Source organism: Panthera onca, chromosome C2 (assembly GCF_046562875.1).
Source record: "Panthera onca isolate mPanOnc1 chromosome C2, mPanOnc1 haplotype 2, whole genome shotgun sequence".
Lineage (NCBI taxonomy): Eukaryota > Metazoa > Chordata > Mammalia > Carnivora > Felidae > Panthera > Panthera onca.
The window spans coordinates 2,985,996-3,055,564 of record NC_138347.1 but is presented as its reverse complement, the minus strand read 5'-3'; the positions used below and the strand labels follow the sequence as shown (position 1 = coordinate 3,055,564).

The following is a 69,569-nucleotide window of genomic DNA, read 5'->3' as shown; positions in this document are numbered from 1 at the left end:
CATGGCTGGGGTGCCCAGTGGGGACAACAGACATGGCAGTTGTCATTTGAGGCAGGGCGAGGAGCCGGCCCACGTTGTCCCCGTCCTCAGGGACGCCCACCTCCCCTCCCCTCGCTCCACTGCCATCACTGATGTTGCACGTTCGTTGCCTATCCTTATGGTTTTTAGCGTATTTTTTCTAAGCTTCCCATCTCGGGTACTTTGTCCGACGCCTTCCTCTGTTTTGACTTTCCCTTCTCTCCTCTCGCCCTCAGGGTCACTGCACATGTCAATGCCGGAGGGATGAGCTCGCCTGTGTGAGTTTCAGGGTGGTTTCCCAGCTGAGGCTTCTGCTGCTCTCCGAATGGCTGAGGGTGGTGGCAAGGCATCGTCGGGGCCCGCCCCTTGTGAGAGAAACAGGGACAGGACACTGGGCTGACCTGAGGTCTGTCTCCCTGTAATGGCGTCACTATGTGTCAGTCCTCTGATCTCAGAACTCAGCTAATCTCCTTTGGCTCATACTTGTTTCCAGATATGCCAACAGCAGCCTTTCCCCGAGTCCCTGAGGATGTGCAGGTGCCTTTGGGAAGACACAGCCATCAGGTAGTGACCTCCCTGTGGCTTGGTCTGCACCTGTGTGCGCCTGCTGAAGCAGGGCTGTGGGAGTTGGTGGTGTTAACCATCTTGCTGAGGGAGGGTCGGACTGCAAACAAGAAACTTTTTTTTTATTCCCCGGGATGGAATTTTAGGTGGAAAAATCACATACAAATTAATGTAGCTAATTAACAAGTCTATGTTGGCCAATGTCCATCATTTTCTACGCCTGTCGTCCTGCAGCAGGTGAGTGGAGGTTAAAGCAACAACAATGGCAACGACAGCAACACAAAACACAGATCCTGCTGAGACATCCATCCTGTCCTCAAGGGCGTGACATTTTTAGGGGGTCCTCCAAGGTTGCTGCCCTGGTTGGAGAGCTCTGGTGTATCAGCTTCACAGCTGAAATAGACAGCCGGAAGCCTGAGGCGCTGGGGGAGATCGGAACCAAGACATCTCCAATCCTCGATGAGGGGAGGTGAGAAATCAACCCCCCAAAGCTGCACGCAGTGTCTTCTGCACAGTACAGATCCCTGTCTGCACTTGGGGATGATGGTCCATTTGCTCCGGGTCCCCAGTGGTGCTGCAAATGTGTAGCCAGGCACTGTTCCTGGCACGCCTGGAAGCTTTGAGCGGTGTAAATTGTAGATGCGTTTTAGCGGGTCTGTGTCTCTGAAGGTTTTGCTTCCTTTGCATAAAATGGTTTCTTTCTCCATTCCTCATTTGCTGGGGGACATGCTGGTCCTTTGCAAGCACTGGGCATTAGAAGAACAACAAAGTGCTGGAAGAAAAGGGCAGGAGAAGTCTTTGGGTCAGTCCCGAAGCTGTGCTCTTTTGGGTACCACCCTGAGGTTGCATCATCCACCCCGGCTCTGATGAAGTCCCACCTGGCACCACTTCAGGTTAAATCAACTTGGCCAAGGACTTCCAGCTTCCAGAGAAGGTTTCGTTTCACCAATCTTCCTGCTGATTATGAACGTCAGAAAAAATGGAAACAATAGTTATTTGAAGGCATTGGAAAATGACATAAAGTAGACAAAAAAACCCAGGAGGGGTGTGAACTTTAAAAGGAGTTTGAAAGAAAGTTTTTCTCCTGAGGGCCCTCCCCAGACCCCACAGAGGGATGGGCTCCAGCAGAAGATGGCAACATTGGGTGGAAAGTTCAGAGGCTGGAATTTGGCATTGCCAGAATGCCTGGAAACTTAGGAAGAATTCTCAGAAAAGCCACATAGGGAGAAACCCCTTAACTGGACACAATCTCCAGTCCAGTCTTTGGCTAATCCCTGAAGTTCTGAAGTGTGCATGTGCAGACCAAGAGTCCATAAAGCCCCAGAAGCAGCAGCAGCTGTATGGGGAAAGAGCTAGTGGAGAGTACAACATCTGGTTGGTGCTGGGAAGAGGTTTGGAGCTCATGTCTCTCCAGTGAGAGGACTTATGTGTGCTGAAATAAAATGACTTAATTATGCAGTCAGAAGACAGAAGAATTCTGTATTTGAATTGCATGAGAAAACTATTAACCTAGAATTGTATACCCAGCTAAACTGTCATTCAAGCATGGTGGCAAAATGTAGACGTTTCAGATACACAAAAACTGAGAGGCTCTCATGGAAGGATTCTAGTTGATGGTTTTAGGAAAGATCTATATCAGAAGGGATTGAAGTGGACCAGGATTTTGTGTTACTTGGGAGCAGAGGAGAGAGGGGTACATGCTGAAATTTGAAAAAGGTAACTCAAGATGGATGGAATAAAAGGATTTTTACAAAAACCTTTAATTGACACAAAATGACATAGCAGAAGAGAATAAAGGCACAGAGAAACAGGGCAAATAAATACACCAGATCTTGGGAAATGCACTAGTTTTGAACCATAGAGCTCTGCAGTCTTATGGGGGATCTAAGGCAAAGACCACCTCACCAGTGGGGGGGGGGGGTTGAGGTCTCTCAAATAGTCACTGATTTTGCCCAACCAATGGTCCTTGGCAGAGGTCAATTTTGGGTAGGGCGAGAGAGTTTTAGAGGCATGTCTTGCCTGCAGTGAGGGGGCAGCAGTGGCTGGGACCTTGAGCAAATGGATCTTGGACTTGGGAAAGGAGGTGTGCTCCCTGGTGCGCTGGGTGACTGATCGTCTCCTGTGGGAGGCAGATGTAGCTCACATCAGGTTCCCGCCAAGTGCCCAAGCCTCCAGTGAGATCCTGTGGCAGGTTACAGATTCCGCTAGACATCCCCATCCCCGAGGGGAACCGAGGGAGGGGTCCGTGCCCTCGGGTGGTGCAGAGTGGCACAGGAGCCTGACACCGAGGTGCCGGCACTCGGCCTGCACAAGCGGCCAGCAGCATCTCGGGTTACGCAGGCTAAGGGGTGTGCCACCCAAGGGCTCGGCTACCCTCAGGGGCCGCTATTTAGGGAGAGCAAGCCTTTCCCAAGGGCTGGGAGGGTGTCTGTAAGTGGGTAGACTAGGGTTTGGGGATTTGGACATCAGAGGGAAGACAGTCTTTCAGGCTAGCGATGTCGGGGACATTTGGGTCCAGGAATGAGGGGAGCCATCATTTGGTCTGTGTCCTGTGTCCTGACGTGGCATTGTGCCCCAGCACCCCCCATCTCACCATTTACCCCATGGAGGGGTGGTCGTGTGGCTTTAGAACCAGAGCCCCTGTGCTCTGCTTGTGAATTCGGGGCCGGGCACCTTAAACAGTCAGCACCTGGTGTTTCCCTGCATAAAAGCCTGGGTCAGGGCTGGGTACTCAGTCCAGATCTGTGAGGTGCAGGAAGAGGCATCTGGGGCTCTTTCTCACCCTTGGAAGAGCATGTCCCAAGGTGACCTTTCTCCCTCCTCCTTGGACACCGTCACATATGGATCTGGCTTGCTTCAGCTGCCTGGCTGTCAGCGTGAGGACAAAGCCCACACATAGAACAGGGTCGAGCTGGGGACACCTCGCAGAAACGCCTCCTCCCTCCCTCTGGATTTCCCTGGCCTACGTGAGCCAGTGCGGGTGGCTTTTCTGTTACCCGCAGCTAAACGCTTCCCACCCGGTACGCAGGCGTGAGAGCGTACATGCAATTCATCGCTCGTGACAGGCCTGACCTTAGATTCTGTGAGGGCTGTCCCAGTGTGACCTCCAGGAATGGTGATCAGAATAATTAAACTGGATCAGCCAGGTGGCAGGTCGATCACTTGCTTGACCTTGGAGCCCTCCGCCATAACCCCAGTGGTCCTGCTTGGAGTCAGTGCCCTGCGTGGAGGAGGTGGGGGAAACGGGACTGACCTGTACTGATGCTGGGTGCTGGGGGAGGCGGGGGACGGGCCGAGCAGGCGTCACTGCCACCACCCCACACCCCCCCGCAAATGGGGTCCCAGAGGCCGGGGGCCCCTGGCCCAGGGCAGAGCTGGGGTTCAGCTCAGAGCTTCAGATCCTGCAGCCCGGAGCCAGCCGGTCTCTGGGACCAGGGCGGCCCTCTGTGGCCTGTGAGTCATTAATCAGCCACTCCAGTGAGCAGGTGCTCCGGCTCAGGTAACCAGAGCCGTCCCTGGGGAGACCTGTTCAAACATTCATGCACTTGGCCTGGGGGTCCTTGGACCGCGGGCCTCCGGCGACTCGTGTTCGGCCCCGCCCCGCCGTTGTCATGCCATCCAGTCTGCGCATGCCCCTCCTGCTTTATTCCTTGGTTTCGTCCTTTGACTCGTCATTCAGCAGCTCAAGCCCGCGCCCCACCCCCAGACTGCACCCGGATGGGTCCTTTGCAGAGCTCACGGTTGCTGGGTGAGGGTTGAGTCACGATGCAGAGGGTGCTGGGCCCACGGCCGGCTTCTCGGCTCTTTCGTGAGGTCACGGCCTACTCGCAAGGTCCTCCCCCACCCTGAGGTCGACCCCTAGGGAGATCATAGTTTTCAAGTCGTGGTCATGTGCTGTTAGTGGGTCACGAAATTAATGAAGTGAGTTGGCACCGGTGTCCTTTCTTTAAAAAAAAGTGTGTGTGTGTTTTTTTTTTTTAATGTCTAATCATTTTTGAGAGAGAGACAGAGCGCGTGTCGGGGAGGGGCAGAGAGAGAGAGGGAGACACAGAATCGGAAGCAGGCTCCGGGCTCTGAGCTGTCGGCACAGAGCCCGACGTGGGGCTCGAACTCACCGACTGTGAGATCCTGAGATCGCGAGATCGTGACCCGAGCCGAAGTTGGACGCTTAACCGATGGAGCCACCCAGGCACCCCATCTATCAGATTCTTGAGTCCCCGTGAGTCAGGGGCGGGCCGGGCAGAGAGAACTCCTCCCTTAGAGCTGAGCAGTGAGCCGTGGGGTGGCTCCCCTGGGGCCCCGGGGCAGGGAACCCAATACGCAGGAAAGTTACTCCTTCCCTGAGGTTTAAGGCGCAGGCTCCCTGTTCCCGTTTATCTTATTTTTGTCGGTAAGGCTCCCTTTTAGGGCTGCGGCGTCTCCCCTCCCCTCACCTCTTCTGAAACGTTAGCCAGAGGGACCCCTTCCAACCTCTCCAGTAATCACACTAATTAGCAGACACGCTTCCTTCCCTGTGGGAAGCTGGGTGGGCTGGGAGCCGTTTAGCCCGGGCGCAGCGCGCTCCTCCCCTCTCCGCCGCCAGGTCTGCGAGCATCCTGCGTCTCCAAGAGGGTCCGTGTGCCAACCGCCCTCTGCCAGCCCGCGGTGGTTCTTCCCTTTTGCCAGCAAGCGAAGCCCAATCCAGCTCGGTGTCTTGAGCTCTTCCGGGACTCAGACAAGAAAAGCAAGGATTCCATTATTTTTCCCCCTGAACTTTCCGGCCTCATTCTGTCCCGCCGTATTTGTCTGTTTCTGTGCCAAAACCGCAGCGCGTTGTTTCGTATCTAGAGTGTGCAAAACAACTTCTCCCTCACTACCGTTTTCCCAAACGGTTTTAGGACTGAAAACAATTTCCTATTTTTACGCTGCGTGTGTCCGACGGTCCTGTGCCCCTCGTCCCCCTGGCCTGTCCCTGCCAGCAGGCCTGCCCGTGTAGTATCCGGGGCGTGGCCCGTGACCCAGTCCCCCATTCTGTGGTTGGTGGACATCGGAGTGGCTTCTGACTTGTGGCTCTTACGGGACATGCTGCTGGGGGCGTGACTCCGTGTCCCCAGGGCCCTCGGGATGGAGTGGCTGCGGCTGGGGCCTGCCGGGCTCAGCCGCACGACGACCGCAGCTCCAGTTACGGTCCTGCCGGCGGTGACCTGGCTGTGGGTGCTGCCCGCTGGTGTGTGCTTCCCTGGCTGTTGGCGAGCTGTGCCTCGTCCCCGCGCTCAGAGTCCTGCATTCAGCCCCCTGGACGTCTTTGCCCACGTCCTTCCTGTTTTGGCCTTTCACTCTGACTTCTGGAATTCCTCGTATTGGCGGTTCTCAATGGAAGCCCGCTGTACCCCCCAGGGGACGTTTGGCAGAGCGGCTCTGATGGCTCCAGCCCCCTTGGGCTCCCAGGGTCGTGGCTGTTCCTGCGAACACTCACACGTCCAGTTATCACCCCCAGTGTGGCCGCCAGGCCTGCCCTGTGGGCGTCCAGGTCTAGGTCACAGGATTGGCCCTGGGTCACCACTGGTCAGGCTTCCTCCTCCGTGTTCCTCCCTTGGGCTGGGATCTGACCCTCAACGGCAGAGGAAGGGGCTGGGGTCACTGCCACACGCAGGTGACCAGCTCAGGCTGCACGGGCTCTGGGAGAGGCAGCCTCCACCAGGCCACCTGTCATCTCGTCCCTTCGCCCTCGGGGCAGGAAGGATCTGCCCAGGGGTCTCGGCTCGTGCTCTGGCCTCCTCCCCCAACAAAGGGGTCTACCCCACTGTGACGGCCATGTCCACCCACCAGAGGAGGGCTAACGCTTCTCAGGCTAGAAAGTCACCTTTGGGAATGGCGGCACACCTGTGATTTACCGGTGGCTTGGGGATTGTTGCCAAGGCCACCCCCAGGGGCTCGGTGAACACCCAGTACGGCACAGCGTAAAACACGTCACCGCCCGGACCCCAGGACAGGGCAGCGTGGGGCTTTGATGCAGAGATGCTGGGAAGGGGGACTTGAGGGACCGCAACCCACAGCCACTCCTGTCAATTGGCCTGTCTTCGAAATGAGATGTGGGAGCTCACCGTAATGCGAGTGTTTTTGAAGCATGGATTTTCTGATGTCGTTTTGCTGACAATAGTGTTTCCCTGGTATCGGCCAATGAGGGATGGGGGGATGGCAGGAACATCCATGTCAGGTTCAAGGATGTAGGGGGCGGGGGCGACAGGAAGGAGCAGGGATGGCAGGTGGGAGAGTAGGTGGCGGTCAGCATACGGGCTCCTGTGTGCCGGTGGGAGGGGACAGATCCCGACGCCCCAGGAAGGAGACACCTGTGTGCTGTCCAGGCGTGGGGGTGGGGGAGGGCTCCTCGTGCCTGGGGAGGAGGGGCTTCTCTAGCACAGGAAGCATCTGGGACCCCCTACTTCCTGGGCTACCCCATAGATACAGCCCTAAAGGGAAGCTGGCATGGGCACGGAGTAAACCGTGCATTTATAAAATGGTAGGCGTGCCGTAAAGGTTTTATTTTACGTCTTTCTCTTTCTTCCTTTCTTTCTTTCATGTTTATTTATTTTTGAGAGAGAGACAGAGAGACAGAGAGAAGGAGACACAGAATCCGAAGCAGGCCCCAGACTCCGAGCGGTCAGCACAGAGACTGACGTGGGGCTGGAACCCGTGCACCGTGAGATCCTGACCTGAGCTGAAGTCAGACGCTTAACCGACTGAGCCACCCAGGTGTCCCTCTTTTACACCTTTGAGTCATTAGCCATGAATTTTCTCCCAACAGCAATTAGTTCTATGCTAATGCAGGAGGTGCTAATTTTTGTACTGTATAAAACTGCCACCCAATTAAGTTTGCGCAAAAGAGGCGTAAGAGAGCCCAGGACTGAGTGCTCATCCTTTGCTGTAGGAGTGACTCCTGCCTCGGGCTTTGAAGAAGCTCCCCGGCCCTCATCCTGCGGGGCTCTGGCCCCGGCCCCCCCCCCCCCCCCCCGGCATCTCCTCCCACCCAAGCTCACAGCTCTGTGTCTGGAGAATTACCCCTGGCATCTGGAAGCTGACAGCCACTGAGCCCAGCTGTGGACCCGACGTCGTCTGCCCCTTCCTGCAAAGGCCAAGGTCACCTCTCGCTCTAGGGCTTTCCCGGGTGCAGCGGTGATGGGGACCGGTTCGGGGAGCCGACCCTCGTCCCGAGGGCGGCAGGGTGCTGAGGGGGGCCACCACTGGCAGGGGTCCTCCACTCGCGTCCCCTTCCCTGCTGTCCTGCACCCCAGGGCCCACCTCTCCATCTCTCAGGCCCCATCACCCAGCTCCGGGGGTGTCGGGGACCACCCTGCTCAAGGTGACGCTGCATGTGACTGTGAGGTGACATTCACGTGTCAGCGGCAACCTGAGGCCGAAGGACCATGGGGACATTTCAGGCTCTTGCTGCGGAGAGGAGGACCCCGCCCAGGTGCCCGAGGACCAGGTGGGCCCCTTGGCCAGCAGCTGCAGAGTCAGGCAGGCCCGGTGAGGGATAGACCCGGGCTCAGTCTGCCTTTGGCAGCTGTCACCACGAGGGGCACCTTGGTGCAGTGGCAGCCTGCTTCCATCCGGTTCTGGTGACGGTTTCAGATTGCTTCTCTCCGTGGCCGTGGCTCAGTGGTCCTTCCACCCCTCCCTTGTTTCCACGGCATGTGGTCTGGGGCGGGGAGGACTTCTCTGGGCCAGGCTCCGGCTGGCTCCTGGGGTGGCCTGGGGCAGGACGCCGGGAGCTGGACGCCAATGAAGTGGGGCTCCCCACCATGGCCACCCCTCCTGGGTGAGGCTGTGATGCAGCCCCTGCCGTGGGCCCGCGTGGGCCCCGCTTCCCCCCAGCCCTGGCCCATGAGGACGGGGCGGTCGTGTGTAGGAGAGTGGACCGGGGGCTCAAACACGCTGTGTTCCTCTGCAAAATCGCAGAGCCAGGAGGGTGTCGCAGGGCGGCCACAGGAGTCTTGGCTTCAGGGAGAGGAGCTGGGTGGGGCGGGGGGGACCCCGATGTGGCTTTGCTTCTGCCGGGACAGGGTCCCCAGGGATAGAGGAACTCTGTGCAAGTAGACAGCACGTGTGGACTTTGCTGAAGACAGATTATTAGGAAGCGTGTGCAGCGGGGCGGGTGACGGCAGGGACCTTCAAGGCCGGGCTTCTCTTTCATAAGGAAGCGTAACCAGAGCTAGAGAGAGCCGGGCTGGGTTGGGGTGGGGGAAGGAGAGGGCGACGGGGTGGTGGTGAGAGCGCGCTGCCCTGAGGCCAGCCGGTCTTGGGCTCTGGCGGAGGGTAGGTCCAAGCTTTAGGGGGGAAGGGAGACTGAAGTTCAACCGAGTTTGGTTAAGGACAGTTTTGATCCTGTCGGTCAATGAGGACAGCAGGTCAGGTATGAGTTACGAGGCAGAGAATGGGAATTTGGCGGGGAACTGGGAGTCTGTGTCTGGCCTTAAGTGAACGGGGGGGGGGGGGCATTGGTGAGTCTCGTCTGAATCCTACCAGGGTAGAGGGTTCCTTATAGTGAGACATTTCCAGAACACAGAGTATGGGGGGATTTCTTTACCATGGCTGTTTTCCAGGATCCCAGGGCTGGAATGAAGTTGGAGACTGTCCCAGGGATCTGTCTCCCTGGCACTGAATAACCTGGGATAGGTCCAGCTCAGCCTGGCCCGGAGAGGGAGGGGACTGTTCTGGTCACACACAAACTGGAGGCAGGACAGGTGCGGGCACCCAAGATGTCTGGCTCCCAAGTCAGATCTCTGCAAGATCAGCTCGGGAATATTGCTGCTAGAGCAGGGGTGGGGTGGCGGGGGGAGTGGATTCCCCGGGTCGTGTGTCAGGTGCCCACGTGGGGGTCCTCCTGGGAGGGGTGGGGACCCAGCCCCATCTAAGTGGGGCGCTGCCCCTCAGCTCCAGATGACTGCTGTCTGGGGACGCGAGCTCAGGCTCACGGCACCTTCTGATTTCTCTAGGGGAGCAAGACATCAGGAGGTATTCGTTTGTATTTAAAAATTGTCGTACACGTGAAACAAAACGTGTCTGTGAATTGGATGCACTCTTGGGCCGCCGGTTTGAGACTTCTGCCGGAGCCTTCCCGGCCCTGCGCTTTGCCAGACCGGGCGACAATTCATTTACGTTTGCTGGTCCGGCGTGTTTGGTCCCGACATCCTTGTGAGGAGCGGTGGTGATCGTTTTGTTGTGCGTTAGAGATCTCTGGATGCGTCTCCACTGGGCGATGGGCCTTGTTTTTAAGACAACACAGAGGAATATAGATGGCGGAGCCTCTGGGAATCCAGGGTGGGAGACGTGATAGCCCAGCCCCTCAGCAGGGGTGCAGCTGGCAGGGGGGTGCCCCCTGGGGCCTCGGGGGGTGGGGGTGGGGGGGCAGGGGGAAGGCCGTGCCTTTAGGGAGGCCGGTTGTCATCTCGGTCCCCGTGTGCTACCCGCCCACCGAGTGTTTCTCGTTGCTCTGTCTTAACGGCTGTCGTGTGCAACTTCAGCAAGTAACAGCCTGTCGTGTCCCTGTCCCTGCAGGGCCCCGGATTTGACTCATGGCTCGTCTCTTTAAGTGCCTCTTGGGTTTCAGCTCTCACTACTAAATGCCTTGTTCAGTTGGTGTTTATTGGTTTGTACTTCTTAAACAAAGGGATTTTTCCCGGTGGGCCGCCCCCCAGGTCACTGGCAAGCGTGTGGACTTGTTATTCTGGTCGGGTGTCCGCCCTGATCCAGTCACCCCAACTGGAGGAGAAGGGCCGGGGCCGAGGGGTACAAAGCACGGGAACAGGAGGCTTGCCCACCTGGCGGTCCTGAGGGCCGGGCACCTTGCCTTGACACGAGCTGCGACTGATCAGACTTCCTGAACGTTGGCTTTACGAGGATCTACGGACTCAGAAGAAAGCCCTTTAACCCCAGAAATAGAAAGCCCTGTGGGCAGACGCTTGGGACGATGGCTCCAGGTCAGTCTACTCAGAAATGAGGACTGGGGGGCGCCTCGGTGGTGACTTGAGTGTCCGACGGGTTTCGGCTCAGGTCGAGATGTCGCCGTGTGTGGTGTGGAGCCTCCTGTTGGGCTCGGGGCTGACAGCACGGAGGCTGCTTGGGGTTCTCTCTCTCCCCCTCCCCCTACTTGTGCTCTCTATTTTTCTCTCTCTGTCTCTCAAAATAAATAAATATTAAAAAAAAAAAAAAAAGAAATGAGGCTTATCTGGGAGTATTATCAGCAGGAAATCCCAGCTCACCCCCCTTTGAGTAGAGCCATGTGGCTGCAAATTGTGCATTTTGCTTTTTGTATGCATAGACATTCATGCCGAGATCAAGACCACAGCTGTAGAACTAGAAGGGTCCTGACCGGCACCCCTCGCTTGGCTGCCCTGGACCCCACGTGGCCTCTATTCCTGCAGGAACACACCCTGGTGTGCCTCCCTCCCCCCCAGTCCCAGGGACGCTCCCTCAGGCCAGCCAGTCTTCCCGGGGTCTGGTGCTGGCACGTGCTCAGTTCATATCTGTTGTGGTCAAATTGTTCGAACCTTCTCAAGTTCAGTTTCTAAGGGGTCTCCAGGAAGTGAAGTGGTCTTCCAAACACCAGAAGCCGTTTTCAGAATTTCTGCAGCTGGCCATGATGGAATGGTAGGTATAGAAGCTGTGCCAGCCCTTTTCTTTTTGCCAGAAAGACCTAGAAAGCTGGAGGAAATATGTGGAACATGTGGATTAGATGTCGGGACAGGAGGCTGCGTGGGAGGAAGGAACAGGTAAAGAGAGCTGTCTGATCAACTCGGTTTTCCCCCTGGAGGCGGTGTCCCTGCTCCGGCGTGGAGGGCAGTGCCAGCAGCCTGGTGCCCTGTGGGACTGAGGAGCCAGAGGCTGGGCCTCGGGGAGGCCGCGGGGCAGAGCACCCGAGACGGGGAGATACTCGAGAGGCTTCCTTTGAGTTTGAGTTTGCACTGAGTCTGCATCTATGCACCGAGGGGAGGTTCCCAGAGGCCAGCAGAGGGTGGTGGGCAGGAGCCTAACAGCTCCTGGAACCCAGGCCAGGCGACGAGATGAGCAGGTCTCGAGGAACCCCGGGGCCATCAATAGAGGCATGGAGGTTCATGCCTTTGTTTTTTTTTTAAACTTTTAAATATTTATTTATTATTTTTGAGATAGAGACAGAGCGAGTGGAGGAAGGACAGAGAGAGAGGGAGACACAGGATCTGAAGCAGACTCCAGGCTCTGAGCTGTTAGCACAAAGCCCGATGCAGGGCTCGAACTCATGAACTGTGGGATCGTGACTTGAGCCGAAGTCAGACGCTTAACCGACTGAGCCACCCAGGTGCCCTGAGACTCATGTCTTTGTAGGAGGGATAAATTAGCCCTGGAGGAGAGGCTACTTAGATCCGCCTCAGGAAAACTTAGCAACAGACTTCAAAAATGAACGTCACCTGAAGTCAAGAAATGCCTCCCTTGATACAAATCTAACCGGTCCATACTGTAGTTCTATGAAAATTGTTCCCAGAGGTCTTTAACCATTTTGTTCAATGGTTGGATGTATAGAAAGCTACGTATAGAAGTTCGTCATTAGACAGGGGAAGAACCGAGTCCAAAGTTGCTGGTTCTGAGACGGCAAGGCAACCAGCCTCCACTGAGCTCACCTGGGACCACCTGTCATTCACCTTGAGTGAATAAGGCAAGGAGTGATCACAGTTCCAGCTCCTTCAAAATCAAATGTGTGTAGCAGTTAGATAGCAAGCTGGATTTTTCCTGGGAGGACTCTTCCAAATATATACTTTGTTATTTTTACATGCCTCGAGTCTTTGAGATCTGATCTTTCTAGAATGTTCTTAGTGGACCACTGTTGTTTTTATCTATTTCCTCCTTAATTCTGGTCGGTGCCTGCCTTTCCCTCCTCCTGTGGCTGGTTCTGGGTGATGTTACCAGTCAGAGCACCTGCTGTGCCCACAAGCATGAACATCTGGTCAGAGTCTGGTCAGCTACAGCACTGCATGGCCCCAGCCACAGGGACTGATCCAGGGATGGGGTCCTGAGTCTTTTATTTACTCAGTGGGCCACACACAAAAAAATCACCATCTAGAGATGTGTTTTCTGGAGCCTTTACTTTCTCCAGTCTTGATGGCTCCAATCTTCATGCTGGTAGGGAGGGGAAAAGGTAGAGCTACACTATGCTGTATTGCATCAGGGTTCTGAAGAGAAACAGAACCAATAGGACATATATATAAGGAGATTTATTACAGGATAGGCTCACATGATTATGGAAACCAAGAAGTCCCATGATCTGCCATGATCTGCAAGCTAAGCAACCAGGAAAGCTGTTGGTGTAATTCAGTACGAATCCAAAAGCCTGAGAACCAGGGAGCTGATGGTGTAAGTCTTGGTTGATTCCAAAAGCCTGAGAATCAGGAACTCTGGCGTGCCAGGGGAGGAGAAGGTGAATGTCTCAGCTCAAGTGAAGATAATGAAGTGGCCCTTCCTCCACCTTTTTGTTTCATTTGGGCCCTTGACAAATTGGATGATGCCCACCTGCATTGGTGGAGGCAATCAGTCTGCTGATTCAAATGCTAATTTCTTCTGGAAACACCCTCACAGACACACCCAGAAATAATGTTTTACTAGTTCTCTGGGCCTCCCGGTCAAGTTGATACATAAAATTAACCATCACATGCACTATGTAAGCTTCCCACTTGACCCACGTTTCCAGGCTCCACTCCTGACCTCTGTACCTGATGTTCCTGGATCCAGAGAGTTAATGCTTTAGTCCTTCAGATAATAAAACTCCAGATTCTTGTGGGGAAATGTCTGGTATTGGATCTGGAGGGAGATCTCCACACTTTTAATCAAACCCTCAGTTTTATCTTTCCACTGCACCCCACCTTTCATGCTACTGGTACATCTGATTCCTGAGCCACTGTGGGGCTCTGAAGTAGTTCTTGTACTCAGTATCTGTGAACGATAAATGCACCTTGTCAATGTTTTCCTGAAATGACTTAGGTCATCTTTGCTGTGAAGAATAGTTTAGCTGGGTATAAAATTCCAGGTTGATGGTAATTTTTCTTTAGCACGTTGTGGATATCCCTTCAGAGTATTTTGGCATGCATTGTTCTTGATGAGAAGTTCGTTGTCAGCTTAACTGTTTTTCCTTTGTAGGAAATCTGTCTTTCTTCCTAGTAGCTTTTAAGATTTTTGCTAATTTTCATTTTATCCTATCTGGTGCTTGGTGTGCCCTGTTTATCTGAGTGTTCATGGATTCAATTCTGAAAAATTCTGAACCATTACCTCATTGTTTACCATAGCGTCACACTACCTAACTGTGATTTCCTGTTTTCTAATCTTGGAATTCCCAGTAGGCACGTGCTAACCTTTCTCTATCTGGCATCTATGTCTCTCAACTTTTCATTCATATTTCCCTTCTTTTGACATCTCTGTGTTATTTTCTTGGTCAATTCCTCACTGCTAATTCATAAATTACTTCTTCTATGTAGCATTTCTTCTACTCGTTGAGGTTTCAAAAACATTACATGGCCATATTTTTTCATTTCTAGTATTTTGAATTGGTTCTTCCCTATATTCTCCAGTTTTGCATTGATTGCCTTGGTTTGTTTACTGACATCTGAGGGTTTCAAACATATATAATTCTATAATGTCTCTCTTGATTGCTTTATTCTTTCAACTTCTCTTGTTGACTTTTTGGCTGGTTTTCATGGCAGTAGTTTTTCTAATGTGTTTTCAAAGTTTAGTTTGTAAGTTCATCTTGAGTTGACGTTTTCTGTTTTATTTTGCTCCCCTCCTCCTTGCCACCCCCCACCCCCAGGTGGGCACTTCTGTAGCTGCCTCCTTTGGGGGATTGTAGCTGATGTGGTGGAGGTTCTGGTTGTACAGTTATTTGTCCCCTGCAGCGAACAGCTTCTTTTCAGCCTTCATTTACAGGCAGAGAAGCTCTCCGCCAGCCCCGTGGCTGCCTCAGCAGGCTCCCTCGTTCATGCAGCAACTGGCTCAGCCTGTCTAGTTGCAGAGGCCTCAGTACCCTGGCTGGGGAAGGAGTTATCTCTTGGCTGCTCTGCCTTCTCCAGTCTGGAGTCTGTGACTTCAACTTCTGATTCCTGTTGAGAGTTCCCGTTCCCTGCTATGATCCCCCAAATCTTGGCTTGCTTTAGCACTCAGCTCTGCCTTTCTAAAACACCACCACTGACAGGAGTTGGGGTGGGGTGACCCTGATGAACTTGGCAGGCAGTTCCCTGACGTCACTCCCCGTGCTTCCCTCCAGCTTGTCCCCTCCCAGTCCCCAACTCCACTCCTTCAGGGCTGCCTCTGTCTGCCTCCAGGCTGCTCTCTACCCATCCACTCTTCATGTTCTCAAGAGGTCCTGCCCTCGTTCAGAAAGTCAGAAATGTGGGAAGTCTCATAGGTTCTCAGGACAAAGCCCGACCCCTTGCTGGGCTTAGCGGCTCCCTGTTCTGGTGCCCCAGCCCCACTCTCTCTCCTACCCAGTGCTTCCTTGGGTCTGGGCTCCTCCCTCCGTGGCTCCTCTTCTCCTTCTGTCCTCACGTCTGAGATTAGGTGGTCTGGCTTGCAGAGCGGCCCCATCCTGGTGTTCCTGCAACACGTCCCAGCCATGCCACTGGGATTGACGTGCCCCATTCCCCTGAGAGCATTCGGGGGCCAGGTGTTCATTCTCCTGTCTCCAGGGTGTGGTGCGGGAGGTGCTCAGTGGCGTTATTCAATTGATGGAAGGAGGATTAGTGTTTTGGCCTGCCCTGCCATTACACATGTGGTTTGTCAGTCCCACTGCTAGGTTAATCTGCCTCTGGCAGGGGTGGGGGTGGGAACGGGCCACGGATCAAAGTCTTAACTCAACCCAGCACCTGCCACCAGTCAAGGGGAAAAAACAGCTCCTCTCCAAAAGGGGAAAAAAGATCAAAAGAACCAAATGTATTGACGGAAAAGCCATCTCGGTGAGGAGGCTGAAGCTGAGTGCTTAGCAGTTATCACAAGAAGAAAATGAAAGTCAATACCCACCCGGAGAAAGTAAAATCTTGTGCCGCCCCCAGTGATTTCTCAATCAATGCAAACCTCTTCCCCGTTAGTCTTTCTCCCAGTAAAGAGCTTTCACCCCACAGATCCTTATTCACAGATCCATTTGTCTGGGCACGCCACACTCCCTATTGTCCATAAAATACATGTGCATTCGGAGGCAGGAAAATCCAATGTTCATTCAGCATACTCTGGGGTCCTTGAATTACAAGAAAAACAATTTCCACTATGAAATAAGGATATTACTCTACAGGGTGATGTTGACTGCACCCGAGAGAACTTACCAGGAGGGGAGGTGTCTTTTCTGGCTCAGATGAAGTCACACCCCCGAGAAATGGAAGGCACTTGATCAAACCTCGTCAGTGAGTCTACATGATGAAGGCCACACATTGGCCACCGTGGGGACCTCACACGCTCTCTCATAGACTGGTGCGGGGCCAGCCAGGGTGGGTGCACATTAGAGGTTGCTGCCCACTGTGCTCCTCTGTTGTCCGGGGGCTTCCAGGGCAGACAGGGTTGGCTCACGGCCACGTTGAAGGCCTCGTCTGCCAGGCTCTGCTGGCCCGCTGACCCTGAAACCCCTCCCAGGGTGCTGGAGCTCATTGTCTCATTGGGTGCATCCCTCACCCTCGAGGACAGGATTGTCACACCCCTCATCTGTCCCCATGAGGGAGCTCGCTGAGGTCAAGTGTCCTTTGCCCCAGTGTCATGCCCACGGGGGGAGGGGCGGGCAGGGAGAAGCTGACAAGACTTCTGGGGGTCTGCGGCAGAAAATAGCATCCAGGACCCTCATGGCGTGGGGGTGCCCCACGCTCTGAGCCCTTTGTGGGGTGGGTGTGGCCACCGGGGAAAAGCAGATCTGCTGGTTTAGAAGGTTTGGGAAAAGACAGTGCAGTAAACGGAGGGGAAGAAAATAGGTGACCGTTTTGGAAAGCTGGCCATTGTTTCCTCCTCTCTTGTGTCTCGTGCAGTCGCCCGCGCCCCCCACCAGGCCCCACGTCCCCACCTCCGCCCCTGCTGCGTTGTCTCCCAGCGGGAGATCCCAGGTGGGATGACGGAGCCCAGCTCCGAGCAGGCGGCCAGGCGGCCAGGCGGCCATGCTGGTCGCCTTACTCTTGGGTTCTCCGACAGTTCTGCTGTCCCACGACGGAGCTGTAGTCGGGAAGGGTGGGGTTGGCAAGGATGCTGGGTGGGTGTGCCAGGATCCTCGTCCTTCTAGAAGCCACCCTACTGTTCCTTCGGCCCGCTGGTCCCCCGTCCTGCTGACCCGGGTGCTGCTCTGGTCTCCATAGAGGAGGTAGACACCTCCCTGGACCTCTAGGACTGGGGCTGCTTTGGAAGATTCAGGAAACTTTGTCCCTGCCCTGAGTGTGTTATTCATCATAGCCTCACTCATTTCCCTGCAGACGTGACCCGTAAATCTGCTTAGATGAGATGGGCCCGTGGGCTTAATCTGGGGGGCTCGGGGTGCTGCTGGAGAGACTGATCTCCTGGACTGGGGAGGTTTGCCCTCACTTGAAGTGACCAGGGTAACCACGCAGGGCCCCACTGTCCCTTCCCATCCTCACCGGAGTGGTTTTGTCTTGTTACCCAGGTGGACCCAGGCCTGTCTCTTCTCCTGGACGCCGTCTGTATTCTGGGGCCCTGTCCGTGTCCTGGGCCCCGTCCATTGGGCCCCATCTGTGTCCTGGGGCCCCGTCCGTGTCCTGGGCCCCATCCCTGTCACAGGCCCCATCTTTTAGGCCCCATCCATGGCCTGGGGCCCTGCCCGTGTCCTGGGTCCCCATCCATGTCCTGGGCCCCCCACCCCCGTCTGTTGGGCCAGTAGTGGGAGCTACTGTTTCCAATTCTCCTTTCCCCACGAGGGGGTGGTCCCCTTGGGAAGGGGACCTGCCAGGACCTGGCAGGGAGGGGTGAGCCCTGCGGGGAACTGGGAGCAGGCGGAGGGGTGTGCAGAGAACCCAACAGGTGGGGCTGCAATGAGTCACGTCCCATCTTCTGAATGGTGCGGTGTCGATGTGAGTCACACGCAGCCAGACCCCAGGAACAGGACCCCGAGAGCGGCTCTGTTCCCTAGGTGCTCCCTGGGGGTGCGTCTGGGCCAACATCATGACTGAAAGCTGAGAGGTAGCGGCAGCTGTCCCCAGAAATGAGAGGGGATGTTTCCCTCACCGCAGCAGGCACTGCTCCCCTGCTGTGGCCACTGCCCCAGGCCAGTGTCCCCCCACCACACCGTCAGACTTGAGGGGACAGCCGGGGGAGGCTGGGGCGTGGCTCCGGGGGCTGGCTCAGAGACAAACGTCATCCACAGGCCTGGGATCCCACTGCTCTGACGGCTCGCCTGCCCCCTCCCCGAGGGCCGGGGTCTGTGCTGGCGTCCAGGCCTCCATCCCGCATGTCGGCTGGCGGGGACGCAGCCCGAAAAGTCACTCCAGATCCCTTTGGGGACAGCAGCTGCCTGGGCCTGAGGGCTCGCAGTTTGGATTCACGGGAAGGAAAACGGGCAGTTTCCCTCTTCCCCGAAGCCGCGTGATCTGCGCAGACATTTCCTGGAAACGGCAGGAAGTCTCCCTTCAGGCAGATGGCCTTGTAATTACCCCCTGATTGGCGGCCGCTGGGCCTCCCCTGGGTTCCTGCCGGCTGAACAGGCAGCTGAGACCGCGCTGGCTTCCAGGAAGCCCCCTCCGCCCCCGCCGTCCACGGGCCATCCACCGCCGTCACGGGGAGAAGAGACGGCGGCCCGGCTGGAACTCGCCCTGTGCAGACGGGCGCACGCGGTTTGGAACGTGTGACAGACTGAGCGAAGCTTCTCTCTCTTTTCACCCGCGGAAAGGGGGCTGCAGAGCGAAGAAACAGGGGTGTCTATCTGACCAAGCTGGGGGGGAGCCCGAGTCCAACGGCTGCGTGCCTTGACCCTCGGGGCAGGGAGACCGCCCGAGGGGCCCTGTGTCCTAGTGCTGCAGGACGTCGTGACGCAGCATCACCCAGGACGGGGGCCACAAGTGCCCTGAACCCCAAACGACCGCGAAGGCCCAACAGGTCTGGGGACCCCAGCCCCCTCTTCCACGTGACCCAGCCACAGCTCTTCCCCGGGGCCGTCACGGCTGCGCTCGTGGGGCCAGGGCGAGCGTGAGCCCTCTGTCCTTGGCTTGCTCTTTGCGCCCCGGTTTCTCTAGATGCTCCATGGTCCCGGACAGAGCCTGCCCTCCGTGTCCGATCTGGGGTCTGGTACTGTCCACCGTCGCGTGGGGCTGCCCAGGCGGTGACCCGCTGACAGCTGGCTGGCTCTGCAGACATTCCTTCGGACATCCCCAGGACTGCCAAGGGTCTGACCCTCCGGCTCTTTCCGCACACCGTCTGAGAATCGGACCCGTTCCTGGCACGGACGGGAGGGGGTGCGTTGTCCAGGGGCCGGGCCAGGGGCGTTTGGATGATTTCACCATTTTGTTAAATTCAGAGGTGTTGGGGGGACAGCCCCTTCACCCACAGACCTCCTCCCCGGGAAGTGGAGCGTTTTCCCAGAAGTTGGTTTGCATTCTGGGGGAGACGGCGCTCCTGGGGGGCTGGTTCTCTACTCATTCCCGCGTGGTTTCCGACCGCTGCTGCTCCCACAATGTGGCCACAAATCCGAGACGCCCCCCGCTTCGTCCCAGGCCTTTGCCCTCCGTGGGGCTGGGTGGAGGGAAGCAGCTCCCCGCCCCCCCACCAGGTGAGCCCCAGGACCCCCGTCATCCACTCCCTGCACAGGGGGGCCAGGGCATGGAGCACACCGGCCCAGTAGAGCCCCCCTAGGAATCAAGAGGGGAACCCAAACTGTAAGACGATTGCAGAACAGAAGCACAAGCCTTGAAAAATATTTACCGACAGCAGAGATCGGACAGCAGGAGAGACGGCCTGTCTTGCCGGCCACTTCCTCCTTGAGTGGGGAGGGGCTGTGTGCGAGCTCCTCCTGCGTCCAGGTGTGTCCCCGCCGCCCCCTTCCCCCACCTCTGTAAGGGCATCTGAAGGTGGGGCCTGACTCCAGGGAGAAAATGAGGTGATTGATTCTCATTATTCGCGGATTCAGTATTTGTGAATTCTCTTCACGAAAACTTACTTGTAGCCTCAAAGCCAACACTTGGAGCCTCCAGGGTCAATCCCGGACACCTGCAGAGAGGAGGCAAATTTGAGTCACGGATACTCACGTTCCCAGGCTGGACCGGGGGATGCTCTGCCTTTCTGTTTCAGGTCACTCTGATGAGTGTCTTTTCCAGTCTGTCTAGTCCCGTGTTGCTCGCATTTTGGTGCTTGTTGGCTGGTGATTTCGCGGTTTCAAATGGCCCCGAGCAGAGTGGGAAGTGCTGTCTTGTCCGTGCATCCGTGCTGTATACGAAACCTCGCGCCTTTACACAGAAGCAGGCATCAAACGAGGTCACGTACAGGTGGATCGATGACAACGTGACCAGAGAGTGTCAGGCACCTACCTGCTCTTCCCCCGGGAGCCACGGCTCACTCACTGTTCTCCGATTCAGCGTCGGCAGCAACTTCACAGAGCGCTATTTCAGAGAATTCTAGAAAAGAGAGAGGTAGAAACCAAACTGTCGTCCAGCTACTACAGAAGGTGGCCTGTGGGCATCGGGGGCTGGAGCCTCAGGGTAAGCTGCCGGGGGTGGGGGGCAGGGGACCGTTTTGCATTTGGGGTGTTTCGCGGGGAGGACGTTGTGGGTTGGTCCCCAAAGCCATTTCTGCTTTGTGCCTTGCCAGCTCCAGCTGCAGAAGCTGAAACCAATTCATTGCTTTTCTGTCCCTCTCGCTGCTCCTGGGGCTCCCGGGACCGCGCTCTGGCCCAGGAGATGTAAACCCACGTCTCCTGGGCTAGGGGCTTCAGGGGCAAACTCTGGTTCCTTAGTACAGGGCCCCTAATCCTGGTGCCGACTCCTCCTCCTGCCCCGCGTGGAGCTGAAGGTCACGGCCCCGGCAGCCGGCTGTTTTGTGTTTCACTCTGCAAAGGGTTCTTTACAATGGTTCCCCCGGAACTGTTCCCAGACCCGCAGCGGGTGCCTGAAACCTCGGACGGCACCAAGGCCCGAATATCCTGTTTTCTTCCTCTACGTGCAAACCTACGATAGAGTTTAATTTATTTTTAAACAAAAATTTTAACGTTTATTTATTTCTGAGAGAGAGACAGAGCCCGAGTGAGGGAGGGGCAGAGAGAGAGGGAGACACAGAATCCGAAGCAGCTCCAGGCTCTGAGCTGTCAGCGCAGAGCCCGACGCGGGGCTCGAACCCACGCACGTGAGATCGTGACCTGAGCCAAAGCCGGACGCTCAACCGACCGAGCCACCCGGGCGCCCCATTTTATCAATTAGGTCCAGTAAGAGCTTAACAACAATAACTACGAATAAACTAGAATAACTCTAACGATATACTGTAACAAAAATGACGGGAATGTGCTCTCTCTCTCTCCCTCTCTCTCAAAACGTCTCGTCTTCCTGGGATGTGCCCGCGTGATGAGATGGAGGGAGGCGAGTGACGGGCCCGTGATGGACCTTGGGGCGCTACGGACCCTCCGGCCTTCCTCCAGGAGGACGATCCCCTTGCTGACCGCGGATGACAAGCCTCAGCCAAAGGGAGCCGCGGCGTTTCAGTCAGCAGCTCTCCGCAGCAGCATGAGCGAGGTCCTGCCACCACCCCATTTCACAGAGGAGAAACCGGAGGCTGCGTGGCCCTGCCAGACTGTTCCGGCCACGGGATGCAAGCTTGTCTGGCTGTCTCGCGTGTCCCCGTGACTTCTGAGATCCTGGAGGCTCGGTAAAGAGGCCGCCCCTCCCGCCCCTGCCGGTGGAGCCGCGGGACGTCCGGGTGCCAGTCCCGGTTCCGCCGCCTCCCTGCTGTCCTGGCGCCTGCAGGCCGCTGGCGCTCTGGCTCCGTGAGGGGCGCAGAAGGCCTGACATCTAGAGCGGCGTTCGACACACTCGTGGGGCGCAAGAAATATTTGCGGAATCGAAACGTGCCTCCCGCGGAGTGCAGAGTGTCGGACGGACCCCGGACGGGGTTCCAACAGACCTGGCGGGAAACGCCCGCAGCGCCGGCCGTCGTTGTCCGGCGGGGGCCGGAGCCCGGTCTGTGGGCGAGCGTGCCCGTGGTCGCCCGAGGTGCCTGTTAGGTTTGGTCGCTGTACTTCCAGAACCTTCCTCCCACCTCTTCCTATCCACCTGCACCGCTTTCTCTCAGTCCTGGCCAGCAGCCCTGTCCTTTGACCTGGAAGAAAACATCACCTTCCGTCTCCCTCACAAAGCCCCGGTGGTTCAGGCTGCGGCGGGAGAGGGTCGTGTGCCCTGGCTGATAGCTGGGCCGCAGTGGGTCTCGTCCCCCTGCCCCCGGCTCGCCTCCTTCCCCGCAGCTGGAAAGCCAAGGAGAGAAATGAGGGCCCCGGGGAGGGAGGGAGGGAAGAGGCTCCCTTTGAGCTCCTGAAATTTGGGGGTTTCTTCCACATTTGTGCGTTTGGATCAGGCGAGGGCTCTGTGGGCCAACGTGGCGTCACCCAGAGAGCACGGCTGGCCACGGGCCCCACGAGGACTGTCTCACGTGGCCAGTGGGGGTGAGAAGCCGTGTGCAGCTTGGGTGCCGACGGCCGATCTTCTCGGTCCCGCGTTCTGGGGGTTCCAGGCCATCAGACTCGGGACAGCAGCCACCTGGCATCCTTCCCAGACAGGAAGGGGATGGACGAGGGGAGGCGGGTGCTGCCGGCTTCTCCCTGATAAAGTGGGGTCCTTTTTAAAGACCTTCCCTATGAGGGTCTCAAAGCAGCGTGATGTCAGGGTTGGGTACGGTGCCATGAGGGGTGGGCCCCCTCCCCACACTCTGTCCTGACGCTTCACAGCGGGACAGTCACCTGCTGGCAGGGGACCTCCCTGGAGGCGGAGGCAAGGACCGGTCCGTGTCCCTCGCGTGAGTGGGTTGAGTGACTCAGCCCTGGGACCAGCAGCGGGGAGAGAAAGGGGGCTTTGGTCACTGGGGGCGGGACGAGAGAGGCCGGAGCAAAGCGTGGGGGGCAGGAAGCGTGGGCCAGGGGAGGGACTGGGACAGCCAGCGCCAGCAGGCACAGGGGAGGGCAAAGGAAGGAGAGGAAAGTTCTCCCACGCAGTCCCGTCTCCCCAGTTCTAGGTGCCAGAAGCAGTCCTCGTGTACCATGCTGGGCCCTGTCCCCGACCACGTGACAGCATGGGGGGTCCTCACCCGCGAGGCAGGTAGCTGCCCTCCTCCCTCTGTCCGCACCTGCCACCAGAAACTCACCTGGCTTTGCGATGGGGCCCGGGGCGGCTGCCGGGACACGTAGGGGCTTCATCTTTTTGTTACAAATGGAAGAGGTTCATGCAGACGCAGACTGTCACGCAAGGCCCTGTAAACGCACACCTGAGACCCTCCTGAAAGGCGCGTCCTCTCGACTTTCGGGAACCCCTAAGAGGAATGCCCGGGCGAGGGGGTGCCGGCTGCACATGCTGCGTGGGCTCACGTCCAGGGAGCTCTGTTCACGGCTGAGGGGCTCTGGGGGACTCAGCTGCGTGTTTTACCTCTGTTCCCGCTCCGAGCTTCCCGAGAGAGGGAGAGACACGCGTAAGCTCGCCCCCCGAAGTTGTCACTCGGCCAGAATGGGGTCGTGTTTGTGAGGGGCTCCCCAGGGGTGGGGGGGCATGCCGGGGGGCAGCGAGGCCGCGTGGAGCTGGCTGAAGGGTCAGCCTGGGGATGGGACGAGCACTCCAGATAGAAGGCGCGGCCACGACAGAGGCCCCCTGTCGTGGCCGCGCCTGGAGCAGCCTGTGCTGCCCGAGTCGTGTCCCTAGCTGAGCGGTCCGGCCACGAGCGGCAGGCCCGGCTTCCCCCGCTCCTCCCCGTGAGTGCTCCCCGGGGTCGACACTACCACGCGGGAGGAACACGACGCCAGCTGGAGCTGAGCCGAGGTGCCAGGAAGGCGGAGGCTCCGCCTTCGTCGCCTCTGCGAGGGGGCCGTCCTCCTTGGGGCCTCTCGGTCCTCCCGTGACGGAAGCAAACCCTTTGGAGTGGGGTCTGGCCGGGCTCCTCGGGGGTGACACGCCCATCTCGGGGCTCCAGTTCACAGACGTGCACGTAAGAACCAAAGCGGGGTTTCTGAAACTGTGGCACATCGTGTTTACGTTTAACGAATTTGCTTTCAGCACGTAGAAACTAAGTGCCCCGTGACTGTGCTTTTCAAAATAAAATTACAGTGCTTATTAAAAACGTGCCTTCATGGTGCGTGTGGCTAACGGGGTCAAGTTTAAAGGCATCAGGAGACTCTTGTCTCCCTTCGTTCCCGGTGGGAAGCTCTGAGGTTGCGTCAGGGGAGCCCCTGCCCACCCCCAGCCCTTCCCTTGGCTGAGGAAATTCTGTAGCTTACAATTCGAGGCCTCCACAGCCCTGCCCCCGGCTGGATTCTTCTGTACCAGGCAAGATGGTCTGCTCATGTCCCCCAAGGAGCAGCGTGGATAGTGTACTGGGCTGGACGGTGGCCCCAAAAGATAGGCCCACGTCCTGACGGCCAGAACTGTTACCTTATACAAAAGACGTAATCACGTTAAGGATCTTTTTTTAAGAAAATATTTCTGTTCTTAAAAGTTTCTTTATTTCGAGAGAGAAAGAGAGAGAGCGCACAGGCATGAGCAGGGGAGCAGCAGAGAGGGAGAGAGAGAGAGAGAGAGGATCCCAAGCAGGCTCTGCACTGTCAGCACAGAGCCCGACTCGGGCTCCATTTCACGACTGTGAGATCACGACCAGACCAGAAGCCAAGGGTCGGGTGCTCAACCGACAGAGCCACCCGGGCACTGCAATCACATTAAGATTCTTGAGAGGGGGACGCCTGGGTGGCTCAGTCGGTTAAGCGTCCGACTTCGGCTCAAGTCATGATCTCACAGTTCGTGGGTTCGAGCCCCGCGTCGGGCTCTGTGCTGACAGCCCGGAGCCTGGAGCCTGCTTGGGATTGTGGGTCTCCCTCTCTCTCTGCCCCTCCCCCGCTCATGTTCTGTGTCTCTCTCTCTCTCTCTCTCTCTCTCTCTCAAAAATAAATAAATGTTAAAAATGGGATCTTGAGGGGAGAGGAGGAGGGGTTTATTGGATTAGTGGGTGGGCCCTAGAAAGCATCAGGTGTGCCCTTATGAGAGCAAGGCAGGGAGACCAGACAGACCCACAGAGAAGAGAGAGAAGAGAGAGATGGGGTCGCTGCCAGGGGCCCCCGGAAGCTGGGGGAGACAAGAAGCATCCTCCCCAGAGCCTCCAGGGGGAGCACGGCCATGGCGAGCTCCTCGATGTCAGACTCCCGGCCTCCAGAACTGAGACAGAAGAAATTCCTTTTCTTTTTGAGCCACTAAGTTTGTAGCAATGTGTTCTCGAAGCCCTAGGAAGCCGAAAGGTATTTTCGTCTTCGTGCGTTTGTTGTCATTTTCATGCTTGGTCCAGCCCGGCCTCCTCCCGCCGGGCTGGGCGCAGTCTCTACGGCCGGGCAGAGAGCATCTCCCCGGGTTCTCCGTGACCTCGCTCTTCCTGGGAACCCCGGCTCCTTGGCTGTCAGGCCTGAGGCCCTCAGGGCACCTGGGGACTTAGCAGCCGCTCTTACCTGGGTCCCGGCCGCAGGAGATCTGGCTGCCTCGTCTGGGGCACCGCCTGGCCGTCAGGGTTTTGAAAACTCCCCTGCAGATCCTGGCTCGCTGGTCCGAGCCCAGGCTGGTCCCGCTCCAAGTAGGGGTGCGTCCTGGTGGGCGGGCGGCCACTTAGCTGGGGGCAGAGGCGCCGAGCCGGCTTGGGCCGTGTTTAGCACAGTGGAGCTCTGCAGACAGCAAGCGTCTGTCCGGCTGGACGAAGCACACCCTGTCGACAAGGCTCTCGGCGGCCGCTAACTCCCGTGTTTTGAGTTTTCTGGACTTTCTGAAACACGTTCTGAGCCACCTTGAACAGGGCAAAGGTAGCAAAGATGATCCCTTTCTTCCCGGTGCCTGAACTTTAAAACCACCCAGAGATGCTCAGGGAATGCGTCCTGTTTGCTCAGGTGCTTAACCGGAAGGACAGAGAAGGGCCGAAGTCCTGGTAACACTGAACGGACCCAGGAGCAAAGCCGCAGCTCAGCAACCTGCCGTTTCTTCGTTTTGATTTAGGAGTGGGGTGGTCAGCCCAAGGACTCAGCCTCCCCCCCGGGAGCCTGCCCGCCTTGGCATCGGCCGTGAGCCCAGTGGCCAGCTAGACCGTGAAGCCCAGAATCACCCTCGGCGCCCTGAGGCGCCCCTGGTGGCAGAAACGGCTGCCTCGTCCCAGCAGAGAAGCCAGTGGTGACCACACACGGGATCGAGCCGCCCCCGTCCCCAGATGAAGGCACCCCGCCCCGTGTGAGGGCTGGCGGTAAAGCTCCGGTGATCAAAACAGCGCCGTGCTTGTTGGCGGGGGCGTAGACACCGAGCCGTCCGCGCCCGGCTGAGCGTCGCCGACGTGCAAAGCAGTTCGAGGGGGGGAGGACAGGCTTCTTGGCACCTGGTGCGGGAGCAGCGGCACATTCGTGGGCTTGACCGAAGCCTCACACCGAACACGAAAATTAATTCCAAATGGATCGCGGGTTAAATGTGAGACATCGTGTGCAAACCTTTAAGAAAACCCAGAAAATCTTCAGGGCCTAAGGGGGAGAGTTTTCAGACTTGACCCCAGAAATCGCATCCATCAGAGGAGAAATTGAGACGGGCGCCTGGGGGGCTCAGTCGGTTGAGCGTCCGACTTCGGCCCGGGTCATGGTCTCATGGTTCGTGAGTTCAACCCCCGAGTAGGGTTCTGTGCCGACAGCTCGGAGCCTGCTTGGGATTCTCTCTCTCTCTCGTTCTCAAAAATAAATAAACATTAAAAAAAATAACAAACAAAGAAACAAGCAAACGTCTGCATCGACCCCGAGGACTGAAGGCTGTGTTCGCACAAAAGCATGCACACGATGCTTAACCGCAACGCCTAAGCACCGACACCGGAAACGACCCGATGTCCTTCACCGGGGAGCGGCCGAGCTGACCACCGTCCGTCCACCAACAGCCCCGGGGCGCCACTCCAGCGGGCGGACCGCGCCCACCGCTCACGCAGCAGCCTGTTGGGCGCTCGCAGAGCTGTCCGGGGTGAGGAGAGCCGTCTCGAAGGCCAGCGGTTGGTGCAGCTCCGTTTCTGTCTGTTCCAGAGGTGAGGCGATTCCAGGGAAGGGCGAGTGTAGCGGCTGCCAGGGGCTTGGAGCTGGGGGGCTCCGGTGAGGCAGCACGAGGGGCCCTTGGGGTGGGACGGCGCCGTCGTCCCATGGAGCCGGCTACAGACTGCCGGAATTGCCTAGAACCGAACTCACACACGCGCACGCACGAGTGCGAGTCAGGTCTGTCTGTCATGTCTGAGCGTATCGATGTCTGTCTCTTGCCTGACCCAGAGCCTCATGTCCACATTCAGGAGGACAGAAGTGAAGGTGGGTCTTCAAGATGTACCCCCAGGCCTCGGGGCCAGGGCAAGCCTTCCTGGCCGGCGCTGTGGCTGGTGGTGCTGGTCACAAGGCAAAAGCGCCCTCACCCTGACAGCGAGTGCGGACCGGGTGTGGAGGGCCTGAAGCCTTCCCTCCAGCCGCACCGCCATCCGGCCGCTGGCAGACCCCCCCACACCCACCCCTGCCAAGACGAAGCTTCCGCCCCGAGCCCACGTCACATTGCTGCGGCTTTGTCCCACGGACACCCCGAGGCCTCAGTCCGGGGCTTCAGCCCTTGAAAGGGGAGCCAAGCCCTTATTCCTGGCAGGACAGGAGTAAACTCTGCCCTAAATAGAAACACCATTCATAGGGAGGCATTTACCATCAATGAATGAGGGAGAACGGTTACATAACCCCTGTAAAAATAGACCGACGTTTCAATGTGTTTAAAGGGCTGGAGGGGAATTCTCCGTGTAAGCTCCTTAGGAAATAGATTGGCTTCTGTCAACGGGGATCTTAGGGGCCACTGAGGGGAACAACGATTCAGCGTGTTTCACTCTGGCCGCAGAGGACGGTGGCTGGTGGAGCGCACTCGTGAGTACGTTCCCAGCTAACCCTTTCCTGGGTGGCAGGACATCCGCTCTCACGATCCAGTCCCTCGGTCACAGCTCCGCCGTCGGTGTCGGTAACTGCTCTCTGCCGTCGGGGGTGTTTCGTGTTCTCTGTTGGTCCAGAGCCCCAGCGTGCACCTGTCATCTGCCCTCATTTGGGGATGCAGGGCAGGGAGGCGGAGGGCGAGAAGGCTGAGTAGGGGTGGAGCGACTGACGGTGGTCCAGGGAGGTGGGTTTGTGGGGCTCCAGCCTCCTACTCGAGCAAATGTGTAAACCTCGGTACGCCAGGAAATAACGCAAAGCGCAGGGGAGATGGGGTGTGGACCATATAACACGGGATGGGAAAGGCCTCCCTGACAGTGTGATTTGAATACGGACCTGGGGGAAGTGAGGAGGCAGCCACCTGGAGGAAGAGCCGGCCGGGAGAAGGGGACGGCACGTGCAAAGGCCCCGGGGCAGAGGCGTGCTTCAGTGTTCCAGGAGGGGCAGCCGGTGAGGCTGAAGGGGAGAGGTGGCCATAGAAGGTTCTGATAGCATTTGCCTCCAGAAAGTTTACACCTGTGCTTACCCCTACCAATGAAAAGTTTCCTGGGGCAGACCGGGGTGGGAAGAAACAGGTTGTAAGGGGGTGTAAGGGAACTTTGGGGGTGATGGGACCGTCCTACATCTTGATTGTGGTGGTGGTTTTACGGGTTTAGACATCTGTCAGATACACAGATTTGCAGTTTGAATGGGTGTAGCTTATTGTATGCAAATTATACGTCAACTAAAAACACACAGAACAGAAAAGCTCCTAAGGGCCGTGAGCTGCGGGCAGCAGGAGCAGGTGTGGAAACCGGCCCTGGGCTCGGTCTTCTGGCACAGCTGGGGATGTTTCTCTTTCTAAAATTTTTAAAATGTTTATTTAATTTTGAGAGAGAGTGAGAGAGAGAGAGAGAGAGAAAGCAGGGGAGGGGTAGAGAGAGAGGGAGACACAGAATCCGAAGCAGGCTCCAGGCTCCGAGCTGTCAGCACAGAGCCCATCGTGGGGCTCGAACTCACAAACCACGAGATCATGACCTGAGCTGAAGTTGGACGCTTAACCGACTGAGCCACCCAGGTGTCCCAATGCACTTAAAAAAAAATTTTTTTTAATGTTTATTTATTTTTGAGAGAGAGGGAGACAGAGCATGAGCAGCAGAAGGGGAGAGAGAGAGGGAGACACGGAATCCGAAGCGGGCTCCAGGCTCCGAGCCGTCAGCACAGAGCCCGACGTGGGGCTCGAACTCACAGACCGAGATCATGACCTGAGCCAAAGTCGGACGCTTTACCCACTGAGCCACCCAGGCTCCCCCTCTGTGGGGATATTTCTAAGGAACAGAGGACTCAGCCCTTCTGTGGCAAGTGCCCCGCACGAGGCAGGTCCCCACCAGGAGGCAGACCACCCCTTGCCTGCATTTACAGGTGGGCATTGAGGGGAGGGCCCCGGGGCTGGTGTGTGGAGCCCCAGGGAAGGGGCCACCTCTCCCGCGGCTCGAGCTCTGAGCTGGCGTGGTGCAGGGGCTGCTGGGAGAGAGGGTGTGCCGAATCTGGAGCCTCGACCCAGCTGGAGATCAGGGCGCTGTGGCTGGAAAGGACGGCCTTCTCCCAGAACTCGCCCCAGGGGGCACAGAAGTATAGGAGAAGGCGCCCACTCTGGGCTTCCCTGGGCGGGCGTGCCCTTCGTGGGAGGCCCACAGCTGGGAGACCGTGTGTCCCTCAAGAGCCGGCCCCCCCCACCCCAATGCAGACGGAAACACGTGCGCGCTGTCACCTGCCAGGAGACGGTGAGTCAGCCCAGGAGGGACCTTTGCCAGCTCCTCGGGCCCAGGGCGCTGGGGGTGACCCTCCAGCCACCACCGTCCCCCCAAGTCCAGTTTTTAATGCTCAGATTCCTCGGGATCGAACTGCACACCCGGTTTCGCGACACACTTGTTTCCTGTTACACGACCTCGTGAGCATCTCCTCCCGTTACGTGGCCACCACTTTAAATGGCTGAAGAATCTTCCAGCAGGTGCACCAACAGTGCACGTAAGTGACCCGTGGTACACGGTGTGCCTAAGCGTGGATCCGTTCAGTGACTACGTCCGTGTGTCGGCTGCACGGCGCGTGGCTGGCCCGGTGCTGGGTCACCGACAAGAAGCAGATCCCCAGATGGGCACGTCTGTCACAAGCTGACGGGCTCCGGGAGGGAGGTGTGCGAGGTCCGACTGCACACATGGCCCCGGCGGGACCCGGTGGTAGGTTCAGGGAAGGTGCCCGCTGGCTGGGGCCGTGCCTGGCGGGGGTCTAGAGCACGCGTCATAGCTCAGTGCCCCGGGGGCTGGACGGCTGGCTGTGTGTGGTCCTGTCTGGGGCACACTTCTTTCTAATCATCGGCTTATTCCAGTGACACCGAGCCCCCTTCCCCGTTCACCGCTGGACAGAGTGTGGACGACCGCGTGGACGGTCTTTGCACCCAGCTCTGATATCCTGCTGAGATTAAAACTCTCTAGGAGCTAAGTGGCTTGTGGCTGAGTGCCGCATGCATTTGCAATGTCTAGGTACCGCTTTCCACCGTGGTGGCCATTCCGTTATATTCTGGACTCCCTACTTCGGCTTTTGCAAGGCCGCTCTCTAGACCACAGTACCACGAACATCTGGGAGCCGCCCACCCCCTTCCCTCCTGAGCTGAGCCCCAAACCCTGAGGCTGGCACGTGTGGCCACATGCGGCGGGGGGGAGGGGGCAGGCCAGCTCTCAGGAGCAGCACTGGGCCCCTTCCCGGGGGGAAGGGGTGCTTGGCTTGACTGCAGGGGGGCAGGGAGGGAGGTGGAGCACTGGGCCGGTTTCGCGCCACGGGGTGGAGAGGGCCGGCCCGGAGGTCACCTTTGGTCTCCCCCTCTGTCCCCACCAGGTAGCTTCCCGCTGACCGAGGGCTTTGTCAAGGCTTTCCTTGGGGAGGGCTGTTGGTGGGGAAGGGGGGTCTCCGGAATCGGTGACGAGAAGGGAGAAGGACATGACGTACAGATCCCAGACCACCTGGCCCGTGGAGGCGGCTGCAGAGGAGAACAAAGGCCCTGGGGCTCCCGGAAGAACCCCGAGGGCGTGTCCTCTCGCCAGCACCAGCCCAGCTCCCAGGGCACCAGGAGGCAGGGATGTGCTCGAGACTGTCTCCAAGACTCTATCCTTTGACCTTGCAAGCTGGCTCTGGACAGCGGGGAAAGGTCATCGTGCAGGGACACAGGCTGACGTGACTGTAGCAGCTGGTCAGCAAAGACGGGGCTCTGGTTCCCCCCTTCGTGCACACGAGCTGCTCCCGAGCCAAGAGGTAGAGCCAAAGTCCCGTCGCCTCGAATTCAGGCGTCCTCGCCACTGGCTTTGACCTGGGGAACGCGGCGGTAAGGACGTCCTGAGGCTTCCAAGCTCGGGCCTTAAACTGGAGCCTCTGCTGTCTGCTTCTGGAACCCGGCTGCCCTCCTGTGAGGCCGGCCGTGTAGCCACGAGGGGAGCCCCAGTCGGAGGAGAACCGGGGCCTCCAGCCAGCTCCAACTTGTGGCCACCCCTACCCCCCGGAATACCGGGGAGAGCAGAAGAACCCCCAGAGCAAACCGCAGAGCTGCAAAGCATAGCGAGTGGTGGGTTTTTATTCTAAGTCACTGGGTTTGGGGGTCATTCGTCGTTGAGCAGTAGATAATGAAACGGAAGTTGATATGGCAAGGTTCTTAAAAACGTAACGTCACATAGGAGTTCAAGTTTGGCTAACGAGGCCCACGTATACGGGGCATTCGCCCGGTTTCCAGAAATGATTGGACCAGGGTCTAAAGCTCTGGGTGCCGACACTTTCCCCGGCTATTGAGGCAGCGATTCATTTGCTGAGTCCGCGCCACGTTCACAGAAACCGTACCTGGAGAGGACACAGCGGTCCTGGTGCCCTCCCCTTGGAGCGTGGCCGGTTCCCGCCAGCCTCTCTCTGGCCCGTGTGTAGCCCAGAGGAAGATGCTTCCGGATGCCCTGGGAGGGTCTTCCATAACCTCAGGCAGGTTGAGGGCGAGCACGTTTTCCAGTGTTGGCCTTGGGGGTCAGGGTCATCCTTCCTTTCCCGGTCAGGCGGCCGCACCGGCAGTGGGGTGGCGGGAAGCCGGGACTTCCTTGCCGGCCCTGGTCCGGAGGCGGGCGACGTCCTCCCGGCGCGTCCCGTCGCGTCCCGTCGCGTCGCGGTTTCCAGCTGTCCTCCGCGCAGGGTCCTCCCAGGGAGGGCGCACGCCCAGGCCGGGAGCCACGGCATTCACACAAAAAGACTCATCTCGCGATCCTGAGCGTCAAACTCTGAGAGGCTCTGTTTTCTGCAGAAGACACCTCCTGCTAGTGGACTTACCTGCCCCTGAAGGCGCTTTTCGAAGCCGGCTCCCCTGCCCTGCAGCTCCCTGCCCGCTCCCGGCTCCCAAGCAGCAACCAGGCGAGCAGTGCCTTTCTTTGATCTCCAAAGGCGAGGAGGGGGCGAATCCACACGCCGGGTGCAGAGAGAGAGAGAGAGGGAGAGAGGGAGAGGGAGAGGGAGACATCTGGCTTCTGTCCGCTCGCTTTCGTGCATGACCGAGTTTTCCGGCTCACCTGCCACAGCTGTCCTCCCCCGACACCGGCCTGCCCTTCTGCCAGGGTCCTCGCTGCCGTCGGCCCACGGGAGCCGAGGGACCCGCCTGCTGTCCACCTTGCTCCTGCTCGGGAGCGCGTGACAAGAGCGGCCTGGTGACGGCAGTGCCCCGGAGAGCGGTCGGGGGCTCCGGGGCACTTCTGTGCGCCTTGTCTCCCGGAACCCCGGCCACGTCATTTAGGCCAGTGCTGCAGCCACTTCTCCCCGCATTTAGGAAGCGTGCAGGGAGGTTGTGAAACGCGCCACGGCACAAGGCCACACAACCTGAAGGTGGCCGTGGCCCTGAGGCACAGCAGCCACGGCGGGGCGGCGGGGCGTGTGGGCCTGGCTCGGCCATGAGCGGGGCGACCTGTCCGGCCTCCTCACCCTGCCGCGGGGACTCGGGACGTCCTCACGGGCCGCGTGAGTGTCCAGGGGGCCGGGGGCTGCCGAGACCACCCTCTGCCAGGACGGGGGCAAATTCACCCTTGCTGGCGGCGTGGGCAGCGTCCACGTTTCCACGGCACGCTCTCCCTCGTCCTCCCACCGAGAGAGCACTGTCCTTCGGTGCCCACCCCCTGGGCCCCCGGGAAGTGGATGTAGGAGCAAGAAGGTGCGGTCCCAGGAGCTGTTGTGATTGTGTCCGTGGAGCCCCCAGGACCCTCCCCTGGGCTTTTTCCGGGGCCCAGGGGCCCTGGGGTTAGGAGTGAGTGTGGGGACCCTGCCGTTAAATGAGGTCACTCGACCTGCTGGTCCTGGGGTCCCAGGCCTTGCCGGACACGGGCAAGGCCAGCAGGCTGCCGCTGGGGGCTGGGTGTGGACCCTCCCTGCGAGCAGCGGGCCCTCGGGAAGCCGGGCAGGGCAGTGGTGACCGGCCACACGACCGCTTCTAGAATCCAGTTGTGAGGTCGATGACGCCGTGGGGGCCGTTTTCTGGAGAAGAGTGCTTCGGGTCAGCCCCGCCGTGTTCGAGGGGCGTGCCTGAGTCTTCCTGGCCCTCTACCCTGTTCCTACCCCACAGAGGGGGGCTCTCACCAGAAGCCACCACCTCCTCTGTGGCTCTGAGAGGTGAGCCCATTAGGAATGGCTCTTGGAAACGGTCTTCTCCACCTCCCTAGGCCGTCCACGTAGGACCCGTGCATGGGAGACGCCACAGCCCCGGGCTCCCTGGGCCGCTTGCTGTCCCCTACCACCTGAGGCTTCCAGACCTGTCCAGGGGGTTCCAACAAGTCCTCTTGTCCCGGTGACAGTGGCCAGAGGCGTTTCACTCCTTCACTCCTTCATCCCTGCCCTGCCAGCCTCCGGGGAGGCCCCGGCTGCAAAGCTGGAGGGTGGTAGGTCTGGGAATTAAGCCCAGGTTCCAGTTGTTCCCCCAAGACCCAGGTTTTTTGGGAGTGAAGCGGCCCCACTGGGAGGGTCTCTGCCTGGTGTGAGGGTAGGCGCAAGGGCAGCCCTCCTGCTCAGCTGAGGCACAGGACGGTGACAACCAATGTGATTCAGGGTGTGGCCACTTGGGGTGCGTGTGTCCATGTTCTCTGTCATTTGGTGCTGAGGACAAGCTGTGCATATGACAGGTACCATTTTTTGGAGTGGGCAGGCTTCCTGGTGTGGCTGGGTCCTTGGACACAGACATCACTGTGACTTGGGAGATTCGAGTGACAGACGCTGGCCGGTCATGCCAAAAACCATGGGATGTGTTTAATAGCCCCTTTTCCTTCTGAGTTTTCTCCCCAACCCTCTCTCTTAAAAAAATGTTTTTTTTTTTGGTAATCAACTGTTTTTTAGAGAAGCTTTGGGTTCACAGAACAATTGAGGGGACGGCGTGGAGAGTTCCCGTGTCCCCCTGCCCACACACAAGCTCAGTCTCTCCCACCGTCACCCCCCACCAGAGCGGTGCCTTTGTCACAGTCGATGAACCTGAGCCGACACGTCGCCATGCCCCAAAGTCTGCAGTTTGCATCCCGTCCACTCGTGGTGTCATGCGTTGTGTGGGTTTGGGAGAACGTGCGAGGTCGTGTGTCCACGGCGATGGTATCGTACAGAGTAGCTTCGCTGCCTTAAAAGTCCTCTATGCTGTTCATCCCTTGCCTGTCTTTGAAAGAATTTTCTTTAATGTTTATTTATTGTTGAGAGCGACAGAGTGCGAGCAGGGGAGCGGCAGAGAGAGAGGGAGACACAGAATCCGAAGCAGGCTCCAGGCTCCCAGCTGTCAGCATAGAGCCTGACGCGGGGCTTGAACCCATGAACCGTGAGATCATGACCTGAGCTGAAGTCGGACGCTCAACCGACTGAGCCAGCCAGGCGCCCCTGAGCCTCTGACTCTTGAGCTCAGGTCATGATCTCACGGTGTGAGCACAGCCTCTGTGCTGACAGCTCAGAGCTGCTTGGGGTCCTCTCTCCCCCTCTCTCTGCTCCTCCCTTGCTTGCATTCTCTCTCTCTTTTTCAAAATAAATAAATAAGCATTTAAAAAATGTCCACGGTTTTGATGTCGCCGAACGTATCAGTCTTTTACACGAATGGTTCTTGGTGTCTTATCTGGGAGGTCCTCTCCCGCCACAGGGTCACCTGGATACTCACTTACATCTTCTTCTAGAGGTTTTACACTTTGACTTTCTACGTTTCATTTCCTAGTCCGTCTGGAGTGGCTTCCCGTGCGCGGTGTGAAGAAAGCATCTAGTTGTCTGTCGTGTGTACCGAGCGCCTCCCCAGGCACCTGTCATGCCGCTTCCCGTGGTTAACATCCATCGACGGGTGGGGGCGTCTTTCTGCGCTCACTGGTCAGCCTGTCTGTCCCTGAGCCGATACCCCACTTTATGACGATTTCAGCTTTGCTATTAGCCTTTCTGGCGGGTGTGATGATGCCCCCTCCTTTTTTCCTTCCTCAGAAGGGTCTGGGCCGTTCTTTAAAACTTGAGTCGTGGGGCGCCTGGGTGGCTCAGTTGGTTAGGCGCCTGGCCTCGGCTCAGGTCATGATGCTCACGGTCCGTGAGTTCGAGCCCCGCGTCGGGCTCTGTGCTGACGGCGTGGGAGCCTGCTGCGGATCCTCTCTCTCCCTCCCTCTGCCCCTCGTCTGCTCTCTCCCTCTCAAAAATAAACCTTAAAAAAAACAAAAAAAATAAAACTTGAGTTGTAACTTACACACAGCGAAGTGCACAGACCTCGAGTGTAATTCCAATTTGTTTTTGTAAGTGTGTGCCCTTGGCCGAGCTGCCAGCACTGCGTCACACGCCCTTCCCTCCTGGTGGCACAGAGCGCCCTTCAGGTCGGGCTGCGACACCGGCTCAGAGCCCCGCCTCTCTAAGCACACAGTCGGCATTTCGGGCTCGGACAGCCCACGTCCTGAGCGACGTCATTAGCACAGACTGTCAGATGCAGTCTCAGCTCCTCAAGGGGCCTGGATCCGGGCTGTTGGGACCATTTCAGCCTCCCCGCTGCCCTCGGAGTCCCCGGAGGACCCCCCATATGCCGCCTGAGGTCGGAGGACTCCATCAGCCATGGGGGTGGAGGGCACGGCTTGCTGGCAGGGACACCCACCCTGCTCCTGCCCGCAGCCCTCCCTGTGCCGTCCGCATCCATGGCCCGTGCTTCCTGTGTCCGAACTGACCGCGAGAGTCGCCGAACTGCATTTTCTGTATTCGGGAGCGGGGGTGGGGGTTAAAAGAGTGTGATGGGCTGGAGCCGGTCCCAATAATCCTGAAACGTCGCATCCCGTTCCCCTGTCTCTGCCTCCCGCATTCACCATCCCCACGGAGCACCCCTTGGAGAGGCCCTGCTAAGTGGCCAGCAAGCGGATTCCTGCAGGTGTCGCTTCCCACGGTGGCCGTCACCGGCCACAGCCTCCTGTGCTGCTCTGGAAGACAGCCATCGGGGCTCATTCCGCCAAAGCCCTGGCGGCAGGCCTCTCCTTTGGGCTCTCACACCTCCTCTGTCCTGGGCCTTGGGCCCTGGGTCATGCCTTCCAGGAGGTGCCTTGGGGTGCTCAAAGGGTGGCCTGCACCCAGACCTTCGCTCAGGACTCCGGCAGAGGTGTGGGTGGGGCTCCAACCTCTGTACGTGCCCCCCTGTCTCGCTCCGCCTGGATGGCAGCCCGCTCCCGAGCCGGCTCTGGACGTCGTGGCTGAGGGGACGAGACTGAGGGACTGAGCCACCGGGAGAAGCTGGCCCAGCTCCCGCCACATGCCTGCTCGGTGACCCCAGCCTTCCTTGCCGGAGGTGAGCGCACATGGAGCTCAGATGTGCGGGAGGAAGGGCCGTGGGAGGAGGGGAGAGGCAGCCGGAGCCCTGTGCACGGGCTCTGGGCTTCCCACCGTGATCTCCGGGCTGGCCCGACTGCTCCTTAGGAACCTGGTCTTGGCCAGCCACCAAGGGGGTAGAAATCCCCCCTGCCCCCCCCCCCCCCGGGAGTTTTGGGAAAACTGGCAGCTCTTTTTGGAAAAGCACAAGAAATGAGCTTTGGCAGATTTAGAATGGGAGAGCTCTGGTTCCACGAGGCCACATCTGATCGGTGGAACTGGGACCCCCGGGGCTGCGCCCGGAGGGGCTTTGAGGCCGCTGCCCACAGCTGTGCACAGGTCGGCCGGCCGCAGAGGGCCGGGCAGGTGCAAGACAGCCTGTCTTTGGGAAGAAGCGGGCACAGACACACGCACGCTCCCCCGTGCACACACGCTCACCACGACCGCCACGGACCAGTGCGCGGCAACGCACACACCCGGTTTCGGACCGCTCCCGGCCCCGCGTGGGCTGCAGCCAACCGTGCAGGGAAAGCAGGCGTACCGAGGCGGCACCCTGCGCCCCCGTTGGGAGGGCAACCGCAACAGGTTGTTCTGCCTCGCCTCCAGCTCTGGCCCAGGCCTCCCCCCTCTCCCGAGGCGAGCAGTGAGGAGGGGCGCTCGGTGCCCAGGCCCGCCCGCGGCTCCCACATTCTGCGGGCACTGGGGCTCAGGCCGTGCGTGGTGCGAGGCCGCCCCTTCTGTTTCCCAGGTGCTGGGCTCCGTCCTGGTGACCGCAGGCTCCTCCCCAGGCTCAGGGCCCCCGCGGCCAGAGTCCGGACACGGGACCCTTGGGCTGGCGCGCCCCAGAAGCCTGGCCCCCTCCCAACGGTGGCCGGGGAAGCGAGCCAGCCTGGCCGGGCCCCTTTCCTTCCTCCTCAAGCTTGCCTCCTGGGGACCCTGACGCTGCACCCACTTGAGCTCTGTTTATTATTGTTTTAAAAAGTAGTTCTTTCCCACAATTCTATCGCGCTGGAAGGAGTTTTTACTTAAACTCTTGAAATATATTTACTTTTGGCCCAAGGTCAGGTGGATGACGGTTTCACAAGGAAAGTGGGATCCCGGAGCCCTGAGTCACTGGGAATCAGGCCTTCTGGGACGTTTACACACACACACACACACACACACACACACACACACACCGCTGGGCATGCGAGGCGGTGACAGCCCGCGGGGAGGCGGCCAGGAGGGCTGAGCCGCAGCCCACGGCCCATCTGCTTCGAACTGTCGGGGAGCCAACAGGCACGCCTGTGACGCTGCCTGCATGTGGGGCACGGGCATGTGGTGACGGGATATTCAGACCAAACTGTCACGGAGCTGACAGCCTGGAAACACATTCTTAAAAAAAATGAGAGAGAAGTTTATTATTCTCTCCTATCAAAGAAACGTGGAAGCAGGCAGCCTGGTGTGGCGTTCAAGGATGTTGGGGCTGGCTTGTGCTGTCCGGCTGCTACCCCGTCCTGGTTCACCATTTGGGTGTCACCTTAAGGTCCAAAACGGCTTCGGGGTCCCAGACATTCAAAGTCTAGGCACACGAGGCTGAGCCTTTGGGGGCCGGGCCTGTGTCACCCTCCTTGGACGGCGGTCTGCTTACCTCCTCGTTCACTGGTTCCATATGCCCTTGGCCGCCAGACATGCGGGCTCAGGGCCTGGGCGCGATGCTTGCAACAGGCAGCTGAGGGTTGGCAGGGAGGGAGCATTCGGTGGTGGTAGGACGGGGGTAGATTTGCATATCACCCTATCTTGCCCAGAGACAGGCATTTGTCGACAGCCTTCCACCTCCCTGAAGCTTTGTACGCTTTCCTATGTCCTGGAGGGCTGCCGGAACCATCCCATTGTGCAGGTGCAGAAACTGAGGCCCTGGGAGCCTGTGGGATCTCGTGGCTGGTGAGGCAGGGAAGGGGCCAGGAGAGCTGCATGGCTGGCAGGGTGCAGGCGACAGGGGGGGCTTGACCCTTTCCTGAGGGGAGACAGGGCTGGCCCCTGAGGCTGCCCAAGACCAAGTCCCTTCCTGGCCCCGCCTCCCCGACCCCTCACACATCTGGGGGGCTGCGAGCCTGCTCCCGCAGAGCTCTTTCAGCGGGAGTAACGCCAGCACGTCCTGCATTCCCGTTCAGAGGCCCGGCTGTCCCCAAGGACAGGAGAGGCCCACGGCGTGCGTCCCACAGGAAGCTGGTCCCCGTCACTGCCCTGCGGATGTGCATTCCAGAGGCCCCTTGGAGCACTGCCTTGGATCTCCCGGGCCGGGCTGCCTTCGCACAAGGGCCCCGTGGCCCTCTCACGCTACGTGCCTGCCCGGGTGTGCACATGCCCGGCCGCGTGTGGGCGTGCGCCTGGGGGCCCTGAGTGCAGGAGCGGCACTGTGTGGACTTGTCATCTGAAGCAAACCAGCAGGCAGAGACAGCGGCGGGGGGGCCTGCCCAGTGTGGGCTGCTCGCTGCTGCTGTTTTTAGCCTGACAACCTGTACGTGCGGAAGCTGGGAGACGCGCTAAAGGTGTCGTCCCCTCGCGCTGAACAGAGCCGCCCCCCCACCCCCGACGTCTGCGGCACAGCACCCTCCCTCGGAGTGGGGCGGCCGGGGGTGGGCGGCCGGGGCCACCCCCCAGGAAAGCCTGTCACTCGGTACCGGGTTTTCAGTGGCTGGCGCTGTTTTCCAACTTGGGGTTTCGGATACCCCAAGGGGCCGCTGACACTGGGAGGCTTTCGCACTTGGGGCATGTTACGGCAGCCCGATACAGCAAGTGAATTTGCCCGCCTTTTCTGTCTTAAGAGGACTCGTTAGGAAGGGAACAGGATTTTGTCTCTGGGGAAACAAAAGCCGACACAGGGAGAGCCGTAGAATGCCCTGGACTTCACCTGGAGCACTTCTTATAATGTGGGCGGTCCTCAGCCTGACAGGCCCCTACGGAACAGACCCCAAGGGCTGGGGCTCCGCAGGGCCTTCCAGCACTCTCGGTGGACGTGGGGCCACGAGGGCGGGTGACCTGAGCACAGGCCTGTCCGTCAGCTGCCGTCACAATAACGCTGCATAACAGCATATGCTGGAGTAGAGTCAGGTCCAGGGACAGAGTCCTCCCTGGAGGTGACCCCCACGGCTGGGGCAGAGCTCTGGCTCCTGGCTTGGCCCAGCTCCCGGGTCCCCCCTCACTGGGACTCTGCATTGGCAGGAAGAACCTTCCAGCAGGTGCCTGCTTTGGGGGCGTTCCTCACCCCGTTCTGGTTCCATCTCTGAACAATTGATGAGGTGAGTCACTTATTTGCGTGATGGATTGAGGGATTTGACCACACCCAGACTTCTCATTCCACCAGAAATGCCTGTGCCCCGGCAGCCCAAGCCTCCGCCCCGGCCCCGGGGGGCTGGCGAGGGCGGTGCATGTCAGTTTGGGAAACTGGCCAACCTTTGAGGAGTCAAATTATGATTTTGACAGGCTACCTGTCATTCCTGACCCCCACACTCCCCCAAACAGGGGAGCATTTTATCTGGAGAATTCTTTTCTTTTCTTTTACTAAAAATTTTTAAAAAATGTTTATTTATTTTTGAGAGAGAGTGAGAGAGACATAGTGTGAGCGGGGGGAGGGGCAGAGAGAGAGGGAGACCCAGAATCCGAAGCAGGCTCCGGGCTCCGAGCTGTCAGCACAGAGCCTGATGTGGGGCTTGAGCCCATGAACTGAGAGATCATGCCCTGAGCCGAAGCTGGATGCGTAACGGACGGAGCCCCCCAGGCGCCCCTGGAGAATCCTTTTCTTTTTAAATGTTTATTTATTTATTTTGAGGGAGAGAGAACACGTGTCCATGCAGGTGCATGTGTGCATGAGCTAGAGGGGGAGGGGCAGAGAGGGAGAGAGACTCAATCCCAAGCAGGCTCCACACTCAGCACAGGGCCCGACACAGGACTCCATCCCACGAACCGGGAGATCGTGACCTGAGCCGAAATCAAGAGTCGGACGCTCAACCGGCTGAGGCACCCGGGTGCCCCTGGAGCATTCTGAAACTCTGTTGGGGTGGGGGTCCCAGAAACCAGGCTGGAAGGCCTGGGGCTGCGTGAGCGACGCAGGAGTGGAACACAGAGCAGCCCGTCTGGGGCACTCCTGCACATGCCTTTGGCTCCTGCTTCTGTGTTGGGATCAGATGCACGGGGCAGGCCCGGCTCACGGTTTGCAATCGTTAGTCCTTCCCCTGGCTCACCAGGAGTGAGCCCCAGCACTCACGGTCAGTGTCTCGCGGGCAGTCTGTTTGGAACAGCGTTGCAGAGATGTGTCGGTTATTCGCGTCATGGGCAAAATCGTTATTGAACAGACGGCGGCAACCTGACCTTCGGTTGGAAAAGCTGCCTCAATACCCACCGCTTCAGTGTCTCCCTCTGTAAATGGGGATTCGGAGACTTCCCACCCCAAAGGGCATGTGAGGATCGCACAGACTGACGTGTGCAAAGCTTTGACACGATAGAGCCAAGAAGGGTCCGTAGGCTGAGTTGTGCCTCCTCCAAATCATACGGTGAAGCCCTGACCTCCGGCCTCCGAAAGTGGCAGTATGGCCTTTAAGGAGGTGATAAAGGTAAAACGAGGTCATCGGTCGAAGGTACAATCCGACCTGGTTGGTGTTCTTACAAGAATTCGGGACAGACATACAGAGAGAGAGCATGTGAAGACACGGGCAAAGCCAACATCCACCCACCCGAGAGAGAGGTCTCAGGAGGAAGCAGCCCTGCTCACGCCAGGATCTCGGACCTCCAGCCTCTAGCACTGGGAGGCAACGAGTTTCTCTCATTTAAGGCCTGCGGGGCTCTGTTCTGGCAGCCTCAGGGCACTGATACTCAGGTGCTCAGGAAGAGTGTGTTGCTACCAGTGGATTTTCTCAGGGGGCTTTCTGGCGTTTTAAAGTGTGGCACTCCATTTCTTAAGGGCACCTGAGATGCTTAGAACTTTTCCTATGTGTTTTTAAAAATGTATTTTAGGAAAGTAAGTATTAGCACATTTTGCCGCTATTGAGAAATACAACGGTGTCTGTTTTAAAAATACACGTGTGGTTCTGTTCCATGGAGCCCCGGATATCACCGGTCCACACCATCACCCCAGAGCTGCGGGGTCAGCAGACTCCTGGTGAGTCTCAGTGGTCAGAGATCCAGGGTCAGGGGATGTCCCAGGGTCCTGCTTCCAGTTGCCCCGTGTGTCACTGGTTGGCTTGTTTCGGGGACAGAATTAATCTGGTGCCTCTGTCAGTGGATTTTACTTGGATTTGTGTAGAAGTCAGTTACTAGCAAAAGGCATCAGAGTACTCATGAGCCCTGCCACCCTCTGTACAGTGCCCTGGCCTCTGCTCCGCAGAGCCCTACCCTCTGTATGGGGTCTCGCCCTCTGTGCTGAGAGTCTCCCCGACTCTGCAGAGCCCCGCGCCCCCGTGGAGCCCCGCCCCCTCCGCCAAGCCTCGGCCCCTGTGCTGAGCCACGCCCACCCCGCAGAGCCCCGCCCCCCGCACGGAGCCACGCCCCCTCCACCGAGTCACGCCCTTTGCGTGGAGCCACGCCTCCTCATCAGACCCCCGCCCACTGCGCTGAGCCTGGCCCTCTGCACGGATCCCTGGCTCCCTCGGTGGAGTCCCGCCCCCTCCTTGGAGCCCCCTCCCTGCACCTGGCCCCACCCCTTTCGCGGAGCCCCGCCCCCTCCGCCCCAGCAGGAGAGGGGGGTCTCTGGCTGCAGGGCAGGCTACTCCCAGGACCTTGCCAGTCTCCTGCGCGCGCGCAGTGTGGCCACGTGGGAGGGGGCCCGGACCAAGGAGGGGCCCCGTAGCTAAGAGGGGGAAGAGAAAGGGCAGTGGGAGTAATGGCCTAGCCCACACCTCTACTGGAACTCGGAAGCTGGGGCTGCACTCCCTTTGGCAAATAAAAAGCCAGAGGATGCTGCAAAAGTGTCTGAGAACAACTCTCCTCGCGTTGCATTGCTGCTGGCAGGCTTTGCGAAGAATCAGGAAAGATAAGCCACGAACAATGAAGCGATGACGTAAAACAGGGTCATTTGTACAAATTCTGGCAAAGGGCCCATTGGTGAGGTGCGTGTGCCCAGACGAGTGCACGCCGCCGATTCTGGCTAAGTGGAGGACAAGGCCGGTCGGATTAGTAAAAGTCTGAATTATGGAAAGTTAATGTCGGGCTTCCGGGGTTCTGCCACGTCACCGTGAGCGGTGGCTTTCTCCCGCAGCAGGTCCCCGGGTTTGGGTCTGGCGCCTCAGCCGCCATCGAGCACCTGTTCCCACGGAGCTGTAGAAAACATGTTCTCAGGAATGTTGTCTCTTCTGGTTGTCTGTGTCCCTAGCTTGGCAGATGGGTGTGAAGGGGAGGAGTTACAGGTGTGTGGCCCTTGGAGCCTCACAGGGCATCTCCCCCGTGTGCCCCGTGGCTGCCACCTGCATATGTCCTGTCGTCTAGGCTCTTCCGTGAGGGATCCTCCCTCTGCCATCCACACGGCCCGTGGCCAGCACTGACCACAAGCCGCCACGTCCTTGCCAAGGGTGCTGCCTGTGGCCTTAGGGCTGTATGGTACGGGCGGTGTGGGTCACCTGTGGGCCCGTCTGGCCTCACCCCTGCTACTGGATGCAGTTCTCACAGAACAAAGCTGTGGGTGTTCTGGGCACTCTGAAGTTGGGCGAAAGCTGTCGGCCTCCCACCCCTTTCTAGGCGCAGAGGGGCCCCCCGGAGTGGCAGAGACAGTTCTGTGCTGGGCTGACAGGGAGCGGGGCTCGTGGGGACCCGGGATGGACTTCCTAGGCCTGCAAGGACTTCAGCGGAGGCTCATGCATTCATCCGCTCACTCACTTGTCCCTTCAAGAAACTGTCTCGAGGCCCGCCATGTGCCTGGTACCGGGGCTATACCAGGGACTGCCACCGTCTCCGACCTCATGGGACCCAGGTCCCAGCAAGGGAGACCGCCAGCCAGCACACAGAGTCAGGTAGGAACGGCGGGCCAACGCAGGGCGGAGGACGGCGACGGACGAGGGTGGGGTGTGGCACTTCTGGGTCGGGGGACAGGGGACCCGGGGAGGGTGGGGTGTGGCACTTCTGGGTCTGAGAGAGACAGAGCGATGTGGTGCTCTGGGACTCCCTCTGAGCGGAGGGCCGAACGGGTGTCCAGTGGGACGTGAGCTGGGTCAGCGGGGCTGCAGGCAGGTGAGTGAGGGCGAGGCCAGGGGGCGGGGCAGACCCCATATGGCCCAGAAGCCTCACGGAGCGGGTCTGGCCTCTGCTGGGGGGGCGCTCAGCTCCACTGAGCAGACTGGACTCCCGTTTGCAAGCATGAAATGTGGGTGGGGGTCCCGGTGCGTGTGTGGGGAAGGACCTGCCGGGGCACGAGGCTCCGCCGGGTCCTGGGGCATCTTCCACCCCTCCCTCCAGCCCCAAGGACACCCTGTGCCTGCCGGTGGCAGCTCTCTCCAGGCAAGAGGAAGACAGTGTCCCCCCCACCCCCGCCGGGCTCTCCCTCCCACCTCCTGAGTGGATATTCTTACTCTCCTCCCTCCATCCGCCTGCTCTCGATGACGCACACAGACTCCGGCAGCCGTCATGACTCTCCACTCACATCCGTTGTCATCGTCGCGCTGTGGGGCTCCTGCCGAGGTCCTGGGCTCCTCGCGTTATCCCTCCTTTCCCTCCCAGGGAGTCCTGTCCCCTTTCTGGACCACGGTGGCGGTGGAGGGGCGGGTGTGGAGGGGGCAGGAGATGCTGAAAAAGCCCAGCCCCCACCTCCCTTCAGAAGAAAAGAAACTCAGTGTCCATTTGGGCAGGAATCCCGCAGCCCCAGCGGGAGAGCTGGGGGGCTTTGCTGTGCTGGGAGGGTTCTGGTGCTCAGGGGACTGGACGTGTCTGCCCCTCCTGCCCCCTCCCCTCCCCCAGAGTCCCGCAGCCCGTCCTTGCTAAGAATCCGGGCGTCTCCTCTGGTCCTGACGTGCACAATTTTACTCCAGGTCCCCAGTGACAAGTGCCAGGGTCAACGGCTGTGACTTCCGCTGGGATCCCAGAGCTGGCAGGGAAGGAAGGCAGCTCATCACAAACACGGGTACGCAAGCGGTGTCTCCCCGACTCCTTTAAGTACAGGGAATGCTGAGGCCCAGCTTTGGTGGCGCCCCAGGTAGGAGTCGGGGGGGAGAGGGGGAGGGGCAGGCGAGCCTCCCGCCGTGTCTATAAGGTGGCCGCCTCCTCCGGCTGCCCACCTGGACCACTACACAGCACATGCAGACCCGTGCCTGAGAGTCACTCCTGGCCCCATGGACGCCCCAGGGCACCTGGTCGGGGGGAAGGAGAAGTGCCAGGGTGGGTTGGTGTCTCACAGAGAGGAGGGAGGGTCACCGGGGCAGGAAGGGTCAGAGAAGGCCCCCCTGGGCAGTGAGTCTTAAAAGGATGTCTGGGGTGAATTCTCATGGCCGACCGGCAGGAAGAGGGAGAACCGTCATTTAGGACAGAGCTGTCCCAGCCCCAGGCGAGGGGGGCCTGGGGTCCAGCCCCAGGGTGGTGCGGGCTCTGTCAGGTCTCCATGTGTGAGCGGATAGGTGCTCCAAGCTCTGTACCTGTCAGGGGGTTTGGGAGAGTCTATCGGGGAGGGAAGAACAGGGGTTCCAGTCCTTCCCGGGGCTGCCTCCCAGAGCCATAAATTACGTCCATTATGTGCTGGATGTAAATTATGGTTTATTAGTTTCCTAGAGCGTCTGTGACAAAGTCCCGCAGATTGTGCGGCTTAAAGCACGGAAATTTATTCTCTCGCGGTTCTGGGGGCCAGAAGCTCTAAATCAAGATGTCAGCAGGGTGTGCTTCCTCTGAAAGATCTGGGGGACAATGTGTTCCTTGTCTCTCTCCCAGCTTCTGGTGTTGCCGGCCGTCCTTGGAGTTCCTGGGTTTGAGGACGGGTCCCTCTGACCTCAGCCTCTGCCACCCATGGCTGATTGTCCCCGTGTCTCTGCGTGTCCTCTCCTCTTCTTATAGGGACACCAAGCATTGGATTTAGGGCCCACCCTATTCCGGTCTGACCTCATCTTAACTAATTATATCTGCAGTGACCCTATTGTCAAATAAAGTCACAGTTGCAGGTACCAGGGGTTAGGACGTGGACGTGTCTTCTCGTGGGGAACGCACGATTTAATCTACAATGGATAGTAAAGTGTCTCCCTCCCTTTAGGAACCACGGGGTGTGGGCTGCGGGATGTGGCCCGTGGTTCAGTCCCCACAGGTGTGGCCTGTGCTGGCTGTATTTCACCCGGATTCCCGGGGACTGCCACACCCCGGGAGTCACCAGGGCTGCCGGTGTCGGTGGCTTTCTGAGGACGAGCTGAAGCTGTTGGCATTAAGTGGGGGCTCCGGAAACGTCTGCCCTACAGGCTGCTCCAGCCTCCGAGGCGACCCGAGAGATAAGTGGGTGGAACCGAGGCTCAGTCGTGGGCAGCCGCGACGAGCAGAGACACTGAGGCTCAACCGCGGCCGGGGTGTCTGGGGGCCAGTCCGCTCCAGGTGGGGGCTGTGTGGGGGCTCCAGCGAAGCCGCCTGAATGAAGTGGCAGACGCTCGGCCCCGGGCCAGCTCCTCTGGAGAAGAATGCCAGCCGAATCTCCTATGGCCGGTGGCCGGGCCTGGTCGAACAGAATTAGGGCTCTTCTTGCAGAAGTGGAGGAGGCAAATCTGGAAGGGATGTTGGGGGCAGGCACACACGCTCACTGTCACCTCTCCACCGACTGACAGGCGAGTACCGTCCGCACAAGCGTGGACAGGGTCAGGCACTGTCTTCTGTCGGGGACACGCTGAGCCCATCGACGATCCACCGAGGGACCCCACCCTGGCCTCCAACCAGGTGGGCACCCGACGAGAAGCCTGGATGCCATACCTCCAGCAGCAATAGCTTGGTCTTCCAGGAGGATCTCTGGGCTCCAAGAGGCCCCGACAGAGCAGGGTCCTGGGTCTCCACCTTCCCAACCCAGAGACCAGCCCCAGCATCACCCCACGGGGACGTCTTTGTGCAGATGCGCCCCTGGGAAGCTACAAGCGGGTAGGAGGTGCTCCCAGGCGGGGTACGCACAGCACAGGGACACCCGCTTCCCGGTGAGGCGTGAGCTTGCCCGGATGCGCACGAAGCCTGGGCGAGCACCTGAAACGCGTGTACTGTTGTGATCCGTAACAGCGCGGTGGCCGTTGGGCCTGCAGGGGCTGCTGTCACATCCGAGTTGACCTTGAGTCGTGGCTCCATAGGAGACTAACTGTCTGCTGTCCCCTCTCTCAGCCGGGAGCGGAGATGGGTGTTGGCTGAGCCCTGGAGCGGGGGGGGGGGGGGGGGGGTAGACTGGCATCACCATGTGCCCGGGGGGCCCCCCTGCACCCTGGTGCCCTCCTAAGTGGGCGACTCCCCGGGGCCCACGGGCCAGAGCCGCACCCTCCGGAACTGGTTCTCCTGAGTATAGGGCCGGGCGGGATGGAAACTGAACAGGCTGTACCCAGGAATGCAAATGACTCTGCCTGAGAAAAGGGAAGGGCATCCAGCCACGGCCCGGAGCTGGCGGCCCCTGAGCCTCAACACAGCTGGCATGGAAAATCCCCTGCCCCAGATGCGGCCTCGTCTCGTCTCCGTTCTGGAGGGCGGGGGTAGGAGAGGTGACCCCGATGGGGAAGGCCTGGGTCTCACAGGCGCGTGCAGCTGAGCCCTTTGGACCTCTCTGGTCCATCCAGCCGTGGCAAACTGGGGAGCCCTGCCACGGTGAGCCTGTTTCCACCCCTAAATTTGGAGCCCAGAGTTGGAAAAGCCAGACTGCGGGGGGGGGGGGGGGCAATGCCAGCCAAGCCACCAGGGCCCACGTGGGTGCAGGGGGTGGAAATCCTGGCATCCGCAGCCTGTGGCGGCTGGGGGGGGGCAGTGAGGACGGCGGGACGGAGGGGCTTCCCGAAGGAGAAGCCCTGCTGGGGCACCCCCCAGCCCCAGGACAGGGGAGCCTCTTCCAGAGGAAGCAGTGGGCAGCTGGCCCCAGGGGAGGGGCATTGCTCAACGCAGGAGGGAGAGGCCTGTACTGTTTCTGGGCCGGGAGGGGTCGTCAGCCCAACTGAGAGGGACAAGTCGTGGGACGAGCCCCGTGTTGCCCAACTCCTGTCCCCGGGCCTGGAAACCCAGAGGCCCCTGCCCTGTGTGAGTCTCTCGGTGGCCACCAGCCACTGGGTAACTGTGGGAGCGGCCCTGGCAGGAAGCCGCCCTTGGATGGCGCAGCCGCGGCTGGAGCCTGCCAAGCCTGACACCCACCTCCCGGGGGCCGAAACCGGCGTGGGGGCTGGGCCTCTCCCGCGGGGGCTGGTGAGCCAATAGTGCCGATGACGCACTGCGGTGACTGACATAAGGCCCCGGGGCCGCGAGCATCCTTCCATTGGCCAATAAGTATATCTTGACCCGAGGGAGGCAGGCGGCCGCGATACAGTTAAGTGTTCAGAATTTGCCTCAAAGTCTCCAGCAGTCACCCGAGAGTTCGCTTCTTTAGCAGCGCTCTCCTCCCCGTGTCCCCAGCCCGCCAACAGTCCACACGGGTCCCCTCGCCTCCGTGATGCTCGTCACAGGATCACGCACGTTTGAATCGGATGCGATGGAAATGTTCCAGGTTTTGAAATGCCCACGTACCTTTATTTCCACCGCCGGCGTATTGTTCGCAGTATTGCGATGAGACTGGTAAGATGGGCCTTAGAATTAAGCCCACTGAAGTAGGAAGCCATCAGGGGTGTGACGCCCCAAAGTCCCCACCCACCATCCCTCTTACCTGCCGGGTGAAAGACGGTTCCGGAGAGGAAATACCGCGCTCGAGTTTCCCCATGTCGCGTGCTGGATTTTTTCACGCTGCGTCCGCGCCGTGGAGTGACCTCACAGCCCCTAGAAATGTTTACGTCTGCTCCCCCCGCCCCCGTCCTTTCTGTCCCCATCTCTGAGCTGCTGTTTCAGGGAGTCAACTCTGTTCATGACACCAGAAAAAAAATCAAGCAGGAAACGGAAGGACTGCTGTTTCTGGAGCATGTGAACATTTCGGACAGCTGTGTGACCACCCTGTCACCGCACGGAGACAGTCCATCTCACTCCCGGGGGCGGGAGAGGACAAGGCAGACGAGCGCTGGGACCCTGTGAGCTGTGCGTGGGCCTGTGCTGACCTCCCGCCCACCCGCCCGGGGGTGAGGGCCCTTCCTGGGAAACGAGGCAGACTTCTTCCTGCTCCCCTGTGGGTCCTTCCAGCAACTGTCCAGGAGTGACCCCCCCCCGCTAGGGAGGACATTCCCTAGAACGGCCACGCCTCTTCCCGAAGAGGGTCCTTACACCCCGAGCCGAAAGTACCCCATTTCTCAGAGCTTCTCAGAGTGACCCTGGAGATCCGGGAATTAAACTCATGAGTTTATGAAATAAGAACCAAAGACGAAGCTTCTGGTAAGATTGTGTTGGTGGAAATGTCTGGAAAGAGGAGGTCAGCTTAGCGGCAATGAGTGTAAAACCAGCTTGCTGGGAAATCCCACGTGTAACCACAGGCTTAGAGCTTTAGGGCTCCTCCGAACTTTCTAGGGTTGGACCCCGATGGAGGGAGTGTGCAGGAGGGGGGCCTCGGGCATGGCGCCCCCGACAGGACATGCTGCCGGCAGACCCAGCAGCCAGGGCTTGTGAGTTGGTTTTTTCTTCTCTCCTTAAAAATTTTTTTTTCTAACAATAACTCTTTTGTTTAACAAGTTAAAGAACTTGCTTCATTTATTTGTTTGTTTGATTGTGGTAAAACACACATAATGCAAAGTTTCCCATCTTGACCATTTTTTAAAAATGTGTATTTATTTTGAGAGAGAGAGTGAGAGCGCAAGATGGGGAGAGGCAGGGAGAGAGAGAGAGAGAGAGAGAGAGAGAGAGAGTCCCAAGCAGGGTCTACACTGTCAGCGCAGAGCCCGACGCGGGGCTGGAACCCACGAACGGTGAGATCGTGACCTGAGCTGAAATCAAGAGTCAGACACTCACCCGACTGAGCCCGCCAGGCTCCCTGTGGTCACTATTGTTAAGTGGGCTTCCATACTGCTGTGCAGCCCCACTTCCCCCCATTTCCAGGACTCCGCTCATCTTGTAAAGCTGAAACTCTGTCCCCATTAAACCCTGAGACCTGGTTCCCCCTCCCCCAGCTCCCGGCGGCCTTCATCCCATTTTCTGTCCCCCACCCCCCAACTCCCCCAGCAGGGCAACCACACACCCCTGTGTCTCTGGCACATGCATGATGTCCTCGGGGCTCATCCACGCTGCAGCAGGTGTCTGATGTCCTTCCCTTTTAGGGCTGAAAGTTAGTCCGCTGTGTGGACAGACCACATTCTGTTTATCCATTCATCCATGGAGGGGCACGTGTGTTGTTTCCACCCTTTCGCTATTGTGAACGATGCTGCTATGAGCACGGGTGTTCAGATATCTGTGTGTTTAAGCCCCTGATTTCAATTCTTTTGGGTCTATGCCCAGAGTGGAGTTGCTATAGATCATACTGTAATTCTATGTTTAATTTTTTGAGGAATTTCTATGCTTGATTTTTGGAAGATTCAGAGTTTCAACATTTCCTTAAATTTTTTTTAATGTTCATTTATTTTTGAGAGAGAGCGAGAGCGCGCGAGAGAGAATGGGGGAGGGCCAGAGAGAGAGGGAGAAAGAGAACCCAAAGCAGGCTCCGGGCTCCAAGCTGTCAGTGCAAAGCTCAACAAGGGGCTCGAACCCACGAACTGCAAGAGTGTGACCTGAGCCGAAGTCAGATGCTTAACCAACTGAGCCACCCGGGTGCCTCACAAAGTTTCCTTAATATTTTTATAATAATGTCTCACAACTAATATGACAAAAAATTCTTGTTCTCTATTTTCTCATTCCGGATGAATAAATGAGTATGATTTAATAGGATGTAAATGCCCACCAAACCAGCTGTCAGACCAGGCTCCAGGCACTGGCAGAGGCTCAGGGTTTGTGTTGGCTTGCTGAGGACAGTGTGCTCTTGTGAAATCCCGGTGAAGCTGTACCCAGGGGGTGTCCTCTCAAGAGGGAGTGTATTCTTTCTCTGACCACTTCGAATTGACAGTGATGGTAATAATAGTTGGCTTTACTATCATTTAATTTTTCATTTTATTGATCGATTGGTTTTTGAGAGAGAGAAACATGAGTGGGCAAGGTGCAGAGAGAGTGGGAGAGAGAGTGTGGAGCCCAGAGTGGGGCTCGAGCTCACGAACCATAAGATCATGACCTAAGCTGAAGTCAGATGCTTAGCTGACTGAGCCACCCGGGCACCCCACTATCACTTAAAAATTCTTCATGGGGTGTGCTCCAACCAAGTTTCCCACCCACTGTTCTACTGATCTTAGCAGTGGACCCCGAGGACTGTAATGCTGGAACACTAACAAAGCTACAGATGGCTCCAGGCCCAGATGGCTTCACAGGTGATTCCACCACACCCTTAAGCAACACACAGCCATCAGTGCCACCTCCATGGTTGCACAGTATTGACAAGGAAGCAAATTTCCAAATTCTTTTTATGAAGCCAGCACAGGAGTAACACCAAAACCCAGCGAGATGGGCACAGCGAGGAAACCACACCCCCATTTCATGAATGAACATCAACACAAAAATGTGTGAAACCTAATCAGCCATGACCTGGGGATGTAAACATGGTCTGATATTAGGAAACCTCGTAAAATAGATCTCCATGTTCATAAAGCAACAGAGAAAAAGCATGAGGTGACCTCCACAGGTGTAGACATTTGATAGAATCAGCATCCATACTTTTTTTTTTTAAAGCCTGAGTAATAAGGATATGGAAAAAGCATATTTAACAGGTCTCAACCAAAGTGCCCGAGTTATGCCGAATGAACAAAGCCTGGGAGCACTCAGTTGAAAGCCAGAATCTTCCCTGCTATTTAACACGGTTCTGGGGGGCTGGCCGCACTCTTGTACGCAAGGAACAAGGGCTGAGTGCAGGCGGCGGAGGCAGATCTGCACCCCAGAGAACCTGCTGGGAGACTGCCACGCGGAGTAGGGACTCAGCTTAGAGACCTGTGTCAAACTGACGAGGGCCAAGAACCTTCTTCCGATGCAAGCGGCAATGAGGGACATTGCGTAATGGGAAAATACCCCGTCCACAATGCCGCAACACTGGTAAGTGCTCCGTAATGAACGAAAGAGAAGTGGACAGCTGTGGGTAGCAAGCTCTCCAACACGCTTTCTCCAACGGATGAATGAATAGAAATGAAATGGAGACCTGGTCTGGGCTCGAAAGACTCAGTAGGATGAAGGGGTCAAGTTTTCTGAAACTAGACTATGAATTTACGGCAATGCCGAGGGTTTTTTTTCCCTTAGAACTAGCCAAGCTGATCTTAAAGTTCACATGGAAAAATAAACAGGCAAGAGTAGTTAGGGGAAACTCTGGAAGAGAAGGGTATGTCAGGTGTCAAAAAGAAGACAGTAGTCTCCAAAATGGAGTCACTTCTGCTAAGCCCCACGTCACCAAACCGAGACTTCACCTGATTCCGGCTCTGACCTCTCCCAGAAATGGGATCTCAGAGTCCGTGAGGAGTCACCCGGTGAGCACGAGCGAGGTCATCGGTGGCAGATCCCCACGGTCCCCCGGAGGAGAGTGACCTCGCCCAACTAAGATGTTTTGCCCGGGGCAGCCTCCTCGCCCTGCTCCCTTCTGCACAGGACAGTCTGTCGTGCGTGCAGCGAGCTGGAGCTTTCTGTCTGTCTGCTGCGCTGCCTGCTGCCTGGTTTGGGATCCCTGGAGAAAGCCAACCAGACCTCCAAAATTCACTCAGCTGGGTTTTGTTTTTTAACACAGGCCAGTAGCTTTACCAGCTATCTGACATGCTTATACAGTTACAATACTGGAAACCTGGGCCAACTCGATAGATGGGGCCATGGGACCGAGCCCGGGAGCCAGAAACGGACTCAGACGCAGATTTAAACCCTTGGAACAAGGGAGGCGCCACATTGATTACCGAAGCCGTCTGAAGTCTGATTTTCGGCAGGTCCTGCTGAGACAATTCCATGGTTCTCTGGAAAAAATTAAATTACATCCCTACCTCACTCCCTAAGCCCCCATAGGTTACACATACAGCAAAGGTTTAGTTGTAAAATTCGAAACCATCAACGTACTGGGAGAACACTGTAGTGTCTTTGAATAGCTTTGGGTTGGGGAAGGTCTTCGAACGGATAACCCAAACTCAGAAGCCACATAAAAAAACCAATAAAGATCAACAATAATAAAATCCTGGCCCAAATGAAAACACCATCAACAAAGACAGGAGACTGGTGAGAAATGAAACCCAGAATCTGCAGCATAAATCTCAGGAAAAGCTCTAACTGTATTCCTATATAAAGAGGTTCTATAAATCAGTGTGATAAAGACCGCCAAAGTAATGGAAAAGGAACAGCTCACCAGAAAAAGTTATACAAGGGCTCTTACACGTAGGAAGGATACCCAGGTGCACTGAACAACAAAATGAGAGACAGAGGGAGAGAAAGAGAGAGAGAGGAGGGGAGGGGAGGGGGAGACAGAGGGGGAGGGAGGGGGAGAGAAGGATTACGGGTTGGAAACGGAGAGGAAAGCCATGGAAACCTGTGAGGTTGGCAAGGACAGACGTGTGTGGAGCGCACGGTGAGAGATGCCGTGGGAGAAAGGGGCTCATACAGGTTGCGGGCGGGGGGCGACTTGGCACGGCTCCTGGGGGGCACCGTTGCAACATTTATGCTACCTACACTCCACGGCTCCATTCGAGGGATTTCCCTGCAGATATATGCGCAGGGGTCCTAAGTAACATTTGCGCGAGGATATCGATTGCCGTTGTGTGTGCGCCCGTCAAAGGCTGGAAATGGCCTCGATGTCCGCCGGGAGGAGCCGGTCAAATCAGTGTCACACGTGCCGACAGTGGAAGTGGCATCAGGCAGCTGTTAAAAAGCACGAGGCAAATTTACCTGCAACCATCACCCCAAGTAATTGCCAACCCCAAAGCGGGGTGCACAACAGGCCTGCAGTGTGCTGCCTGGAGACACAGGGGACGTGTGCAGCGGTAACACTTGGGGAGATAGTCAGCGTGTTAGTTTCCGGGAGACCCATAACTAAACGCCACCAACAGGGGGGCTTCAAACGACGACTCTTCAAACCTCAGAACTCAACAACCACAGTATTGTCTCACGGTCCTGGGGGCTGGAAGGGCACAAAGTATCAGCAGGACCACGCTCCTTCCGGGGCTCTACGGGAGGATCCTTTTCTGCCTCGCCCGGCTCCCGGGGCTCCAGACGGTCCCGGGCTTGCGCTGCCTGGCTCCCCTCTCTGCCTCCGTCTGCCCACGGCATCCCCCTGGGTCTGTGCTCTCCCCTCTCTTTTGTAAGGATGCCTTCGTGGGGTTTACGGCCCACCCTAATCCAGGACAACCTCACTGAGACATCTGCAAAGACCCTTTTTCTAAATGAGGTCACATTTCTAGGTCCTGAGTGGTCATATCTTTTGGGGGCCACCGTTCAACCCACCGCAGTTGGGAACTGAGGTAAGGAAGATTCCGTGGCGGTCTTCAGGATTTCAGACCGCGTCTTAGAATCACCCAGGATCAAAATGGGTAGTGAGAATTAGTTCCTGGTGCTGCGGAGGCCTGCGCATCGTCCTCCAGGCAGGCTGCCGCCGGCTGTTCCCCATGGAGCGGGGGCATGAGGTTTCCCTGCCAGGCTCGGGACAGACTAGCACCGGGAAGGGACAGCCATGTGTCCTGGAGCGGCAGTCCCCGGCCTGGTCACCCTCTCCCATCATCCCGCAAACTCCTGGCCTGGTCACCCTCTCCCATTACCCTGCAGGGAGGTATGTCTTTCCAAGTCGATCTCTATTTGAATTACATCTTCCGTTTTTAACAACGCAAATATTCTTCACTAATTCCAATACTTCTCCATTTTAGGTTAACTCAGTCACCTCTTATTCTAGCTGACCTCCAGCTATGCACACACACGCACACACACACTCACACACGTGTGCACGCACACGCAGGCCGATGCCGCCAGGTAGGAAGCGGCCGGTGGGAATCTGGGGTAAGCAGGTGGGACAGGCACCCTCTTCCTTCCCAGGTGGCTCTAGGAACAGCCTAGTCCTGTTCTGGCCCTGGACCCAACTCCCCCGGCTCCAGCTTCGCCCCACAAAGCGTTTCTTTTACCCATAAGACCCCGCGAGTTTGCATGTTCCGAAAGGTTGGGTCAGTCAAATGCAAACTGTCCCACGCAAATGTTTCGAGAGTCATTCAGACCACTTCCCCGTGGAGGGGGTTTCCGGTGTGGCCTTCGGTTCTGACGCTCTTCCGGGGCTCCCTGTTTGCCCCAGGACAAACCCACACTCCTGTGACCCTGCCCCTCCCCCGGGCCTCTCCCTAAGTTGCTCTTATGCGCAAGCCCCTCCGGGGTCCCATCCCAGAGCCGGCAGACTTCGGGTCTCCTCAGCCAGGACGCCGTGTGGTTTGGACACGGGGGACGCTTAGCCACGTCTGGGGACATTTTGGCTGTCACAACTTCGGGGGGCTGCATCTAATGGCAGAGGTCGGGAGGGCTCAGCATCGGCCCCCGACAAAGCATTCTCTGGCCCCAGATGTTCACAGTGTTGGACGGGAAACCGTGATCTAATCTGACCAGGGGGGCATCAGGGCTGGTGACAAAGACCTCGGGGGAGAGGGTGCGAAGCCTGTCAAAAGACAAGCCCTTCCGGAGGAATCCGCCGGGCTCCTTTGACTTTGCAAGGAACGTGCGTCCCTGCTGGGTGAGCCTTCCCGCCAGAGGGAACCTGGGCCCCTGTCACGTGTGTATGGAGGGGTGTTGCAAGGCCAGAGCAGCGGGTCTCCCCGAGGCCCGCCTCAGCGCAGCCCGGAGGACGGCGGCTGCGGTGGGAGGTCGGGCCCCTCCCCCAAAGACACGTGGCCCCACGGTGGTCCCTCTCTCCCCCTTTCCTTCATCCTCCTCTGACACAGAGGCCCATTTCTGACATGTCCTTTCTATCAACTGTGATTCTGTGTTCCTCTCTTTCCTGCAAAAGACAGAAGGAAGGTGGAGGGGATCTTACCCGCGGGGGCGGGCTGACACTAAGGAGGTGACAGGTCACCGTGCCCCCAGTTCTCCCGCTGACCCCAGCCCTGCTTGGCAACGAGCAGGCGCCCTTTCCTGCCCAGGGATTGACAGACCAGCCAGCGGTGCCACACTGAGCAATAGGGCCCGGTCCTGATAGTAACAGGACAGGGCTGGTCCTGATGCTGGCCGTGTGCTAACGGTGATGGGACGTCCTAATGGGGGTCAGGTACTCCTAGGAACAGGACAGGGCCGGTCCTGATGGGGACCCGGCGCTAACAGAATCGGGCGATCCTACGGGGCACGCTGTTTTGGGCAAAGGCAGGCCACACTGAGCTAATCCGTGCTGGACTCTTGCCCTCGGGGAGACCTGGGACCCGGGCTGGCGGGTGACGGGGAGGGGCCGCATAGGCCCCATCAGGGAACCTGAGTCCCGTGGTAGCACCCCAGTGAGGGAGGTCAGGGTGGGGCAGGGACCGTCAGAGGACACGGCACCTCCCAGAGAGGACGGGGGTGGGAGCCCGCAGCCCGCTGCCCGGGGTCTGCCTCGGCCCGGGGGGCCGCTCTGCTCCAGGCCCTGGCTGAGGCTGAGCCTGTCCCCGCCCCGGACACGGTGCTCACGGCTGAGGGGCTACAAAGGACCCCATCACTCTGCCCTCTGGTTGTGTGTGACCTCGTGGATGGAGGGCGGCTTCCTCCCATCCTGGTCTTTCTCTGAGGGAAACTGGGTGGGACTTTTGGTTTTTCTTCATTCCACCTGCTGTACGTCTTCCCGGGGGTCATTCTCAGACCCCGTCACTCAGGCCCCCTCGCAGGGTAGTTCCTCGAGGGGGGACCTGCCGGAGGTCCGGGTGTGGGGGGAAAGCTGTCACAGCAATGGTCCCCAGGGTCCCTGGGCCTGAGTCCCTGTGACCCCAGCGTGGTGTCTCTTCCTGCAGCCACGGCCTCTGGGGGGTCCCCTTACGGCTCCCGAGTTGGACCATCTGGGTGGAAATCTTGCTGAGGGGACGCAGTGCAGGTGGGGAGGGGGCGGCCCTGCAGGGTGGAGGGTCACGCCCTGGGAGCCTGGGGGCAGAGGGGCAGGAAATCGGGGCGTGCAGGGTGCATCGGGGAGAGGCTTCTGGGAGGAGGACAGTCTTGAGCAGAGTTGTTTTAAAAATGTGTCCAAATTCTCTTTGCTCTTTATAAGATCAGCTGAGATCTTGTCACGTAAAGAAGGCGCCGTACGACCAGGGCAGGCTGTGTGACGCACAGGGCCAGAGAATACCCACCCGAGGGGCTGGACCTCATCGGGGCTCCCACGTGGTGCTGCCCCCAACCCCGGGCAGAAGGCACCTCGAGCTGGTGGGGGGGAAGAGGGGGGGAGGGAGCCCAGGGCTGGCCAGACTCAGCTCATCTGGCCCAGGAGAGGGAGGAGCTGGCTGGTGCACACGGCAGAGGGAGAGGGAACTGAGCAGTACCAGATTCCCCTGAGCACGGAGGGGAGCCCGGCAGAGGGGCGCAGGGCCCCAGATGTGGGGAGGGAGCCTCAGAGGTCTTTCCCGAGCAACGGGGAGCTGAGGACGCGGGGCCAGCGGGAGTGCAGCAAAGCCACCAGGAAAGTCCATGAGGTCGCACACTTCGGCCCAGGCGGGAAGCACGGGCCAGCGGCTGACCCCACGCCGCCAGGCTGACAGGTCCCAGGCGTGTGGCCCGGGTGATGCCCGGGCCCACCAGGCCAAGAGGCTTCAAGGCCGAGGCGAGGAGCCTGGGGACGCTCCCGGGGCTGCCATAGGCCGGCTGACGCTTTGCAAGCACGGTCATGTTCTGTTTGTGACCTGCCGCGGTGGCAGGCCGGGAAGCAGTCCCCGGAGGGCATGTGCGCACCAAGTCCCCAGAATCTTCCGGTGGGGTCTTGCGTGGGCAAAAGGTCTTTGCAGGTGTGAGTAACGAAAGGGTCTTGACACAAGAGCGTCCTGGATTATCTGGCGAGCGTCCTCCGGAGACACGGGAAGGGACGCAGAGAAGGGGCGGAGGCCATGTGACGACGCAGAGGCGGAGAGATGTCTCCACCAGACGCCGGACAGGGCAGGAAGCCTCCTCCCCGGGAGTCTGTGGAGGGAGCACGGCGTGTGGACACCTTTGCCTCAGGAAACACCCACCTGATCTGGGAAGGTGAGAACACAGAAGGTGTTTATCAGCCTGTGGAGTGAGAATTCTCAGGCAAAATTATTACTCAGGTTTTTTGGTTTGGGTTTTTTTCATTAGAAAACCAGAGCAAAGGCCGTATCAACGTTCAGGGTTCGTATGTATGTTCTGTCTCAGAATACATCGCAAATCCGAGATAATCGTAGGGGGCGATCTGGCCCAGGCAGAACAGCATCTGGTTCCTTAACGGCTCCATGGGCAGCGCGCTCCCTCACGGGCCAGCCGCTTGGGCGTCCCAGCCGGCGGAGGGATGAACTGAGCCTCGCTCAGCTCGGGCGGCTGTAACAAAATGCCGCAGACAGACAGCGCGCCTGAAACAACGGACGTTTATTTTTCACGCTTCTGGAGGCGGCAGGGCCACAATCAGGGTGCCGCACGGTGGGGTTCCGGTGAGGCCTCCCCCCCGGACTTGCAGACGGCCGCCTGCTCACTGTGTCCTCACGCGGCACAGAGAGAACCAGTCCCTTCCTCCTATATGGACAATGATCCCATCCCGGGGCTTGCACTCATGACCTCATCTAAACCCAGATACTTCCCCAAGCCCCCACCTCCAAATCCCATCACGCGGGGGTCAGGGCTCCAACATGTGAATTTGAGGAGGGGGACACAGTTCAGGTCGTAGCAGAGGGCATGGTCCTGCTGTGTAAGGATGCTTTCTGAAAGCTGCATATATAAGACAGCTGCTTAAGATTTGTTGGCCAAACTTTAGGCACATGGCCACAAGACACGATGGGGAGTATATCCAGCTAGGTTGAGGGCTTTCTATGACAACGTGCTCAGATAAGAGTTGGGAGTCAGACTTTTTCCACACGGCTGCTCCTTTGTCCTGATCATGACACCTCGTGGTCCAAAATGGCTGTTGGGGGACATCCATCGCCTCCGCATTCCAGCCAAGAAGACATTCCTTACTTAGTCACTATGTTGTGTGGGGTTGTAGTCTTTTATCCGCGTGCAATGAATCTAGCCAAAAGCTGGGGTTCTTGTCACTGAGGCAGAAGGATGTAAAGGATGTCGGGGGTGATTCTACACCCCACCCTCGTGGTTGCCTCAAGGATCTCAGAGCCTGACGTTTAATGGCGCTATCCTGTTCTGACATAACCTGCTCAGATTCCACCCCTGCTAAGTCTACACGGCAGGCTCCCCAAGTGCATGGGCCACAGCTCTCCTTCCCTTCATCCCTCCTAGAATTTGGCAGCCAGCAGGTACTGGGCAATCATTAGCTTAGCGTTTGTTTGCTGAGCTGAGGTCGAGTTGTACCAGGCGCGGAATCGGGAAGCAGAGGCGGGGGGTTGTTTTCTGACCCCGAGTTAGCCTGCCCACCCACGCTAACGCCTGCCCCCAGCCTCCGGCCCTGCGTCTCCTCCAGTGTCGAGTTCCTGAGGCCGGCTCCCTTTGGGACAGACTCTCCCCCCCGTACCCCTCGGTAAAGTTTCAGACCTCTTTCTAATAAACCCCAGATGGAGGGAGCGTTTTGCCCGGGAGCAAGATTATTCCCTGGCATTCTTGAGACATTTAACGGCCAAAGACTGTCCAGAGCTGGGAGAGGGCCATAAAGGACAGACACCGGGCCTCAGGAGGTGACATAAAGAATGGGGAGCAGGGAGGGACCATTGCCCTCAGCCATTTGTCTGCAGCCAGGGGTTTCCAGATGGCTCGGCCTGCTCCGTGGGCTCTCCCCTCCCTGTACCCCTGGGATCATCTCTCTGCATGCGGACGGTGGGTGGGGGGGGGGGGGTCACGCCTTTCTCTGCTCTGTGCTGGGCAGCGTGACTCACTTGGGCGATGACGCGACTGTCCTGACCGTGGCAAAGTGGTACGATTGTCCTCGCTCTCCACAGCCTTCAAGCACTACGGGGGCTTCAACGATGCAGATTCAGACGGACATTGCTAGTGACACATCACATCTGAGCCTGCAGGGCCCATCCCTGAAAGGAGCCGTGAACGCCATCGTCGCCCTCGGCGCGGCAGCGGCCAAATCCTGGGGGGAGCGCCCCGCGGTCATGATAAGCTTTCTCACGATGGGCCTTGGGAGGAATTAGAAATATAATTTTTCAGGCGCTTACAAAATATCAAGTAATTGGAGCTTCTGCACATAAAGGGGGCACACCATGAGATATGTGGCTCCCTTTTTAAAAGAACCTATTTATATATTAAAACAATAAAATACGTCCAAGGGAGTGCTGGCCCCACAGTGTTTTCAGTGTCTCCCCTCTCCGGTTCTAGAAAACTCTATACCACCGGAGGAAACCGAGAATATGCCCCCTGGCTCATCATCAGAACGTTCGAGGCTGTGTTTGGCCAGATGGAGAAGATATAAAATTATTATGCATATTCCCAAGGCGGGGAAAGAGCCTCACGGTTAATGTTCACCCTGGCAACGTGCCCACTTGAATCAACTCAGCATAAAACGGCGGTGGAGGGAGTGGGGGGGGGGGGGTGGAGGAGGGGAAAATGCTCACGCTCCCAGGTCCTAATGTAGAAATTTAAGTAGCAGGAGGGTTTGCTATTAGATTTCCAGCTCGTAAAACGAGATGCAGGTTTATGTTTGCGTGTGGCCGTGGGGAGGGGCCGGCCACAGCCCAGGGGACCTCCCTCCCCATCCGCAGGTGGGCTCGCAGCCTCCCCCGCCTCCCCCAGCGGATGGGCTGAATTGTGTGCCCCCCAGGACGCAGGAGTGCTAACCCCCAGTACCCGTGAACGGGACCTTAGTTGGAAATAAGATCTTTGCAGATGGCCAGGTCAAGATGAAGCCATTAGGGTGGCCCTAATCCAATCTGATGTCCCTATAAAACGGGGACATTCGGACACCGAGACACACACAGAGGGAAGATGTTGTGATGACAGGGAGAACACGGCCGCCTGCAAAGAACCTGTGGGGCTTCCAGAAGCCGGAGGGCCTGGAGCAGGGCCCTCGGAAGGGACCAGCCCTGCCCTCACCCCGATCTCCACTTCCTGCCTCCGGCCCGGGAGACAGAAACTTCCGTTGTTCAAGCCGCCCAGCCTGTGGGGCTTTGTCAGGGCAGACCCAGGACCCTCACCGACCCCAGCTGATGGAACACGGAGTTACCAGTTCCATTCTGGCCCCAAGAGAGCCCACTCCGGGGTCCTGCTCACACCCAAGGCTCCTGGGCCACCCTGGGGCAGGGGCACAATTCGGTGTTCCTTAGGGCCACCCCACCTGCCCCTGCCCCTGGCACCCTGTTAGAGTGGCAGTGACATTGTCGGCCGACGTTACGATATTCGGAGACCACCCTGGTGAGGGCGGGGCGCCTCGGGTCCTCCGGAGCTCCCGGCACCCCAGTCCCAGCCAAGGCCCCCTTCCTCTTCCACCCTGCTCCCAGCTGTGCCCATCTAGGGCTCGTCTCTGAGTGTGTGGACCCTGGGGGTGGGTTCGGGGATACGGGCCGGGAGCCCGTGGCTTGTTTCTTGGGAGGCCGGGGATGGGGGCGTTCTCAGACACACCCCCAGGCCCCCCGGTCCCTCAACAGCAGGTTATGGACCCCGGGGTCCAAGTGCACGTGTACTGCCTTGCCCAGCGGGACCGTCCTGAACTCTCCATTCGGATCGTCCTTCCCAGTGACTTCCCCTAACACAGGACAGGGACTCCCAGGCCTCCGTGTCCCCAGGAGCTGTCACAGCTGCCCCTCCCTTCTAGAACTGGAGGGTGGGGCCCTGGCTGGGTCCATGCATGGAGGTCCCTGCCCCCTACAGGCCAGGTGGGTTCCCAAGTCGGGCCCTGGCCCCTCTTTCCAACCCTCTGCCCTGACCACATTCTGGTCTCTACTTGGGGCACTCTGGGGTCTGTCCCCCCACCCTTTCCACAGGCAGGTGGCCGGGGCAGATATGGCAGCAGATATAAACGCCCTGGGGTGGGAGCTGGGGGGCAGAGACAGGGAGCCTTTGGGGGCCTGTGCCTGTACTCTTGCCTCTAACTCCTAAGTCCCCACAAAGAAGCCCAGGGTGGTTTGGGGTTCTCACGCTTAGGGACAATCCAACGTCTGGCTGGTGAGGTCAGAGACCGTCTCAAAGCTGCAGCTGTCAGTGTGGGCCGGCTGTCTCCAGGCCCTCCTGCCCTGGGCAGAGCCCCTGGGCCTGGCCTCCTGACTGGAGACGCTCGGGGGCACCGGAGGGAGGCGCTGGGCTTTCTGTAGGCCGTGCACAGGCCAGCCGGCCTCCAAGACCATACCTTCGCAGCCCCAGACAGGAAGAGCAATCTCCTAGCCAACGGGATAATCGGCGGCCCTGGAGGGCCAGCCTGGGGCCAGATGGCGACATGTGGTGTGTGAGTCTGTGAGCTACGGCCAGTGGGCCAAGTGACCAACGGATTGCACGGTCCTGGAGACTCTCTAGGGTAAGGACACATGCCGTACCAGGGCGTGGAGGCCGGCTGCGGCCAGACACCGGAGAGCACCAGATGGGAAGGAGGAGGCGGGGGCGTGGGCATTGGCTCCGGGAGGACGGGCCATCTGCGTGTCCTCTGGCCGGCTGGGTCAGGCACAGCTCTCAGGGTGACCGTGGCCCCAGACTTCCAGGCGGCTAAAGCTTAGAGTCCCGCACAACCTCACGGTCTGACCAGAGGTGTTTAGGAAATCGGCCTGTGTCGATGAGCAGACAGGAGACAGCCGTGGCCTGTCGGTGGCCCCGGGGATCCTAGCAGTGTGCCCCGTGGTTGCTCCGGCCAGCACGGGGCTTCCGGAGGCAGGGGCACCAGCCGCCAGGACCCCTGACGGTGCGGGATGCAGACCCGGGGGGGCCGGGCCTTGCTGGACGCCCTCCTTGGCTCTGTGCCCAGCGCAGGGCAGGCACCAGCTCCAGAATGTAGCCCACCCACGTGTCTTCAACACCATCAGTTCAGCCAGGAGAGTCCTTTCTGGTGTTCCTTATGCTAACCGGAGAGCTGCCGATTCCCCCGGAGATCTCTGCAGATAGCCCCGCGCCCGTTAGCAGTTAGCGGGCCGCAGGGCTGAAGGCGGCGAGGCCCTCCACGGAGGGTTCTGTGCTGTTCGGCCCCCGGAGCTGATGCCGGGAGCACCTCTTCTCCCCCAGGCTGGGTGCTCGTCCTGGGCAGCGGGCAGTCTCGGTGCCGGAGAAGCACACATTGAAAGCAGATTACAGTCCGTGTGGAGCAGCAGGAAGATTCCAGAAATGCAGGCAACGTTTTGGCGGTCATTATCGCTGGTCTCCGTTTCCGGAGTGGAGGGTGTGGGGCCTCTCCCCGGCCCCGTCTGTCGCCCCATCCTTGGCCCCTCTCCGCCTAGGTGGCCAGGAGGACTGCTCCGAACGCTCTCTGGGACACGGCCTCGGGGCTGTCCGTCCTCGGGGGCAGTGCCGGCCCCTCGGCCAGCAGGGCGTCTGCTCCCGTGGCTTCAAGCCTCTGGGTGGACTTCAAGGGGAGCCTCTGCCCCTACAGCCACTCCTGCCCTTTGGTTGGGCTGCGTCCATGGCACCCGCCAGCTTTCTATTTACCACGGGGGGGACGGCCTGTTACAGAGGGGCAGGTGTATGGGTCCGGGGCCCCGCAAGGACCCCAGTCTCTTGCTGTGACATGCCTCCCTGCAAGGACAGGGGTGAGGGCTCAACGGCTGCCGTGGGGGGAGCCCTGGGCACTACCCCTGGGGCGAGGGCTGGTGTGTCACAGCTGGTGTGGCTGTGGTGGGGTCCAGCCCAGGTGGCTGTGCGGGGACCCACACCCCGGCCCTTGCGGACCCTTGTGTGCCCCGGGCGCTCCCTCAGGTGAAATCTGCTGTGACAGGCCTGTTCTCACCTTGGATTCCGCATACTTTTCACATTCTAAACTTTTTTTTTTAACCTTTATTTATTTTTGAGAGAGAGACAGAGTGTGAGCCGGGGAGGGGCAGAGAGAGAGGGAGGCACAGAATCCGAAGCAGCTCCAGGCTCTGAGCCATCAGCACAGAGCCCAATGTGGGGCTCGAACTCACAAACCGCAAGATCGTGACCTGAGCAGAAGTCGGACGCTCAGCCGACTGAGTCCCCCGGGCGCCCCCCACATTCTAACCTCACTGAAGCTGGGGAGCTTCTTACAACAGACACGCCGTCTTGCCTCCTCCACCCCCACCTCCACCCAGTAGCTGGTTTTAACACTGACGGCTCATGTCACCCTGCTGGTGTCTTGGGACCGCGGGGGCAGAGCACCATTGTTCGTAGGCGCGGTCACCGCACAGACCCTTTCCCCCATTTCCGCCCTCCACACCAGCTCTCCAGAGAGCGGTCACCAGAGAGCAGGATGGGATGGCTGGTGCCACAGCAGCCATCTTGCATCAGCGAGGCGAAGCTCTAGAAAACTGCAGAGACTTTGGTGATGAGGGCATTGACCTGTTAAACCCCAGACAGCGACCGTCTGTCTCTGGATTCTCACGATGCGACTTTTGATAAAAACTCTATTTGTTTAAGCACTTCCAGGTTGCTCCCCACCGCTAACTCGCAGTGGAGCACATTTCTTTCTGATACTTGTGGAAACCAGATAGGAGGTGGCTCGATTTCATCGGCTCCTCTGGAGGAGATCATTGCACGTTTCAGAGCCGGTCTTATTTTCACGACTTCGCATGAGTCCCAAACTGCAAACACGTTTTCTAAGACAAGGGCAGCCTGGCCGGGTCCTAGAGTCCCAGGGCACAGAGACTCAACCCCGACGGGTGCCAATGCCCTCCAGACGTTGGAGATGGTGCAGTGTGGCCAGGATCGCACAAGCTGGGCGCGAGGGAAAGTGAGGAGTGGCCACGGACTCTGGCGGGAGCCCCTCCTGGCCTTGGTTCCATGAGTCCCTCAGTGCTGCAGGCACGGCCCGGGCCCCAGGCCAGGAACCAGCATGGAGGTCTTGTATTGTTGACAGCTGGCAGGCTCTTGGAGAACATCTGGTCCAGCGTCTCCCTTTTCTCTAGAAAGTGAGGCCCACACAAAGCTGGTGAATGGAAGGCTGTGACCTTTTCAACACCTCCCCCTCTGGCCCCTCAGGGAGCCAGCAGACTCTGGGCTGAGACAGTCTGTGCCCTCCCAGAAGCCACCGGAGCCGGGATCCTGTTGGGGGAAACACCCGTGACAGCAGGGATGGGGTGGGAGCGGGGGGAAGCCGGGAGAGCCATGCGGTGCCCCTGCAGGCCTGATTCCAAGTGAAGGGGTTGGGGACAGCAAGGGGAAGCTTCGGCCAGGCCCCAGGAAGGCCCCCAGGCATGCTGGGCTGGCTTAAGAATGCTGGGTCTCTCAGGGATGTGCCTGCCTTCATATCCCCTCCATGCTCCAGCGTGGGGCCCCGGGGAGCCCACAGGAAGGGTGTGTGTTCTTGGCACAGGGTCTCGGCGAGGCCTTCGCGGCCGGTGTCCCCTCGGCTCCCGGAGACAGAGGCTGACATCACAGCCGCAGGCAGCGCCTCACAACCCCCGGTGCCAGCCCTGCCCCCGGGGTTCGTGGCTGGGTGGCCTTGCTCGCACAGCGTGTGAACACAGCTCTGTCCGCAGAGTAGACGTGTGCACCCGTGAGCTTTCTCTCCACAAGCTCCCTGTCCTTTCACTGCCTTGCCGGGTCCAGGAGCCAAGCCCTTGAGGGGACTGCATGTCCCCGTCACCTGTCTTGCACTAGCCGTTGGTTTTTTCATGTGCTGCGCCCGCGCTGGCTTGCGTCACTGCCCGGCTCCCGCGGCTGTGTCTACAGTCCCTGCTCTGACTGCAAGGTGCGTGGGGGCGGGGACTTGGCTGGTTCTCTGCTGTATCCCTGGAACTTTGGACAGCGCCTGGCACACAGAAAGTGCGCCCGGAACGCATGACGGACGAATGAATGAGCGAATACATGAACGAAGGAATGGACAACGGAGGAAGGGAAAGCAGCCGAGGGCGGGAGGGGTTCTCAGAAACTTCCACCAAGAGGAAGGGACCCTGGAGGCAATACGGGTCACCCGCTTTCTCCTCGGATCGTGACCTGTCTTCCGCTGTGACTCAGGCCCCTCTGCTCCCGGCCCTGCAGGCGCTAAACGTCCGGTCCTGTGCCGCGGCTCGCTAACAAGGACACGAGACCGGGGTGTCCTGCCAGGGATCGTGCGTCCTGCCTCGCCTCCCGTCTGGCCCTCCCGCCCCGGGCTGCGGGCAAATGCCTCCATACCGCTTTTTAATGGCCTGCTTTGTTCGCCTGGCTTTGCCCTTGCAGCCAGCCAGCCAGGCTGTTAAGCGGCCACATGTCGGTCATTAAGGCAGCAGGTCACCCGTGGAGCTGGACGGCCTCCGGCCACCCTGGGGGAGGCCCGCCTGACACTGGCACGGGCCCGTTTCCGGGAGGAGGTGGTGCTGGGGGCACAGGAGCGTCCCGTCGCTGCATTTCCCGCTGCAAGTTCATTCAACTGTGGCACCGCCCAGGAGTGCCACGAAGAGCCCACGGGTGCTGTTGTGCTTGTGAGGCAGAGCCCAGACAGAGCTGGAGGGAAGGGAGGGTCTGAGGGGTGCCTGCTCCCCCTCCGCAGCCGTCCTGACCGTCACTCCGGGCAGCATCACCGGGAGGCGCAGGCAGGTGCCCGCACGGCCACGGGCCAGGCCTGCCCCTGCGTCCACTGGCATTGGTGGACCCTGGTGACCCTGGAATGCTGACCTACTTGGGGCAGGAGGCGGGTCTGCCCACACACCAGAGTCAGGCAGGAGCTGCCCAGCACCCAGATTCCGGGGCCACATCCCATGACCCTGCAGAGGCCCGGGATGTGGGGGGGGGGGGGGCTGCACCTTCCCCGTTATGTTCTGTGACTTCCCGGGACTGACCTGTAGTGGGGCTGGGAGAGGGGCAGCTCCAGGCAGGGGTGCGGCGGTACTCGGGCCTCACTCTGGGCAACAGTCCCTGCTGCTGGTGCCCTTCTGAGCTCCTCAGCTGTCTAAGCCGCTTTGAGGAGCGGGGACCACTGCAATCCAGAGGCACAGGGAAGTTAGGCAACTTTTCCAAGGTCACACAGGAGCTGGATTAGAGGCCCAGAGCCCTGGCCCCAGAGTGCATCCCTCATCACTACATGCACTGCCTGTGCAGCAAGCACGGCGATATGACGGGCAGTGACGGGTGCAGCTCTAGATGGGAAGGTCAGGGAGGACTGCTCGGAGGGGGCAACAGAGCACAGAAGCCTCCAGCCCCTAAGCCCCTCTCTAGCCAGAGAACCTGGGCGCCCGCTACTCAACAGCGGACAGGCCCACGGAGAGCCCCCACGGCGACAGCACCACGGGGAAAGGAGGAGCTTCGGGGAGGGGGAGGGTCCCGGGAGGCTGCCCTGGGATGAACCCTGGGCCGTGAGCTCAGCCTGGGGCTCGATCCTGGACATCTTCTTCCCGAGGACAAGTTGACCACATCCGTTGTCGGCACTGGCTGGGCCATGCGTGCTGTCCCAGGCTGCCCCCTCCCCAAAAGATCTGCACACTGGGGGGAGGGACAGGGGGCCCTGCTAAGCCACCCAGACAAACAGAATAAAACAAACTCTGATCGTCCCCTTCTCCCACCTGGAGTGACCACTGTCCGTGCCCCTTGTGCCTGCACACAAATCTTTCAAGCCACGGAGCCTCCAGCCCCTAGTTTGCGTGAATGTACTGATTTGGCCACGGCCAAGTGCCGCCCACTAGGGGCTTAAACCGGAATCTATTCGGTGACAGTTTGGAGGCCAGAAGTCAGATCAAAGCGTCAGGCCTGCTCTCCTCGCTGAGGCTCAGACAGACGGTCCTCTCTGCCTCTGTTGGAGCCTGGTGGCTGTCAGCGTTCCTGGCCGGGGGCCTCACGGACCATGCGGCCCCTCCCTCTGTCTCCGTATGAGGGCACGTGCCAGGAGCCCCAGCCGTCATGGAGCTGAGACCCCGACCCACTGTGTCCCCCCGGCCCCTGCTGCCTCCCGGGGAAGGGCAGACCCCTCCCCACACCCGGTGAGCTGGGCCTGAGACAGAGTGTTCGGTCCCCGGCAACGTCCCTGGATGTCCCCGTCTGGCTACAGGCTCCAGGGTACTCAGTCAGCGGTCAGGGTCCCTCCCGACACAGGGACACGGCATGCTGCCTCTGGTTGGGCCACGAATTCAACGGGAAGCAAGCTGAGGGGTCACAGGTCCCCGTTCCCACAGCTCGGCGGGCCTCAGGGCACTCCCACCTGTGTCCCCATGGTCCCTGTGCTCCAAGCCTGTGAGCCGGGCCCCATCTCACTTGGATGCCTCCCCTCCCTCTCGGCACCACCGTGTGTGCACGTGTATGCATGTTTCTGCACATGTGTGTGTGCAGGTGCCCAAGGCCCAAATCCCCTCCTCCACGGGTGGACCTGCCCTCTCCCCCAGGCGGGGCTCTGAGGTTCCAGATACTTCCCTGTACACCCTGGGAGGGAGGGTGCACACACGGTTACACAGGCATGCACACCTCACACACGGGGACACACACACACACACACACACACACACACACACACACACACACACTTGGCCGGGCGATCAGAGCCACCGGCTCTCCTTGACCGCAGTCCCAGGCTCAGACAGGGGTCCGGCCGTCCGTGCCGCGTGCTCCTCTGGACAGGTACCTGGGACACGAACGTGCGGGACTCTGCAAAGTGTTAGGAGGTCTCTGCGCCCCCTCGGGGCTTCCCCGCCCCGTGCCTGCACCTTGCGGACGGTGCTGAGTATCGCCGTAGTCTCTGAGTCCGGGGGGCCCCGGAGGGGCCCTCAGAGCCCCTCTCAGCCCCTTCACCCAGGGCTTTTGTACCAAAGGGGCCTCGTTCTGGACTCGCCGCTGCCTCCGCGTGGGCCGGGAGAGGGTGAGTCCCCACGCACGCTGACGTCAGCCTGGCTTTCCGGACAGGAAGCCTGGAGCCGGCATCGGGAGAGTGTGTCACAGGCCCGGCCACTGCTGGTACCTGGAGCCCACAGCGCTGAGCGGGGGGGCAGCCAGAATTGCCCCTTTGCCCGATGGAACTCTCGGGGCCGCCGCCCTGCCCTTCCCTGGCGGTGACCTGGGGTGACCGGCCCCTCCCTCTCCCCAGGGACCAAGGTGGGGTCAGCATCGGGCCATGCAGGGCAGGGAGCTACCCTGTCCACCCCCCGATGGCGAGTCTGGCTTCAAGTAGGTGCTCAACTAAGATCTTGGGCCCCAAGGAACCTTCTGGAACCACCATCTGGGTGTGTGGCCTGTCTCCTATACACTGCTCCATTATCCTTGGGAACTCACAGGACGTTGCTGTGGACAGACCTGTGTTCAGATCCCACCCTGTTCTCTTGGGAAGTCCCCACTTTGAGGGCCCAGGAGTCGGTGGGGTGAACGTCCTCTCCAGGGCAGTTTCTAAGCCCAGATACCAAGGAGAGGGAGCAGGCACTTATTGGGGTGAGTTTGGCGTGGTGGGTGGGTTTCAGGCCCTGGGCGCTCTAGCTCCCTGCAACCACAGGCTCTGGGAACTCTGGGCTCCTCTGACCTTGAGGTTAACCGGAAGCCCGTCACCCAGGGGCTGGTCCATGCGGATTCCTGGGCTCCTGGGCAGGGCCCAGCCAGCTGCATTTTTAATAAGATGCCGGGTTTTGCAGGGCCTCTGGGGCCTGTGTCGCGGTCTCAGGCTTGGACCCCGGCCGCTGCACACCAGCTCATCAGCTCGATGTTGCTGAGCTCGTTTCCTTTCTGCAAAGTGTCGTTTATGTCCACACTCACGCACAGAGCTCAGCTAGAATGCTGGGGATGTGGCGGGTATCAGACAAATACCACTAACAGCCACGCAGCCAATGTGGGAAACCATGCAGAGCAGAAG

General features: G+C 58.9%; 1 long non-coding RNA gene across 3 annotated transcripts; it reads left to right on the top strand.

Annotated features, from left to right (window-relative positions):
* Window positions 1-27,561: 27,561 nt before the first annotated feature.
* On the top strand, window positions 27,562-49,306 carry LOC132684042 (uncharacterized). 3 transcript variants are annotated; one of them, XR_009612543.3, is made up of 4 exons: window positions 27,562-27,661; window positions 43,401-43,521; window positions 44,117-44,185; window positions 44,533-49,306. It is a non-coding gene; the product is annotated as an uncharacterized LOC132684042 (long non-coding RNA). The 3 variants fall into 3 exon arrangements; XR_013557813.2 differs by lacking the exon at window positions 27,562-27,661 and having other exon boundaries at window positions 42,338-43,521; window positions 44,533-44,624; window positions 45,422-49,306; XR_009612542.3 differs by lacking the exon at window positions 27,562-27,661 and having other exon boundaries at window positions 42,338-43,521.
* Window positions 49,307-69,569: the final 20,263 nt, after the last annotated feature.